This window comes from Nicotiana attenuata, unplaced genomic scaffold, assembly GCF_001879085.1.
Source record: "Nicotiana attenuata strain UT unplaced genomic scaffold, NIATTr2, whole genome shotgun sequence".
NCBI classification, from domain to species: Eukaryota; Viridiplantae; Streptophyta; class Magnoliopsida; order Solanales; family Solanaceae; genus Nicotiana; species Nicotiana attenuata.
This window is the reverse complement of record NW_017671762.1, coordinates 110,830-182,918: the sequence shown is the minus strand read 5'-3', so window position 1 is coordinate 182,918 and position 72,089 is coordinate 110,830. Positions and strand designations below refer to the sequence as shown.

Below are 72,089 nucleotides of genomic sequence, written 5' to 3'. Positions count from 1 at the left end.
TGGAGTGCGGCCGCATCACTTGGCTGCCTGAAATTGAGCATTTTCTAAATCTCTCCTTTGCGGACAGCACAGAATGGAGTGCGGCCGCATTGGTCTTGTTTTGCTGAGCTTGGACTTGTTCTTGGTACTTGTGCATGTTTCACTCCTTTTTGAGCTGGTTTTGACGAATTGTCACCTTGTGGATCAAACCTTGCAATCAAGTACAACACGTAAGCCTTTGGGACTATTTTGTACACATTTCTAATCAAAACTCAAGTAAGAAGGAGTGTAAAATGCATCATAATCCTTAGTTATCAATAGATACTTTGAGGTAAATACGACTAATTTGGTCTGGGCTGGAGGAATGAGATCATCGATTATCTCGAGCACAGGAAGTTGCCCGAAGACTCCAAGGCGTCCCTGGCGTTGCAAGCCAAAACAACACGATATAACTTCAAAGGAGGCCAACTGTACAGAAGATCTTTCCAAGGCCCGTGTGCCCGATGTTTGGGAGCGTCCGAGGAAAATTATGTTATGCGAGAACTCCACAAAGGGATATGTGGAAATCATTTGGGTGCAGATTCCTTAGTACTGAAACTGGTAAAGGCAGGATATTATTGGCCCCGAATAGAGCAAGACGCCAAAGCTTTCGTGCAAAAATGCGATAAGTGCCAACGCTACGCACCATTGGTACATCAACTAGAAGAACCATTACGTTCAGTTCTGTCTCCGTGGCCGTTCATGAAGTGGGGAACAAATATCGTTGGACCACTGCCGTTGGCACCTAGTAAGGTAAGGTTTCTTTTAATTTTAACTGAATATTTTTCTAAGTGGGTTGAAGCAGGTCCTTATCAGAAGATCGGCGAGCGTGAAGTGCTGGATTTCTTATGCGAGAATATAATTTGCAGATTTGGAATACCAAAAGAGAGAGCCTACGGTAACCAGTTTATAGGCGCAAACACTACTATAAAAAGGGCATTTGGCGGTAATTATTTAGCGTCAATAAGTCAATTGCCGCTAATCGATTCTATAAGCTGAAATATTAGCGGAAAATGACCATTAGCCAGTAAAAAATATTCTTTTACCGAAAAGAAAAATAAATTGCCATTAAAAATTACTGATTGACTTTTAGCGGAATAGGTTTTTCTTTTATTTTAACATTCCCTCCCTGCCCAAAAAATAAATCTTTCCCTCCAAATTTTTGGACAAGAATGAACGATTCCCTCCAATCAAAAAATAATAGGAAAACCTATTCTTTCAATGAACGGGATATGGAAGAGACGAGCTATTAACAAAATCGCACATATAGGTCTCCAGCCAGCTTTTTCCCCAGATAACTGCTCTTCTTCACCAGGTATCTTCATTTTTTACCCAGCAGATGCGATTAGCAGTTGAGTTTGCATTGTCCTGCTCGATTATGCTATATCGTCATTGTTAGTATTCTCTGTTTTATCTGTTTCCCACTCATCTTTTCGTGTAGGTTTCAAGATTGTTGCAGAACTCATTCTTCTCCTTCAATTTCTTGTCTTTATCGGCAAAACAATCTGCTTACCAGGTACAAATTCGTGCCTTCAACTGTTGCGATTTGAGATTTGCGAAAGTACAGTTTTTTCCGAATATGCGAGTCGTTTGTGATATCCGACTGATGTTAAATTGACGTGCGATGATTGGGTTTATTCCTCCTCTGTTCCTTGACTATTTTATGATTTTGTTCCTCTGTTTTCTGCTATTCTTGTGATTATTCAAAAATTTTATAAGTGTCGCCGATGCATATTGATATTTTTATTGAATCTACTACTAGTCGAGATATGAATTCCTCTGTATGTTTTATGTTATTCTTGTCATTGTTTAGAAATTTTAAGCGTCGTCGATGCATATTTATATTTTCATTGAATCCACCACTAGTCTAGATGAATTCCTCTGTATATTTTCAGTTATACTTGTGATTGATGTTTTCATTGAATCTACCACTAGTCGAGATGAATTTCTCTTTATATTTTCTGTTATACTTGTGATTGTTCAGAAATTTTCTAAGTGTCGTCGATGCATATTAATGTTTTCATTGAATTTACCACTAGTCGACATATGAATTCCACCATGTTCAAAATATCTGCCCGAGTATAACATATGTACTGTCTTTTATTGTTTTGTTTGTTGATGGTTTAGTGCGTCGTTAGGCTTATTGCTGGTTTTTTACTTATTACAAACTGAGTTTTTGTGGCTAAAAGGTTTAGAAAACTATTTTACATCTTTTAGTCCTCCTTCTTGCCCTTTCTCGAGTTGGGGGTTCTATTCTTCAGAAATTGATGGTCTACATAGTGTTTTCAAAATGTTGAATTTGGTACTATGCTTTAAGCCAAGTTGAGATAGATTCAACTAGATTTCACGTCAATCACGTTATGGGCTGAAACGACCAACATATCATATTATGCACAATCTTGGTTGTTGCCGAATTAGGGTATATTGTGTCTGCTTTGATTTTTAACTTGCATACAAGATCTACATCAGGTCTAGTTCTAGTTAATAAATAATCACTAGTCAGATTATGAGGCTATATTTGTCCTAAAACATCATATGGCCAACAGGTAAACTCCAGCTTCATGGGTGCTCCAAAGTGTAACTACAATCACTAATAGCTAAATTGTCGAAGCTATATCTGATGGACAGATAAATCTAGATTATTACTTTTTGATGTTAGCAAACAATCAGAGAGCGTAGCAACCAATAACTTAAATTGCATGTCTCATTTTACTATCGTAGTGTGTGAGATGCACGTAAAAACTTTATGGCATTGGTTACATAATTGAACTCTCATGACTGAAGGTATTTAAAGGGGATAGGATAGACCTAAAATCTCGTGAAAGGAAGTCTCCTCAAATACTTGCAATCTCTGGGAGTTCATACTAAGCAAACAAAAAGAATGCAATGGAAACAAGAAATTCACATACATGATTAAAGCTTAGTCGTGTCCGTCACTTACATGTTATGTAGGTTTCAATTTCATATACATGAGAAAGATAAAAAAAAAATTATAGAGGAATGATTCCCTTGTTTGAGAACAACATTTGTGTACTATTCCCAATTTTGGGAGAGCACAATAATCAAATTCTAATTTTTTCACACAAATTGAAGTATATCATTGAGGTCTACGAGATCAGGAAAGACTGGATTCTCTTTACCATAAGAGAATGACTTTATGTATTAAAAAATTATAATTTTAAACAAGATTAGTTGGGTCATAAACTGGAAAACTGAATCGAAAAAATAAAACCGAGAAAAGAAAAGCTGAACAAAACAGCTATTGTCGAATAACTGAGAAGAGATAGAAGAGAAGAATGAGATAAACGAGTATATCTAGAACTTTGTTCTTTGTTGTACAACAATCTTTGAGCTATGGAATTACATACTAATACGATGGTTATTTTACTACATTTTAATCAATTCCCTCTTTTTACTAACGAATTTTTAGCTCTTGCAGTAAGTGTAGAAAAGAAAAGAATATCTTGAACGTCATGGACAATCCTAGAAATAAAAGATGGATGCATTGTGATAGAGTTAGTAAAGAATATTTGGATGGAGTATACGATTTTATAAACCATGCCTTTTCTATAAAACAAGATGGAGAACAAATTGCATGTCCTTTTATGGAGTGAGTGCTTATCCATCAAGTTAATCGGGCTACAACATATTATCATCTTGTGATTAAGGGTATAGCATATGATCATCTTGTGATTAATGGTATTATGCCATCATATGATTCTTAGGTTTTGTCATGGTGAGTCTTTAAAGGGATCAAGCAATGCTCAAATAAATAATCGAAGCCAGTCAACTCTAAGGAGCGATGATATGACAGGAATGATACATGATGCCTTTGGAGGCTTTACACAGTTCATAAATACCGACGTTAGTGAAAGGGGTGACGTAGATCATAACGTACAAGAGAATACAGCTCATCCATCTGGAAATCAACCTCATGTAGAGGTGGATAAGTTTGAACGGCTCATGAAGGAGGCAAATGAAGAACTATATCCAGGATGTAAGAAGTTTAGCAAACTGTCCTTTTTGCTGCATATGTATCGTATAAAATGCATGTTGAAATGGTCAAATGAATCTTTTAATGCTTTGATTGGACTATTGAAGGATGCGCTGCCCGAAGGGGAAAAATTGCCTCCTTCTTTTTATGAGACCAAAAAGATAGTTGAAGGCTTGGGCTTAAAGTATGAAAAAATCCATGCTTGTCCCAACGATTGCATGCTTTTTAGGAAAAAGTTTGCTAACAAGAATCTCAATGGATATAAAGTCCGTGGGGCTTCTAGATGAAAAAATGATGCTTGAAAAATTCCAGCCAAGGTCCTAAGGTATTTTCCTTTAAAACCGAGGCTACAGAGATTGTTTATGTCATCAGAAACTTCTAAAACAATGCGATGGCATCATGAATAGCGCAACAAAGATGGAGTTCTACGACATCCTGCAGATTCTGAAGCTTGGAAAATTTTTGATAGTAAATATCCTGAATTTGCTGGAGACCCTCGCAATGTGCGCCTAGGATTAGCTTCTGATGAGTTTAATCCATTTGGCACAATGCAAACTATTCACAATACATGGCCAGTGATTTTAATGCCATATAATCTTCCACCATGGATGTGCATGAAAAAAGAGTTCTTCATTCTGTCCTTACTTATTCCTAGACCAAAAGCGCCTGGAAATAATATTTATATCCTTTTGCAACCTCTAATAGAAGAGTTAAATGAATTATGGGATGTTGGGGTAGAAACATACGATGCCTCTACTAAGGAGATATTTCAAATGCGAGCAGCTCTCATGTGGACGATAAATGATTTTCCAGCATATGGCACTCTCTCTGGATGGTGCACTTATGGTAGATTTGCATGCCCTTCTTGTAATATAAACACTCAATCTAGAAGGCTCAAACATGGCAGAAAGTTTTGTTACATGGGGCATCGCCGCTTCTTGAAGTCAGGACACAAATATCGAAATGATGCAAAATTATTTGATTGGACTAAAGAAACAAGATCTGCACCTTGTCCAGTTAAAAATATAAAATTTACTCTTGGCCTGTCAAGTGAAGTGGTAAGTGGGGTGATGAAAAACACATGGAAAAAGAGAAGTATGTTTTTTATCTTCCTTATTGGAAATTTAACTTGGTGCGCCATAATCTCGATGTGATGCATATAGAATAGAACGTGTGTGATCACATAATTTATACATTATTGGATCTTGGTAAAAAGTCTAAAGACAACATAGAGGCTCGATTGGACTTGTAGGAGATGAAAATAAGACCAAGATTGTGGTCTCAGTACCGATCTAGTGGTAGAGCATATCTTCCTCCTACTTTTTTTCACAATGTCACCGATGGAAAAAGGAGTTATTTTATGAAGTACTACAAAATGCCAAGTTTCCAGATGGATATGCGTCTAATATCTCACGTTGCTTTCGCAAATGAAAGATATCTGAGCTAAAAACTCATGATTGTCATGTTATAATGCAAGAACTACTTCGCCTTGCCTTGCAGAGATCAGTAGATAAAAGAGTTAGATCAATTTTAGTTGAACTATGCACATTTTTTCGTGTTCTATGTAGCAAAGAGATAAACTAGAAGAGTTAAAGCTACTTGAAGAAAAAATTCCAGAAACATTGTCTACTATGGAGAAACTCTTCCTCCCAGGATTTTTTACAGTTATGATACACTTGGTAATTCACTTGGCAACTGAGGCTAAACATGCGGGGCCAGTACATTATCGCTGGATGTACCCAATTGAGAGGTATGAAGAATATCACTAAATCTTTATCTTATGTCTTTAGCTGTTAAATATTCTAATATCAAACTAATACTATTACTTTGTTCCATAGGTTTTTGGGTACTTCAAAATTATATGTTCGTAATCAAGCATGTCCAGAAGGTTCAATAGCAGAAGCATACATAGCAAATGAGTGTATGGCATTTTGCTCATGATATTTGGAGGGTGGAGATTCAAGGTCTTATTGTTCAAGAAAATGCAGTGATAAGATTGAGCATGACACTAGTAAAGAAGAATGTCTTTTTTCTACTGTTGGGGAGTCGTATGGTGGAGTAGATGTATTTGAGTTGGATGAGAAAATATGATTTCAAGCACATCGGCATGTGCTTTTCAATTGCAATATCTATTATTTAATATATGTATATTACTTATTTGATAACAAAATTGATATATGCAAGTCACATGAATAGGGAACATATTGCTGAAATCAAAAGAGCACATCGTAAGCGTCGTTTGACACAACATCAACTTGACCGTGTGCATTTCGATACATTCAATGAGTGGTTCAAAGAGCAAGAAAGTAGTAGGACTAAGTCATTGGTTACATTAAATTATTGTCCTTGTACAGATATCCACATTTACGATTATATCTTTTATTCGGTTAGCTAAAGGAGTTGGAAGCTACATCTAACATCTTAAAGAATGTTAAAGTCCTTGCACGAGGGCCGAGTTACATTGCAAAAAGATTTAGTGTGTTCAATGTAATAACGGCTATCGATTCCGAACGAAACAAAGTGAAGAGTTCAAGGTGACACAAAATAGTGGTGTTATGGTCCTTTCAAAGACTGAAAGTTATGCAAGCACAAGTGACAATGCTCCAAAATCTGCAAATATCACATATTATGGCACATTGAATGATATTGTGGAGTTAAACTACTATGAAAAATTTAAGGTTATCTTATTTAAGTGTGATTGGGTTGATGTAACCAAAGGTAGAGGAATTAAGGAAGACGACTTGGGTTTCACACTTGTGAATTTCTCACACCTGACAGACTTTGGCGATTGAGAACGTCATGAGCCCTTTATTTTTGCAGAACAATCTCAACAAGTAATATTTGTGCAAGATCCTCAATATCATGAATGGTTTGTCCCTAGGTTAATTAAACCTCGAGATATTTTTAATATGGGGGAGGAAATTAATAGTATGCAGCTTGAGTCATCAACGCAGAGTGATGCACTGACTTAGCTCTTTTAGAAAATGCTCGTGTTCTAGAAGATGAGAATAATGATTGGGTAAGAAGTGGTATCAATGGAATAGTAATTGATACAAACGTACATTCTCATGCTTCTCTAAATGATGGTGAAGCTAATGTTGAGGTAGGAAATGACATAGAAAATGAATGTGATTCTGAATAAGATAGGTTGAACTTAAAGAATATTTTTTTGCAAGTGTTATTTAAGAACTTCTAAGGGTGTTATTTTTTTACTTCATAAGTTTGATATTGGATGTTTGAGTGAATTCGTTGTGCTTTCTTTTACTTATATTTTGCTTATTATATCCATTTAAAGGTAATATTCTAAGGTGGTATCATCACTTGATAATTGTTTTGTTAGTGCATCGATAACTCTTATCTCTAAAACAACCTTTGTCGCAAGTCTTTGTTTGTGTGCACGGGTTGTTAATATTTTTCACACCTCGAGAATAGGATGATTCTTCCTCCTATTTTGCACGTGACCTGCTGATCTTTGGAGTTAATTTGGTACTAATATATCATTATACAATCTAGATAAATTTTTCATTTTTGGAGAAGGAACTATGCGAACTAGAGGTCACAACCGACTGGTAGTTGAACAAGGTGACGATGAAGATGTGCAACCTTATATTGAGCATTCGATGGATGCTCAAAACCTTTATGCAGCCCAGCCTTATATTGAGCAGTTGATGGATAATAGGAACAACTCTAAAGACCAGGCACATGATGATCAATCTAATGAGTTGAACAGTTCTGCTGGTGGCACTGAAGTTCAACATAATGATGTTGAATCAGGTAACACTTTTCTTTGGAATTATTTTCAAATCTTAATTGTGTGAAAACTTTGGTTAATCTAACTAGTTTATATAGTGTAATTAGCAACCGTAATTTTCTGTAATTTCTATTGTGATATTGGACTGGTTATATAGTGTAACTAGCAACAAAAACCAAATTGTTGCTTGCTTGTATTTATCTGGGAGGGGAAAGAAAGCTATTGTGGTTGTGGAGAGGCAGGGGGTATGTAACGATCCGGCCGGTCATTTCAAGAGTTATAGCCCCGTTTTTTCATTTCTGCTTTTTTTGTGTACTTCAGCTATATTATGATACGTCGGGTCTGGAGTGGTTTCGGAGAGGATTTGAGACACTTAGTCTCTTTATGAGAAGCTTAAGTTGGAAAAGTCAACCGGATGTTGACTTATGTGTAAACGATCTCGGATTTAAAATTTGATGGTTCCGTTAGCTCCTTTAGGTGATTTTGGACTTAGGAGCGCGTCCGGAATGTGTTTGGAGGTCCGTAGTAGAATTAGGCTTGAATTGGCAAAAGTTGAAAATTAGGAGATTTCGGTCGGTAGTGGAAAATTTAATATCGGGGTCGGAATGGATTTCCGTAAATTGAAATAGGTTTGAGTTTCATTTGTGACGTGTGTGTAAAATTTGAGATCATTCGGACGTGGTTTGGTAGGTTTCGGCGTCGTTTGTGGAATTTGGAAGTTTAGAAGTTCTTAGGCTTAAATCCGAGGGTAATTTGGTGTTTTGATGTTGTTTTGTGTAATTCAAAGGCTCGACAAAGTTCGTAGGGGTTATATGACTTGTTGGTATGTTCGGTTGAGATCTCGAGGGCCTCGGGTTGATTTTGGGTGATTAACGGAGCAAGTTTGGAAATTGGAGGAGTTGCTGAAGTTGGAACTCAACTGTCAAAATCGCACCTGCGGATATCTCATTGCAGGTGCGAGCCCGCATAAGCGAGTGGGGGATCGCAGATGCGAGGTTAGAGGAGCTGGGCAGAAGGCGCAGGTGCGATGAAGCTCCCGCACCTGCGATGGTCGCAGAAGCGGAAGAGAGGGCGCAGGTGCGTGTGTTGGTCCGCAGGTGCGATGTCAATTCCACACCTACGATGATCGTAGCTGCGGTCTAGAGGCACAGAAGCGGTCCAGGGATTTTAAGTGATTTTCCGCAGATGCGGAGATTTTTTCGCAAAAGTGGCACCGCAGGTGCGCATATTGAGCCGCAGGTGCGAAAAGCCTGTGCAGAACCTATAAATAGAAGACTTCGCGAATTTTTGCTCATTTCCACCATTTTGAACATAGACTTTGGAGCTTTTGGGAGGATTTTTTAAGGGTATTCAAGGATATTCACCGAGGTAAGTTGCTTGAGCTCTATATCATTAGCTATGGTGTTCTTCCGTTGATTTCTTACCTAATTAGTGGAGTTTTGAAGTGAAAGTTGGGGGTTAGGGCTTGGAATTTTGGAGAGTGGATTTTGGGGATTTGAGGGAGCAAATGATGTCGGATTTTGATGAAATTGGTATGGCTAGACTCGTGAGTGAATGAGCTTTCAGGTTTCGTGACTTTTGTCGGATTTCGAGGCGTGGGCCTGGGGGCCGGGTTTAAGCCAATTTCGGGATTTGGGTCCAATTTAGTAGTTTTTCTTGAGGTATTGGTTCCTTGGCATATATTGATTGTGTTGTATTATTTTTGGCTAGATTTGGGACGTTTGGAGGCCGATTCGAGAGGCAAAGGCATCGCGGAGTAGGATTTTGCTCGGATTGAGGTAAGTAACGGTTATAAATTTGGTCCTAAGGGTATGAAACCCCGGATATCGTATTGTATGACTATTTTGGAGGTGACGCACATGCTAAGTGACGGGCGTGTGAGCGTGCACCGTAGGAATTGTGACTTGGTCCGTCCAGTGAGACTGTAGAGTCGTTTAGCCTACTGTTTACTATGTGTTCCCTCTGTTTTTATGGAAATTGATTGCACTTCATGTTAGAAATCTTGTTTAGGCCTTGTGATATCACTGTTGAGACCGTGAGGTCGTGTACTTGCTGAATTAACTGATATTTGTTGTTTTGTTCTCAGTCATGATATTACTTGCGTATTTTACCTCTGTCCCCTCCTATTTATCATGATACATGTTATTATCTTTGTTTGGGCTGAATTCTATATTTTCTGAGAGCCCAAGAGACTTGAGAGGTTGGTGACTGAGATAGGGCCTGAGTGCCGAGTTGTGAGCTATGTGAGAGTATATAATGAATCGGGTTGCACGTCGCAACGAGCCCCAGCGCTATATATGTATATATTGGATCGGGTTGCACGTCGCAACGAGCCTTCGGGATGATTATTTATATTGGATCGGGTGGCACGCCGCAATGAGACTTATGGTTGTTTATATATTGGATCGGGCTGCAAGCCGCAACGATATAGCGCTTGGGCTGAAGGGGCCCCTGCGGAGCCTGCACGCCCTAAGTGAGCGCAGGTACCTATTGAGTATGATTATTGAGGGCTGAGAGCCGAGTGTTTGAGTTGTTGAGATGAGTTGAGTGACTGTTGCCTTGAGAGCTATACTTGCTTTCAGTTAATTGTTGCATTTAGTTGTTACTTGTCCTTGTTGTACAAATTTCTAATAGACTTCATATCTGGTTTACTTGAGCACGAACTGATGTGGCTTAAATTAGTGAATTTGAAAGCATGACTGTTCTTATTTGAAAAATATTGAGATAATTGTATTTTTCATAGCTCGTCACTACTTCTCAGTTCCCTATTTATTTTTGTTACTTACGGAGTTAGAAGTACTCACGTCACTCCCTGCACCTTGTGTGCAGATCCAGGTGAGACCGGTCACAGGGATCGTTGAGCTCGCGTGGTTGACTGCTCGGAGATCAACGAGGCAGCTGCCAGCGTCCGCAGTCCTTGGCTCTCCTTCCATTGTTGCCTTTCCTTATGTTTTTATGGCATTTGACGGATTATTGTAAACTGTGATTCTAGACCGGTTGTAGATGCTCATGACTTAGTGACACCCCAATATCGGGCTATCTTTTCCGCATTTTGTTTTTGAGTTTAACTCTTCTTATGAAATCTCTGTTATGAAAAGGTTTCGAACTATCTTCTTGTAAATTATCAATGTTTTTTAGGAAATGTCGGCTTGCCTAGTCCCACGATAGGCTCCATCACGACGAGGTTTAAGTTTTGGGTCATGGCAGGGTAGTCTGTAGATTCCTCCTTTTGAATTCCACATCATGTTTTCACTTGTAAGTATAAGAATTTGTTGTTTTCATATATTTCATTGTCTTTGTCCTTTTCATATATAATCTATTGGTATATACATTTATCTCCATTTATTTTGAAACCGTTCTGAAGCAGATATCACTAAGTGTAATCTACACCCTTTAACACCATCCAGTAATAAGAATATTAAAGTTGGAAACATATATTTAACTTATACCGTCAAACTTGGATGTCCACAAGGTTGCTGTTTCAAAAGCAGATATCACCAAGTGTAATCTACACCCTTTAACACATTCAGAATATTGAAGTTGGAAACATATATTTTTTCATCTAATATAAATGACAGAAGTTTGCTTGGATCTCGTGACTCTGAGGTAAATCTTTTTTCTGTAAGACAACTGTTCTAGGATTATAGGATTTGAAGAACATGAAATCTTAGTCTCTATAAGATAGTCTTTTCCTCTTCAAAGAAGAAGATAAACAAGCATTACTCCCTGGAATAGCTTGTCTAAGTTCACAAAAAGATGGTAAGACAAATAAATATGGGGATAATTGTTAGTCAAGCAGTTATAACCCTTGTGGACTTTTATTTTGCTAGCAGTCTAATGTAGTGTACTAGAACTTGTCACTTGGAGTTTGTAGACTTTTTTCTGCGTTGAAGGAAACTTTTAAATAGAACAATAGGAATGAATACAGCTTTTAGGGCTAATCAATGCTTTTATCTTGCAAATAGAAGTAAAACTCTAGAAACTGCACAAAAATAAGAAAGCACATATGGAGTTTACCTGCATAAATTCTGCTTTCATTTGTGAATTTGTTCATATATCATGGGAAACTGTAAATTTATCCACCTTGAATTGCTGTCTATCGATTTACATAGTTGGTTTATTCATTTATGCTGCTTATACCATGCATGCTTGCTTGTGAATGAAATTAAGTTGTCCATAGTCAAAAGATAAGTCACTTGTATAATACAACTAAAGAATAATTTGGGGGCGCAAAGTACTACTTACATTAATGGAGCAGTACTTATCGTTAATAATTTCAGAAAGTGGAAGCTTGCAGTGAACAATTTGTGTATGCTTATGTACTTAGCAAGTGATCAGATACTTTTGTCATCTGAATTAAGTTTTGCAGCGTCTCATTATACCGATAAGACCATTTGTTATATCGGACATAAATATATATATATATGTATGAACTAGCTACAAGTTACTTGTTCTTCTGTTTTCTTGTTGGATATTTTGTAATATTCTCTGTTTAAAGGACCTATTTCATGTGAAATATAGTGAGTGTGACTGTAAAGAACAGATCTTAGAAATTGGTCCATCTTCTGCATTTTTTTCAACTTGTATGGTTCCTTCCCTTATTTCTAAAAGTTTGAAAAAGAAATGATCTTGATGGTTACACCTCTAAAATTGAACTGCAAATTTTCTGTATGTTTCATGTCCTGTTGGTTCATATATGTATACATATATACATGAGAAATTCACTTCGTTTGCTAGTTGTAATGGGTATGGTCATAATTTGCTACACTGAGTCATATCTTCACTTTTGATTTTGGCTAACTCTACTGAGGCGTAAGTTAGAAAATCTAGTCCGGAATATATCTCATATCTACAAGACTTCAAAAGTTACACCTTTTCTTGCAACTCATCATATTGGCTAATACTTCTGGTTTCTTGCCTACAGGGCCTTGCTTTCTCATTTCGCGCTTACACTATGCGTTTGTACAAATAATCATACTCTTGTCTCATTCAGGAAATAAAATCAGGTAAACTTAAATATTCAAGTTAGTGTCCACAAATTGGAAACATACATGCATTCTCCCTAGCTAAAGTTGTAGGAAATCCATCCATCTAGTCTACTTGTCTGAGTTTCATGGTTAACTATTGCATGCATACATTTAGTGTACATTTACTAATTAATTGAAGATAAACACTTACTTATTGGTATACATTTAGTGTTGAAACATATACGATTTCTACTTTCCGTTGTTTTGTCATGATACTGTTATTTAATAGATTTCGATGCATCTCTCAAGAGCTTGACCATATAAATTTTTGCCATTTGATGACCTTTAAATATTTCATTCTAGGTAATTCGGAGCCAAGAAAGGTTCGTGAGCCTACTTTACTGAAATATATTTGGAAATTTCCTCCGGGGAAGGTAGTTGATGTGTCGTTTAATAATCGTAACCAAGCTGTTGGGGAAAAGGTCGAAAGCTTGCTAGCTTTCTAGGAATTATTGTGAGAACTCCATAACTAACACCTCTACATGTAGATGATTGGAGAAATTTTGACAAGGAGGAAAAGAAGAAATTGGTAGATTTTGTGAGGGTATGTAGCAGTAGTAGTAGTAGAGGGTATGTAGTAGTAGTAGTAGTAGTTGTTGTTGTTGTTGTTGTTGTTGTTGTTGTTGTTGCTATTATTGTTGTTATTATTATTATTATTATTATTATTATTATTATTATTATTATTATTATTATTATTATATGAACGAGTTCAATCTTTTATACATGATATTTTCTTCTAAATGTTGGCTTTATATTTTTAGAAGAAGTTCTCTATTCCAAGACGAGGAGAAGCTTATGTCCTAAAGTCACTAGGAAAGAAATGAAAAGATTACAAGTGCGATTTAAAAGGTGAGTATCTGCCAAAATATAAGACTAAAGACGCTTTGCTGAAAAATAGACCAAGTCGCATACCGAGGGATCAATGGAGCGGCCTTCTCTCCTATTGGCTTTCAGATAAAGCTAAGGTATTAAAAAATCTTTAAAACACCTCTACTTGATTATTTTCAGTGTTTGATTTTAGTTATGCTCAATTTTTATTTATAATTTATAAGATATCATTTTACTATTTCAATGACAGAGGCGTACCCAAGCAAATAGAAACAATAGGGTCAATCAAAAGATGCATCACACAAGAGGATCCAAAAGTATTGCTACCTTGATGGATGAGCAGGTAAACTGTAAAAATTACTAATTATAATATTGTAAAATTCTTTTTTTTTCACGCATATCTGACATCAATTTTATTGTATTAGGCTGTAAATGGGGTAGAACCTACACGAGCACAATTTTTCTTATTAACTCATAAAAAACGTAAGGATGGTAGACAACTGGATGCTCATTCTGCCAATGCAGTCGTAAGATTTCTTTTTTTATTTAAATTTCTGAATTGGGAAATAGTTTAGAAAAAACATAAAAGCGAATAAATGAATTCCAGCTTGGATTTATGTATTCTATGGTGAGGAAATGATAAATGAAAGGATGAATAATAGTGAGAACTCTACTGATCAACCTCCTCGCAGTATTGCTTGGGAAGGCGATGTGTATTCCCAGGTGTTCGAAAATGACAAAAGCGGGTATGTTCGTGGTTTAGGACTTGGTCCAACTCCTTCTGTGCTATGGGGAGATCTTTCTTAGAAAATATTGTTGCAGAGGATTCGTCTAATGAGGCCATACAAAGGTTAAGACAGGAGATAACCAAGTTAAAGGATAAACACAATGAAGAAATGAATCTGATGAAACATAATTAGGAGAAGATGCAATCAGAATTACTCCAAATGAGACAATTGATGCGCAAATATGTTTTTAATGAATCTATGCCTCAAAATATCAATGGCACCTCAAGTGAACAGGTAACTTGATTTTCAGAAGTTATAGGCATTCTTAATGAAGTTTCAATCCTATAAAAGTATTGTTATCTAATGTGTTAATATTTATTAGGTCCCTAACGCTAACAGTGGCCATGAACGAGTACCACAAACATCAAGGATACCTAGTGTTGCTGAAAATACTTCAATGTCTCACGGTACTACTCATCTTTATCCTTCGGTGCTACTATTTGAGTTTTCTATTGTTCGAATTTTCGTCCAATTTGTTTATCATTAGAATCTGATTTCATGTAAACTTGCAAGAAATGGAAACAAGATATAGTTTCGACTTACATGATTTCATAATTCGATTGTAACTTTATCAGTATTAGTACCATTTACATAAGAGAGCAATAGATAATGAAACAGCAGTCATAAAACTGAGGTCTTGATAGGCCATTTGAAGCACCAAGAATTTATGTAAAGTAACACACACGACAGATGACTTGCTAGCGAGTATAATGCTACGATATATTACAAACAGGGCAGCTGCTTCTTTAATGCCTTCTCCTTTATCAGCTTTCTCGTCTTGGCCGTTTCATCACACATCTGTAACTCCGCATTAGTATCATCTGGATCGATACATAGAATCTTCTCAGCTGCAGACAAAGTCTCTGTCAGCTTTGCAACCAGACAAATAAAATCATAAGCTTCTTTCTTTCTCCTTTACGTGCAAATAGACTCATTATACAAGCCAAGTGATCTGTCCTTGGAATGATTCCATACATCTTGATCATCTGGTTGGCCAGGAGAGATAAGGAGGCACTGCAGAGTGCTTAATAGCCACCGGTTAGAGTCTTAAAAAGAAGAGGAGAGAACTTTCATCACCCGAGCCACTAATTCAACTGGAGAAAGTTTGATTTCTGAAATTTCCAAAATTCTCCATTTTTATCTCAAAGCCTGATCACCGAGTTTTTACTTTGGTATTATCATTTTCCTAAAGCATAAAATAATAAAGAGAAAGAGAACGAACATACAAAATAAACATTACCAAGAGTGTGAACTCCGTAATGAATTTGTACTTAATTGAATACTGTAGTTATGCAACTTTAGACGTACGAAATGTCCATGTATCGCATGCTACTGAAGTGGTGAAGTCCATCATCTAAAAGTTCAACATGTCCACAGGCAGATAATACTCCACCATAGCAGTTAGATAACTCATCAGATAATACATAGTTAGATAACTCATCAGTCACTTAGCATGAAGCAATGATTTGTATTAATCATTAATCAAAAGGAAAAAGCTGTGATGCATCAGTCACTTAGAGACATGGAATCCCAGGAAAAGATAGAAAATTACTCTTTGTGCTCTTTCCCTTCTTCATAGTGAGATAACTCATCTGATTCCTAGAAAATCCTAAGGTTATGAATAATCTGTCTTCATTTTGAACCTATTAATGCTTGTTATTTTCCTCAGTTAAATCTGTAAGCTATGTATTACTGAATTTTTTATATGCAAATGAGTTTGATATGAAAATACCTTTCGTTTAATGAACATATCCTATTCTGGGGAGTTTTCAGACCCTTTTAGAGTAGAGCGTTAACTGAGATTTTGGATTTATTTGCATTTATTTGTAGTGTTTCAGTTCTGTTAGTTATGTACTGTCTCATTTCTGCAGCTACTGGACAATATAGACACAATTGTATCCTGTAAAACAACTTAAGCTTGGGGCAGTGTTTTGACAGTAAAACAACCTTAACTTGCATAAAGTATATATGTTTAATGTTTCCATCAACTTGTGGAGCATGCGCTGCGACGTGTGACTGTATAATGTTTGTTACCAGTATCCTTTTCTACATTTACACAATAGATAACATCATGATTTCTCCCTTCCACCCCACACAGCCCCTTGCCGCATAATAGAAGGGAAATATTAGTAACTGCTATTGTTGTCCATCTATTTATTTATGTTGGTTATAAATTTATTTTGTTCTATCATGGCATCTGCTTCTAATTTATCATGTGGTGTTGCAATCATTAACGATTGTATCAGCTTAAATGGTTTTACGTATTAGCTAATAGCCCTAATAATTTTCAGTCCTTGGAGGATCCCTGTATGTCTGTTATTAAATCTCGGTAACAGAGGGACAAACTAAAAGTCTAAAACAGTTAAAAACTTTAGAGGTGATTTTGTACCAAGACTGGGCAACTAAAGAGATCTAATAGATGATGGCTAGTAGAAGAAGAAAATTTTCTTGTTTATGCGTACATCTACATTGTAACTTGGTTTAGATTTGGAGTGTGATGAGTCCATAATATATGAATTTAATATTTTTGCTCGATAAACATCCTAGTTTAAGACTATTATATTTCATTTATTGACATAGTTATTTTGTAATTTCAGGTCATACAATCTGATCATCGATAATTTAGCGGGTGGAAGATTTCCATATGATGAAGCATTGCAGAAATTATTTGAAGACTATTATTTGCTAGGATCAGTTATATAATGACATTAGCTATTTGCTTCAAACAATATAAGTTTATTTTTTAAGTTACTGTGATATTAATATTTTGGATTAGTATTTCCTTTTGTTTGTTAAGATTTAATGAGACACATAATGTTTTTATAATCAATATTGTTATGTTTTATTATTTGGATCATTTTTTGAATGAATGTAGTAGCTATTATTAATGGTGGCAAAACTATTGTCGTTATAGCTTGTGACTTTTAGTGACAATTTAACAGGATATACTGGTTATAAAAATAAACGATAAAAGGAAAAATTATGATGTTTCCACACAGGATATTGTAGCCATTATAATTACTGTTAAAGATGACTTTCAGTGGCAATTTAATTGAATTTATCAACCATTAAAATGGATTCTAAAAGGGCATACTAATACGTTTTTAGAAGAACTATTATATCCATTCTAATTGCCACAAAACAATTACCGCTAAACGTATGGACCTTTAGCGACAATTATTTTGAATTTAGCGGCTATAAAAATGGACGTAAAAAGAACATTAGTATTCGTTTTAGATTGGATTTAGCAGCCATCATAATTGCCACAAAACAATTACCGCTAAACGTATGGACCTTTAGCGACAATTATTTTGAATTTAGCGGCTATAAAAATGGACGTAAAAAGAACATTAGTATTCGTTTTAGATTGGATTTAGCAGCCATCATAATTGCCACAAACAATTGCCGTTAAAGCAAATGATATTTAGCGGCAATAAGTCAGACCTTTTACCAGTTTTTGTGTGAATCGCCGCTAAAGGCTTCGCCGACCCTGATTTCAGCGGCTAAACATCAATGGTCGGTAAATGATATAGCGGCTATTGTTATTGCCGCGAATGCCTTTTTTTATTGACGCTAAAGCCCCTTTTTGTTGTAGTGAAAGATTACAAAGTTCCTTGAAGATTTGAAAATCAAGAGAATCACATCTTCACCCTATCATCCGAGCACGAATGGTCAGGCGGTATCAACGAATCAAGTGATTATTCAAAATCTCAAGAAGAGGTTAGAAGCGGCTAAAGGTAAATGGTATGAGGAACTGCCTGGAGTGTTATGGGCGTACCGAACAACGTCCAAATCAAGCACAAGAAAAACTCCTTTTTTCCCCCGTGTGCGGAGCAGAAGCCTTAATCCTGGTGGAAGTAGGAAAGCCTATCTTGAGATATTTTCAGGCGAGTAAAGAGACGAACAACGAAGCGATGTTAGTCAGCTTGGAGCTACTCGATGAGCGCATGGACTTGGCACATATAAGAATGGCAGCCCAGAAGCAGAGAATGGAAAGATATTATAATCGAAGAGCCAACCTCCGTTATTTTAAAGTGGGAGACTTGGTTCTAAGGAAAGTAACTCAAAACACCCGGGAGCTCAATACAGGAAAACTAGGTCCAACCTTGGAAGGCCCCTACCGGGTTTCAGCTGTCACTGGGAAAGGTTCATACGAGTTGGAGAATCAGTATGGATAAAAGTTTCCAAGCAACTCAAATGTGGCACACCTCAAGAGATATTATTGCTGACAGACATCACCTGTACTAAAAGTATGTGCTGCACTCTTTTTCCCTTCGTCCAGTTTTTATCCTAATTGAGTTTTTTCTGGCAAGATTTGTAACAAGGGAGCAACGGAAAGCATACTAAGAAGAAGTTTCAACAGCAGCAATAAGACCTTTAATAGCAAGGCATACAAGCGAAGAACCACTCAATTCTTAAGCGTTCACGAGTGCAAACCGCTAGAGGATTGTTAGATAATCCTTTGCTCGATAGCATAAATTCCTAAGGGGAAGCGAAGTGTGTTACCGAGCTGAGGATTGTCTCGAAGGTGCAAAACTTCTAGTGTTCCAATTCGCATTCTCCGCATTTGAACTCTAGGGGGGGATGATATGAGGATACGTCAATAAAGACTGCACGACGACCGGAGCACGAAAACTGGGAACATAGTTGTATCATCGGGGTTGAGGACCGCGGGGCCAGCCCCGTAGAAACAAGTTGTGCAAGTTAGCCACAAGAAATGGCAATTTCATTTTAGCATAACGAATGCTTATATACTTTTTGAAAAAGTAAGGAATAAAGTAAAGTCCTTTTATTTTCCATCTTATTTCTTGTCCGACCGATGAATTCATTTTATCATTTGAAAGTTAAACAAGTACTTCAAATGCTAGTGCCGTAATGAACAGGAGACTTCCTTTTCAAGAGCACCGTAAACATAAGAGGGTCCTCTCTTATAAAAACCCTCACGATAAAGGGTTGATTTCGGAAGAACTTGTGCCCGAAATCCAAATGCTTTCATGGGAAAATACATCCAAGGCCTTACATAATAAGACGCAAACAGTAAAACTTGCGCAGAACACTTAAGCAAAAAAGAATGCAAAGATTAAAACTTGCATAAATGTTCAAACGAAAGAAAGACTCATGCAATACTTGAGCAAAAGATGTCTTTATTCATAATAAACGTGCCGAAGCGACACTGATACAAAAGTTGAAAAAAGAAAGAAAAAGCTACACTGCTGCATCTCCGGAACCCGGAGGTAGAGAAGTGTCCACGCCCCCCGGGGAAGTGGGTAGATTTGCCGATGGCTCAACATCTTGGACCTCATTAGTTTGGCCTTCAACATCTTCGCCTTCCGTTTCCTCATCAGTTCCCGAAGTTTCGGAACTGAAACCAGAAGAACCTGAAGCGTCAGGTCCTGCTGGGAGACCCTTTTTAGCAGCTGACTCAAGCTCACGGGCCTTAGCAATTTCGGCATCAAAGTCAATGATATCTGCTTTAGCCTCTTCCAAGGTTTTTTTCCTCATGCTGTACATAACATAAGTCTTTTCCGCTTGGCACTTAAGTTCTTCTTTGAGTTGGGCAACCTCGACAGAAAGGTTTTCCCGGGCGGATCTAACGGATTTGAGGCTAACATCGAGGTCACGGACAGTTGAGCTAAAAAATCCTATTATGCCCAATAGTCTTCCTATACTTCTCTTCCAATTGGGCTTGTTTCACCCCCGCAGCAGCAAGCTCTTCAGTTTTGGAGTTCAAGACCGCCTCTAAGTTAGTCAATTTTTCAGCGGAAGCAGCCTCACGATTGGTTGCGTCAAGAACGACACTGTGGACTTCAGCCCATTTGGCCTTGGCCTCATCAAATTTAACCCTCAGCGGACCAATCTCTTGGTAAGGGTTTCCACTTCTTGCTCGCTTTGCTGCAAATGAGTCTCCAACACAACGGTCTCAGTAGCTTTGGCTTCCAATTCTGAGAGGCGAACAGCAGTTTGCTCCCGATCGGTCAAAACTTGATCCCGTGCGGAGGTAAGTTCTTTTTTTTCCCTAATCAACCTCTGGAGGCCCTCGAAAGCAAGGAAATTGGCCTACAAAACAAGAAAGACAAACTCAGGATATTTTCTGTCAAAGACAGACGAAATGACAAAAGAAGTGAAGAATGTACCGCTGCGGCGTTGTGCACGGCATTGTTCAACAAGCATTCTCCCAAAAGAGCTTGTATCTTTTCCCGGTCTTTTTCTGAAGCCAAAGGCTTCAGATAGTTGGCAAGTGCCACCGGCCAGGATAGAAAATTGCATCCAGTAAATCGAGAGAATAACGTTCCTCCTCATTTGTAGATCTTCTAAAGGGAGAGCATAGTTTTGCCCCAAATTCCCATGAACTGGGACTGGGGAAGAAGAATACCCTCTTCTCCGGCAGATGCGGCCGATAGAGATGATGTGGCAGTTACTGATGAAAGAGTTAGTAAAGGTGGAGATGATGTAGCAGTTGCTGGTGTTGGTGAAGATGGAGATGAAGATGATGGTATGGAAGGGTTAAAAGCAGTTGCGACAAAAACACGGTATGGTTTGTTGGCTGCTCGCCTGAAGACGGAAAAGACCCGGTACTCAGCCCCAAAATAGCGGGCGCATCGATTGGGATTCGGAAGCGGGAGTTGACATTTTCTACCAATTCATACCCCGTAGAGCACCGATACATCGTCCTCGATTGGTCTAACTAACTCAACGGATTGAGCTGTTTGTTGAGTTGAGGAAGATCGTCATCTTCTATGTATAGAAGCTCCCTCCTCTATAGCTTCTCCATCATCATCAATCATCACGGTATCTATCGGCAGCCGGGGCGAAGGGCTCGTCACCACGACTTTCGGAGATGACTCAGGGGCAGTGTACTTCGCCTCTTATTCTTTCTCCCGGCCGCGGAGGAACGCCTTCTTTTTAGTTGCTTGTTCTCCGATCGGGGACTCCGAGAAGAAGCACTTGCACCAGAAGCAGCCTCGGAGACGCCTGTATGTGAAAAAGCTTTCTGTAGCAACCTCACCGCATCAGCTGGATCAGCAAAAATGTCCTCTTCGGGGACGACAACCGAGCCCTGGGGTACACCTACATTCAACAGTAGAGAAGAATTAGATAATTTTCTCATAAGAAAAGGTAAGGACATGATGAGTTAAACTTACAGTGATTTTTGGCCTTCCACCCATATTTTAGGGACAGCTCTTACCATGAGCGGGTTTCGGGCGTAGTAATATCCAAATTTTTTTGAACCCATCGGTCCAAGCCCTCAACCCTGGGGAACCCACTGAGTCGCTGAGGCAGAAAGAAAAGTTAACAATGACGAGGAAAGGATCTTTAACAAGGAAAGAAATAGATCGTATACTTACGAGTACGGTTCCACAGTTCCAAGAAGGAAGGAGCCGAGGCCGGGATGATGTCACTGGTGGAAATTGAAACAAACTGCTCCATCCACCCACAATTGTTATCATCATTCATGCTAGATAGCAATGCATGGTGGTCCCGCTTGTTGAAGTTGATCATCCCCCCATGGAAGATCTTAGGGGAATAAAGGTTCATCACATAAGCTAAAGTTAGCTCCTCCTCTGTTTCCTGGCACAAGCACCGAAGGCAAGCAATTGTCCTCCACACGGAGGGACTCACCTGTGCTAAACACACTTGGTAGCAGAGGCAAAACTCCTCAATAACGGAGTCAAGCTCTCCACTCAGAGAAAAAGTTCCCAAAGTGAAGGGATACATATAGAAGTACGTAAAACCCTTCTTTTGTAGGGTTACTCGTTCTGCCAGATCAGGAGCGATAATGTCTAAATCCTGCAACGACAATCTTCCTTCACAGCAGGAATGTTGAAAGGACGGATGAAAGAAGGATATCTGCTAACGGCCCATATACGAGAGCTAATAGAAGGAAATTTCTCTTCCAAGTCTTTTGTTGTGACAAGACTTCTAGGGATGATGGTGCTCACAGTTGGAGGTGCGGCGTCCTCGGCTTTGTTTTTGTTCTTTGAAGAACTGATGTTTTTTTAAGAAGAAGCCATTGTATGTTATGGAAAAAGGAAAAGCTTTTCTCATTTGAAGAAAGTTAAAGAAAAGTTGAAGAACAGAATACCAGTTGAATAAAGGGAGCTTGAGAGAGTTTGGAGAATTATGGAATACGAATGAAGGAGGTTGATACGTATAAGTAAAAGTTTAGGCGGCTAAGTTCGTGGCCATGATTACCTCGATAACCAGTAAAAGTTATGCTGAATTTGGGGGTGACGTGTGTTCGGGGCATTAAATGCGGAGAGACGTGCGTCTAATCAACCATTAGAAGCTTTTCAAAGGGCATTAGAGTAATTCCCGCCAAAAAGAATGTTTCTACCAACTTCTCAATGACGCAAAGTTATGTCACCGGAAAATAGGGGGACTATCTGTATAGGGTAAAATATGATATGCCAAGTGGTCGCATAAGAGAGTGATGCGTGGAGGTCTTGGTCTTTCTTGGTCTTCAATTTAAGAAAGGCAAGTCTAGACCAATCTACTTACCAGTAGGCTGCACCAGACCATTCAATAGGAAATTACATTCAATGATTTTAAAAATGGATGGTCTTGATTTTTTGACCCCCACCTATTTAATGGACAAACCTTTAGGATCAAAAGTCAAAAGTGTTTCCCATAGCACAAGCAATGATCAACAATTGTTAAACTTGAAGTTCTGTCCATAGGGTAAGCAAGGTCTAAAAATCAAGACTGACAGCTCAAGTGTCTTATTTGTACAAATAACCCTCCATTCAAAGGACCCAAAGGTGACCCCGAGTTATTGATTGGTAGAAATGACACTAGGTAGTCACTCTAAAGGGTTGCTATTTAGAAATTAGTCAATGTGTTCTGAAATTTAATTTTTCGGGATACAATGACCTAGATTGTCCTAAAATTAAAAGATTTGTTCTTCAAAATTTTAGGAGAAAAATAAGTCGACCAATCTCTAAATAACACCCTTAAGAATAGCTTGTGTACTTCCTCTGTTGAACTGGATCATCATGCTTGACTGAAGGCCCATGAGGCCCAGATAAGTTTCAGCCCAATATTGACTGGGTAAACAACGACTACATAGCCGTTGCACCCGAAAATTTGGTCCCCAAATTAAGTCTTTTTGTTGTGGTGGGCTTTGGATTCTTTTCCGTAACGGTAAGGAAATCCTCTTTTAACCAACTCCCACTTTCCAAACCAACTGAATATGACTCTTTGCCTGAATAAGACAAGAGACTTCAACTGCCTGCTGCTAGTTTCTTCTTTCCAAACTCCGTTAATTTTAAATTCCCTTTTTACCCTCCTCTCAAATTATCCTTTTGTTGTTTTATTTGTCAAGAATATAACTGATTTTATTTTGAATCCATTTCATCAAATGAAGATACACTAATTTCAACATTAAACACTAATAAAAAAAATAGAGTGCAATACAAGTTTACAACTATATCCATCATGATTAAAAGGATGGCCTAGAAAACAAATTTTAGCTTGATTTTACATACTGCAATATTACTAATTCGAATCTAATAATCCCATAATGGTTTTTACTCAATTAAATTCATTTCTTTCTCGAAGGGGAGCTTTGGAACAACGATAAAATTATTTTCGTGGGACCTATAAGTCACGGGTCCAAGCTGTGAAGTCAGTCATTAATGCTTGCATTTGGTAATTTGCCTATATTATATTCCTTGGGATGCGGCACTTCCTCGAACCCTATGTGAACGCAGAATAATTCGTGCAACATGTCGCACTTAAATTCATTTCTTCCTCAAATATAAAGAAAAAAGAAAAGACACACAAGCAAAACTTACCACTAAAGTTTACAATCTAATACTCCTTCCATTTCATATTAAATGAGGTACTGTCCTTTTAGTCTGTTCCAAAACAAATGACACATTTCTAAATTTGGAAATAATTCAACTTTAAACTCTTCATTTTACCCTTTTTGCTCTTAATGAGAAGTTTTTATAGCCACACAAATGGCATGGCCCCATAAACCTTTTACCCGTTAAGCTTTTTAAGATCACAAGTTTCAAAAATCTTATTCTTTTTTCTTAAACTTCGTGCCGAGTCAAACTACCTCAAATAATATGAAACGAAGGGAGTAGTATAAATAAGGAATTTTTTATGTAATAAATGTGCGTTCAAGTTTCAACATTTTTCGTTTCCTTTCCTAATCCTTGAAATAAATTGAAAAAAAAAAAAGATGCATTTGAAATTTTGAAATACTATAGAGGTACTAATAATGGCAAAATCGAGACATCACCAAAATTTAACGTTTCCGTCCAAAGCCCAAAAACAGTAAAGAGCAACCGACACGTCAACAGTATCACCGAACGTAAAGTCCAAACAGTTTCCGTTTTAAAACGTCCAAAAAAAAAAAACCCGTCCGTTTATCAGTCGTTTTCTTCGTTTCTCTCTAATTGTCTCTCTTTACACTCCACTCTCCCACCATTTCCATATTCTCCATTTTTCACACTCCATCTCTAAGCCTTGAATCTCACTATTCCACAATGTCGTCTTCACCGGAGCTCCGGTCACCGGCGAAAGCTAACGGTGATACGAGGAAAATACTTGGGCCGGGTGGAAACCGGGTCAGAGATTTAGAAGAACAGAAGAGGAAAAAGGAAGGAGTAAAAAAACCCGAAAGGCCTAAGAAGTCAACAGCTTCACAGACAGTTATGCGGGTACGGAGCAATGGGTCAGTTGATAGTTCTTCCTCGGAGTCGTCAACTATAAAAGCTATGAATTCAAAGAGAGGAGTTGAAAGGAATGGTGTGAAAAAACCTGCTAAAGTTGTTCCTCAAGGAATTGAAGCAGCTGATACTTTGTCTCCTTTGGTTCCAGTTCCGGTCAAGCGTTGCGATTGGATAACACCGAACTCGGGTAAATTTTAGTTTTTTAACCTCATTTCTGCTATTACATTTCTCTTTGTGTATGTCATTATGTGTGTGTGAGAAGTGAAAAGTTGTCTGCTTTACGTGTTTATGAGTTGAAATTTAATGAATTTTGTTATGTTGCAACATGCGAAACTAAATTACAAGTTTATAGTGATAATTACATAGCAGGATAGCTCGAAGTTTGATGAGCACGGTTTGCCGGTTGGTCTTTATTCATAGTGCTTCAATGTAAGAAATTGGATCGCGTAGCGTATCCCATAGGGATATGTGGGAGATTTAGAACAAGGCGAATTATTGAGCAACGGTTTCGACTATTAGGAATACACCAAGTCAGCAGCGCAAACCCTGAGATATACGTTAAGGTTGGGGAGAAATGTCAATTAAGTTGGCGATATCAAAAAGAGAATAATTTACCCAACATTCTCTGTTTCTCTACACCCAAATCGAAAATTAGAGAACTTTCTCAGGACTAAGAATTTATAAGATAAGGAAGTTGGACCAAAGTTGCAGAATTTGGTGCAACATGGCCGCAATAGATGTAGATGATAGTTTGGCTATTGTTGATTTTATTAGCTCATTGCATAGTTTGTAATGGCCTTTTTCTTTTGGTTGTAACTTCTTCCAGCATTCTCTTTATGCTTATTTAACAATGAAAGTTACTCTTTACCTATCAAAAAAAGATAAGGAAGTTACGGAATATCAACTCTAATTGGGAGGATTTTATCTATTTAGGTAATAGTGACTGATCTATATGAGGACGTAAAGGCTTGATCCTTGTAACGAAGTGAAGATGCAATATCCTTTGCCCAAGCTTAAGTGGTGTGAGTATCAAAAGGTAAGTGTTGTGAGTATCAAAAGGTAAGCAAGTCTAAGGACAGTTGACCTTGAACTTCTGCTAGGACTTTTCTTCCATGAGGAACAGCACGTGAGTTGATGCATGGTGACCACAGATGTAGGAGGAGGAAGGCAAAGGTCCTGCAGTTTTCCCTCCTCCACACTAGGGTATTAATGGCTCGAATGGTCAACCTGTAGCTCTTTGGCAGAGGGATGCCTTTATAACGCTATAAAGATGGATTAAGTTCTTTAAAAAATGATCGAAGCAAGAGCAGAGTGCCAGGAAAAGGTCTTTGCTTTGAAGTTCTTAGAATCCCACTCCCATATTAGTTAAGTGCATGGGCTGCAATATCCTTATATGGTCTTGGGATATATTCATCATTTGAGTTATTTTTGGTTTTGAGTTAGGCCCAAGGTCAATTTTCTTTATATGGTGTTAGTGGCAGACCCATCCTAATCTTGGGATTTCTAATGTTTGACTACCTATGTTATGTCACTTCACGCTCTAGATGTCCAGACTTGGGCAGGGCGTGCCAGGAGGTGCTAGAATCCCTAATAGGCTAAGTACATGGCTTTGAGCAATCTTTACCACTTGACCTATCTTTTAGAGTTGAGTTAGGCTCAAGGTTCCTTTTCTTTACAGAAACATTGTGACCTTAGCTAAATAAAAAGTTTAGCCTCTCATATTGTAACGTAGGGAGCACAATCTTTTGGAAAACATATTTCGCTTTTCCTTTTAGAAGAAAAATAGTTGCAGCCGACTCTTGGTAGACACACATATAGTTGATAAATCCGTGTTCTGCTTTTAATCTTTTGTGTTTGGTAGATAGGTTATAGTAGTGTTGCTTGTTAGTTGATTTCATCTTCCAGCCTAGGCTAATAGTTTTTGGACTCAAGCATCAGTAATTCCAACGTTATCTACTTTGACGACCCTCTACTTTATTATATTTGCAACTATCTCCCTCTAACTTTTCTACTATAAAAGGCATTAACTATAGCACGATTGGCATGTTGCTCACTGATAGTGATGAAGAACAATATAAAAGCTGAAAATGGAAGTGAACATAGGTAGGTGCTACATGCAATATAATTATATTGGAGCGGGATGGATGAAATGGAGGCTCCCTTCTGGTATTTTGTGTGACAAGAATGTGTCACCTAGACATAAGGGAAAGTTCTATTTAGCGGTAGTTAGACCGGCCATGTTGTATGGAGCTGAGTGTTGGCCAGTCAAGAAATCTCATGTTCAGAACTTGAAAGTAGCGGAAATGAGTATGTTGAGATGGATCTGTGGGTATACCAGGAGAGATAAAATTATGAACGAGTATATTAGGGACAAGGTGCGCGTGTCTATAGAAGATAAGTTGCGGGAATCGAGGCTGAGATGGTTCGGGCATGTGAAGAGGAGAGACCCTGATGCCCTGGTTAGGAGGTGTGAGAGGTTGACCCTGGGGGGCCATAGGAGGGGTAGAGGGAGGCCTAAGAAGTATTGGGGTGAGGTGATTAGGCAGGACATGACGCTTTTTCAGCTTACCAAGAACATGACCCTCGATAGGAGGGTGTGGAGGTCGAGGATTAGGGTTGTGGGTTAACAGGCAGTCTAGAGTTTCGTCTCGGCATCCTAGTAGTATTAGTACTAGTCTTGTATTTTGCTAAGCATAGCCCCTTTCTATTTCACATTGTGTCATTATTTCCAGCAAGATTGCAACTCTTTTATAGTGTTGTAGTCTTAAATATCTGTTGTTGCACGTATCTCCATTTGCGCCCATGTCTAATTACCTGGTTTTTGCTACTGTCTGTTTATTGCTTCATTTTCACTTCCTTTGAGCCGAGGGTCACAGAAACAACCTCTCTACCTTCATTAGGTAGGGGTAAGGTCTGCGTACACTTTACCCTCTCCAAACCCCACTTGTGGGATTTTGCTGGGCTTGTTGTTGTTGTAGGCTATACTGATATTGCTAAGATGAGACTTGGCAGGACACCAAATGATGCTTCTCTACCTCCAACATTGAGGTTGGGGGCTCGAATCACCTGGAAAGAAAAGTAAGAAAAGGGTGCTATCGACTCATAGGTAAAAGGGGGTTTTGGGGGTCGGTTTGCCATATCAAAAGATATACAATCAGATGGTTGAGGAAGTTTGTGTATGACATGGTCATGACTCAGAAGGTTTAATATTATTTCCAGATTAGAGGTCAATGTGCTTCACCTTTAATAGGCATTTTGGAGTGACGTATGTATTATCTGTCTAGGCTAATTTTGCAATTTGGCAATAGAATCATGTTGCTAGAAGATTTTGAAAAGGAATTTTTCACAACAAACATTTCATATCTTTCCAGAAGTTCTGAATCAAGTTTTGACTTTGGAAGTTTTGGTTATGCATGGTTGTTTTGTACTATTATGCAGTGCCGGCTGGAGCCTAAGGCCACCATGGCAATTGCCATAGGCCCCCAAAATACTTAGGTCCCCAAAATCTATAAGTAATATAGATAATATTTACTCCCTCCGTTTCAATCTAGATGAGGTAGTTTGACTCGGCACGGAATTTAAGGGAAAAAAGAAGACTTTTGAAACTTGCGGTTTTAAAAGCTTAAGGGGTAAAAGCTTTGTGGGGTCATGACATTTGTGGTTATAAAAGCTTCTCATTAGAGGTAAAATGAACAGTTTAAAGTTAAATTATTTCCAAATTTAGAAATGTGTCAGTTTATTTTGGAACAGACTAAAAAAGAAAGTACCTCATGTAGTTTGAAACAGCGGGAGTAATAATTATGCACTACTGATTGAATTTATAAATCATTTGGTTAAAATAGTTATAGCTAAAAGTTTTACGCATCTTAAATTGTAGTTACTAGTTGTTTCCTGTCTTTAATTTATCCCAACTTAAATCGTTCTCTTTACAATGTTAATTTAGAATAATTTTTCTTAATTCTTTGAGTGCCTTTGTAGACATTTTTCAAGCTACTTTGATAAGTAAATATTAAAATCCGTCCTTAACATTGAATGACGCTTGAAACATAGTAGTTACTACAATATTATTTGTTTCACCTTATATTTAGAATTAAAAGTGCTAAAAGAAACTGTATAAGTAGAAGAATACTCTAATTGGGAAATTCAATCAGGTAAAACATATTAATTCAATTACCATTAACAATTTCTATATTAGTTGCCTCGGTTGAAATAGTTTTTCCAAACTAAATCAATAAAGTTCAACATGATAAGACAAGAGAGATTAAACAAATTGATTAGACACTGGCAATAATTAAATCTGATTATAACTTCTTTAGATTAATAGGTTGTTGTGGTGTAGTTCTGTGGTGATACTAATATTGTCTCCTTTTGTCTTCTAGTTTTCTTGAGCCGAGGGTCTTTCGAAAACATCCTCTCTACTCCTTCGGGGTAGGGGTAAGGTCTGCGTACACACTACCCTCCCCAGACCCCACTAGTGGGATTTTACTGGGTTGTTGTTGTTGTTGTTGTATAACTTCTTTAGATTTCGATAAATTATAAGAGCAAAAAAAATAATTAAAAAAATTTAAGGCCTCACTTTTTATTTTCGCCTTAGAGCCCATATTACATCGAGCTGCCCCTACTATTATGTCACATTTCCCTAAATTAATTTTCTTTTTTTATAATAGAAATTGAAGGAATATTTTTTTTTGCTGGCGGTACCAATTAGTTAGGATTAGTTTTAGTACCATTACTGGGTAATTAGTTAGGTAATTTTCTATTACCACTTGTGGGGTTATACTGGGTATGCTATTGTTGTTGAGTTTTAGTACCATTACTTTAGGCCCACGTCTTTGTAGGATTCTTTCTTTTGATCCTGTAAGAGATTTTTCCGCCTGTAGAAAATATAGGAAACTTTTGGCACATTTTATTTTTATAGTATATAATATAACACTAAGATGAGCTTAAATGGAGCATGGACTATGATGATTCATATAGCCAATTCCAACTTGCTTAAATTGAGGCACAGTTGTTGTTGGTGTTGTTTAGTCTAAAAAGGACATCAAGGGATTAGGGATGTGGTTCGTTCTATGGCAAGGCATGGGGCCAAGCAAACCATCAGAGAACGGGTAGGACCTTATTATCCTTTTCGGTTAATGAGAACCTTACATGGATTGAAATTGTAAATTACTAGAAGTTGTCCTATCTATATCTTGGGACTCTATTGCAGATTGACAGCCCAACCTAATGTGTTAGTTAATCTAGTGTTTAAGGGTTTTTTTAGTATTTTTAAGACGCTTAATGTGAGTTGTCTTGGCCATAATTACTGCATGTAGTTAATTGGAAACAATTTCTTCTCTCATTTCTTTTTCTTACTATGTGATAGATCTTATCTGCAAATATTTTTTTGGCAAGACCTTCAAATTCAATGATGATTTTAGCTATTAATTGGTCTATTTAGATTCACATTTTTCCTCTGCAAGCAAGCAGTAGAAGCTTAATGGAGCTAATTACTGAATACTTGAAGTTGTCTAACTTTCTGATATGGAGAACGACTAAAACAGTTAGACTGCAAAGCTACTGTATCATGACCTCTAGTTTTGGCGAGACGCTATTGCAGTAGTTCTAAAGGAGATTATTTTATTGGACTAAATTCCGCCTTCCATCAGGAGGAAGGAATAATTAACCAACCTGCATTTACCTAATTCTGTTTTTTTTTTTTTTTTTTTTTTTGCAGAACCCCTATATATTTCTTTCCATGATGAAGAATATGGAAACCCAGTTTATGATGATACAAAGCTGTATGAACTACTTGCCCTGTCACAAGCATTGGCAGAAATGACCTGGCCTGCAATCCTTAATAAAAGACACATATTCAGGTTCACCATCAAAGATCATCTCTCCAAGCTGTATATGTCTTTATGTCCATATGTGTGAAATAACTTATGATTGCATCTTTCAGGAAGATGTTTGACAACTTTGATCCATCATCTCTTGCAAATGTTAATGAAAAAAAGTTGCGGTCGCTAACAGAAAGTGGAAAATCATTGCTATCTGAACCAAAGATACGTGCAATCATAGAGAACGCAAAGCAGTTCCAGAAGGTAAAGAGAACTTTTATCGTATACCTTTAGATCTGGAATTGCAAAACTGATCTTAAACCGCTTTGCTCTTTCAAATATAGAGGTTAACATGCTTCTCACCTCCCAGAGCAGAGTGAAATCTATGTTAACAGATTCATGATTTAACGTATACGTAACTCCATTCAAGTGATTATTTTTTTATGTATTTAGAAGGAATAACAAGTCAAGTTTTACTATATAGTCCAAAAACACACCAAGAGTAAATTGAACTTCAGAGTTGTTAATTTTTCCACTAAAACAAACAATAAAATATCTTTGTATGTACATGTCAACTTTTCCTCGATCCATTGCCTATCTGGTGTATACTCACTGATGCTGCTGTCAAATATCTTCCTGTGTTGCAGATTCAGCAGGAATTTGGTTCCTTTAGCAACTATTGCTGGCGCTTTGTAAATCACAAGCCAATAAAAAGTGGATTTCGCTACGCGCGTCAAGTACCGGCTAAAACACCAAAATCAGAACTTATGAGTAAGGACTTGATGAAAAGAGGCTTTCTTTGCGTGGGACCAACAGTTGTGTATTCATTCATGCAAGTTGCGGGTATAGTTAATGATCATCTCATTACATGCTTCAGATACAATGAATGTAACAACAACAACAATGGCAAACAGCAGACACAAACGAAGTTAGTAAAAATAGACATACAAGGGGACCCTGCTGAGACCACTCAATTTGTTATATGAGTCATGACCATTTGAGTTTGACATAGCTGATATCCTCTGTGGCTTTGTATTACTAATAGTCTTGACATACATTTAACCAACAGGAGTCTAGTTACATGAGTATTAGTGTGATTTATAGTGTTTTCAGCTTTGCCAAGTGTGTATTTAGAAACTTTCTAACTTTTGTATTTGTGATTTGTGAAGGGATTGAAGGTTGTATTTGTATCTATACTACTATGGTGTCTGCTAATTTCCAAGATTTGATGATGCTAGTAAGTATTTCTTTATAAAGCCTCCCGTTTTGGCTCAGCCATTTATCTTCGGAGATAGCAATAATCAGTGAAGCTTGAGGCAGATTGGGCCTCAATTCAGAGGCGGAGCCACAGTGTCGGCTATGGGTTCGGCCGAGCCCAGTAGCTTGGTTCGAATTATGTATTTGTCCTAAAATTTTCATAAGTTAAAAAGTTTAGCATCCAGAACCCATAAATTTGAAATTCTGGCTCCGCCTCTGAGCCTCATGTCTATCTCGCCATGTTTTCCCTTTGGCTCAATTCTTGTGTGGGAGAGCCAACTTATTTACTAACTCTTAGTTTTTACTAGCTCAATAAAAAGATACTTATAAAGTGGATGAAAAAGTTAATTTTAACCAACGAGGAACTCTTCCCTTCAGAAATATTATTCACTTTCTTTATGCTAGACCCTGTTGGCAGTGTCCACAAGTTTGGATGCAATAAAATCCATGAGCTTTGCATATATATATATATATGTATGTATGTATATTCCATAATTGATGTTGTTTGAAAACTGTTTGACATAACCACATGATTGAGAATATTGTCTGTCTTCTATCTTGATTTTGCTAAATAGGGGCAAAAGAGCAAAAAGATAGGTGCAAGCAAGACATGTGAAAAAAAACCGCGTATGAGAAAAATAATGATAAGGCAACTGTAGGAGAACATGTGTTATACAGTAGTACAGAACCCCACATTCAGACATCAAGTCGTGGTCTTGTACATTAAATCGGTTAAGCAACCATTTGTTTAATCTTTTTCTTCTTTGTCTGTCCTTATGTTGCTAACAAACGTGTGCATAAACATGCCATGATTTTTAAGTAGTAGTTTACTAATGGGGCCATAGAGAAATAAAGAAAAATCAAGAATTTTGATTTGATGGTCATAGACTTTAAACTTCTTCACATCCATCTTGTTATACACAATCCTTATGAAGAGACTCAGCTTTGATGGGTAGAGTTACCAATCAAACCCTTCAAACTTCTTAACATCCATTCTGTTGTAGACCATCCTTATGGAGAGACGAGGGACGAAGGTGCAGTCTAATGGCCAATAAAAGTAGGGATAAAAACTCGGGAAAACTGGAGTTCAAATCTCAATAGAAACAAATTTTGTTGTGACTTCTCATCTGACTCAGCCTTGATGAGCAGAGTTACCATAAATTACAGCTGTCTCTTATCCGATAAAACTAAAATGGTATAGACACAATTTGAATAGCCCTTGCAAATCATGCTATAGGCCAACTAAAATAAGCAAAGAACATCTCCAATGAGACAAGGCCATAATGTGGTGGAGAAAACAGGTTGTGTGTGGACTTTAATGAGCTTAGTAGTTTAATTTGGACATAAAAACATCAAAGAGATAAAGAATAGTACATCAATTTGATCATAAAAGAAGAATCCAGTAGCACAGCAACAAAGAGATCTACTATAATCAAGAAAAAATTGTGGATAGTTCAGGTTTGTGGAGAGCTCCTGCTAGTCTACAACGACGAAAACGATTCTCAACCTCAAGGAGATAGAAAGCACCAACTATCTACACCTAAAATGCTTGTGAAAAGACCCAATAAACTTAAGTGGCCTTCTCAGATTAAGAAAACAAACATAAAAATGCTGTATAATAAGGTAAACAGCAACAGCAACAGAGAATCAAATCCATCCTAAGATGCATTACAATGCAAGATCTACTTTTGGCCAACTTCATCTCTGTAACATAAATTGCAGACAATATATGAACATTCGTTGGACTACTGAGTGCTTCATCAGCTAGCAATTCAGATAATCTCAATCTGTATCCACGCGAAGCAGTTCCTTTTAATCAAGAAAATCACATGCGACCGCTCCCACCTCCGAGAGTGAGCTCCAGATCATCTAAACCAACCTCATGAATCTTTTCTCCTTCCCATGCCGCCTTCACTGATACATTCTCAAAGTCAAACTCTACGCTCTTACCCTTATCGATGATCATATCATTAGAAGGGATTCTCTGAGCTGCAGGTTTAATAAGATTAAAAGTCGGAGAAGTAGGGACACCATTGGTTGCATACTTTTGAAAGCTCATCCACTGGCCAGAATCAATAGTGGACGAATCAGATTCGTCGCATTCTGGTATAGTGGCAGGAGTGAATCGCTGACCCCGAGTTGGGCTTGTTGGGGCAGAAGCAGCAAAGAAAGGGATATTTAAAGCAGACATTGATTCTCTGGCCAATGTTTCCAAATTGAACGTCTGCTTAGGGAGTCTAGTAGGTGATGAAAGAGGTGGTGTTACAGGGGCACTGTTTGATATTCGTAGTGGAGGTAGTGATGACGGAATGGAACTATGGAGAAATGCAAATGGATGGGACGACATGTTAGCATCACCACGAGATGGACTTGGGAAAGACGAGGACGTTGGACTGGGTTGATAAGATGGAATTGGGCTAGCGAAGTATGAAGACGGAGGACTTGGATGTCGTGAAGAACTTGGCGTAATGTTGGCTGAAGTGCCTCCAATTTCCATTGGAGTTGGCCTGCTGCATCCCTGAAACATATTAAAAGAAGAAAATGTTCAATCAAATTAGTGAACATAAATGATTAAAGGCTAGCTAGAAATTACTACTAACACTTGCCATGTAGGAGGAGATACTAATCCCCAGACACAATTGTACTCAGCTAAATTGTTGTCTTATTTCTTTGAGTTCAGACCAAGAATCAAACAGTTAAGATAGATAACAACAACAACAACAACAAAAAACAAAAACAGCGTAATCCCACTAGTGGAGTCTGGGCAGGGGAGTGTGTACGCAGACCTTACCCCTACCTTTAAGAAGGCAAAGAGGCTGTTTCTGATAGACCCTCGGCTCAGAAGGCATAAAGATAGAAGTAGTTCCATGAATGTGAGTTTCAAAGACCAATTAGCTAACACAGAAGGCTCTTCAATTGGCAACAAGAAGAAAAATTCATCACATTAAAGCTTGGAATCTGGCAAATTTCAGAAACAATCTCCATTCTATAACAAATTATTTTACAGGATCATACTAATTTCTTTAAACAGACAGTATTTGAGAACATGAACAGGTTACAATGATAAGAAAAACAAAGGAAGTGAGCAAATCCAGCTGAGTAGCAACTTAAAAAATTAGCTAAGAATTAAGATGCATAAAAAAGGCAAGACTGAAACAGAAAATCAGAAGCTGCTCAAACTCAATTTCCCAGATCAGAAACCCTTAAAACAGTCAAAATCCACTAAAAATAGATTTAAAAATCCAATCTTGATCCCAAATACAGCAACCCCATTTTCCAAATCTATAGATCTAATCAAAATCCAACCCAAAACCCCATTAAGTTAAAGTAAGCAAAAACTAAGACAAACACAAAGAGAAAGCAAACAAAAGAGGAAAGTAAATTTTTTTTAAAATAAATAAATTATAACCTTGCGATAAGTAGTGCCATCAGGTTCAACGATCCAACCAGCTTCAGCACAAAGAGCTTTAAGAACTTCATTATTATCACAGTGTTTAGGCAAATTATAATTCCCTTGTGCTCTTAATCCTGCATATATTTTAGCTGCTATTGCTCTTCTCCTCCTCTCTCTTCTCCTATTATTCTCTCTTTCTCTCCAAGATGGCTTCCTCCTCCCACTACTACTACTTCCCATGGCTCCTCCTCCTCCAGCTCCACCGCCGCCACCGCCGGCAGAAGATGTCGCCGGCGACCCTCCACCTTCCCACATCATTTTCCCTTAAAATTCTTGATTTTTTTTCCTCTCAAAATCAAGAAAATGAACTCGTTTTCTGTTTCTTTTGTGTGATATATATAAATAATTATGTATCAGAAGGAGAAATGGGGGGCTGGTCCCAGGTGTTTATGTTCAGACAGCAGGTGGGTTTTGCATACTCTGTGTGTGTGTGTGTGTGTGTTGTATAGGTACTTAGGCTGCCACCCTATAAAGCATTTTTTGGGGGACTGCTAATCACGAGAAATACGCTCTCAAAGTTTTATAGAAGAATCTGAGTTGGTTTTCTACTCTTTTTTCTCTCACTCTGTGTGTGTGTGTTTTTGTGTATATGTATTGCTTTATATATATAGCTTTTCTATATATATAATGATAATGATAGCAGTTGTGCTTTTTTTTTTTTTTTTTTTTTTTTTTGGAGAGATATAATAATAATTGAGGAGATAAAGTTTGTTACCGGCTTGAGAAGACTCATGTGCAAGTGTTTACACTCTATACTCCAAAAGCTTTTGACTGCTCTTTTAGATTTTCTTTATTAATTGATTAGAGTCTTAGTTTTAACCGTTATTAGATAGAGTTAAAATTTTATTTTTACATTAGAGATGGTGATAAAATGAATTCTAGCTATCTAATGAGGTAGAATAGTATAATTACTCTTTTATTATTAGTTTCATCATAATGATTGTAATATTTAAAGCCGTTTGGATTAGTTGATTGTAAATAGTTGATACACTTGAAGTGTTGAAAAATACTTTTAAGTGTTAAAATTAATTTTTTAAATAAGTATTTACGTGTTTGGATATAAGTGTTCAAATTGATAATAAAGCAGTTGATGTATCTGGTAAAAAAGTGTTGATAAGTTGTTCTTTTGGTAAAATAGCTAAAATAACCTTATTATTTTTACAAAAATTATAAATATTAAAAAATATATAATGAAAAGGATGAACAACGAATATGGAATGAAGAGAAAGTTAGGAAATTTATTTTTGGAAAGAATTAAAAAATATTACTATTAGGAATAAATTAGTAAAAGTCTTGGTCAAGCTAAAAGTGCTTATAAGCTGAAAAGTCATAAATATTATTAGCTTATTAGCACTTGGCTTATAAGTACTTTGAGTCAAGGGTGGGCGTTCGGTCGGTTCGGTTCGGTTATTCGGTTTTCGGTTTTGTAAAAGTAGTAACCGAAACCGAACTGAAATAAGTTCAGTTCAGTTCGGTTTTTGTAATTTCGGTTCGGTTATTTCAGTTCGGTTTTCGGTTTGAACATTCTCATATTGGGCTCCTTCTGTGTAATAATAGTACCGGCGAATTTGTTGTTTTTTCCAAAAACTTCGAAATTGCTGGATATATTGTGTTTATAAAAAATAAAAAAAAATAAAAAAAATAAAAAACTAAACTTTGCACACTATTATGGATCATAAAATTCAAACATAGTGTAAATTACAACTCTGTGTGAAATCCTCCCGGTATCTATTATATATGCTATGGAAGTTTTAATAGAGTAAAAGTCTTTAAGATTTGGAAGTTGAGGGACTTACTTAATTAGGTTGAGTCATGATAGATTGGACCTAATAGTATTAATTTATTACCTATGGGCTTAGCATATATATAACTTAAAAGAAACTATATGCTAATAATTCGATTTTTCGGTTAACCGAACTAAATAACTTAATAATCGAAAACCGAACCAAAAACTGAAATTTTAAAATTTTAAACCGAAACCAATCGAACAAACCGAATAACCGAAATCGAAATTAAAAAAGAATCGGTTCGGTCGGTTTATTCGGTTCCGACCGAAATATGCCCACCCCTACTTTGAGTGTTTATCAAAAGGGGTAAATAAGTTGAAAGATTCTTATAAGCCCGTTTGACCAGCTTATATGCTTAGCCAAACAGCCTTGTAAAGAATCATTTTTACCAGGGGCGGCCCTTCCATAAAGCAAGTAAAGCAACCGCTTTAGGCCCCATATTTATAGGGTCCTCATTTTATTGTTACACCTAATAGACTATGTATAAGTTTAAAAAAAATCTGTAAAGTGAAGAAGTTTGATTGTCTTCTTTATAACAAATATAGAGAAGAACGATTTGCAACTGCTATGATTTCTACAAAGGAAATTGAACTTGAAATATCAAACCCGAATTTAAGAAACATGTGATATATATAAGAAGCAACAATTTGATGCGAATGTTGATAATGAAATCACAAAATCTTTCGAAGAGTCCTTTAGAGTTGATTACTTTTATACATAATAGACAAGGCTATCTTTTCACTTCACAATAGATTTGAACAATTCGAAACATATGAAAATATTTTTGATTTTCTATTTGGCGGTAAAAACTAAGATCATTAGATGTTGGAAATTTGAAATAAATATTGTCTTAATCTTGAATATTCGTTAAAAGCATAATAACCAATTCGATATTGATGGTTTAGATTTTTTTTTTTTCTGAATTAAAAGTATTAAGAAAAATAGCACGATTAGAAGATAGTAGTTTAATTGATACACAGTCAAATAAAAAGATTTAATTCTTTTTCAAATGCCTAAATTGCTTATGGAATAATGTTAATTACTCATGTTACCGTTGCTTCAACGAAAAGAAGTTTTCAAAATTAAAATTAATAAAGTCTTACCTAAGATCAACAATGTCACAAGAAAAGTCAAATAGATTAGCATATTGTCAATTGAGAAATATATATTAAGAGGTATTAGTTATAAAAAAATTATTAATAATTTTTATCCAAGAAACGCTAAAAAAATAGACTTCAAATAAATAATAAATTTTTAAAAAAAAAGTTAAGGCCCCTTATAAAGTTTGGCTTTAGGCCACAAAATTAATCGGGCCGCCCCTGATTTTTACTTGTATAAACTGGCATATTAAATAAATTTTATTACATTGTAAGTGTACAAATAAAAATAAGTCGTTTAGGTTGAAGGTTAAAGTAGTGATAATGATATTTTGAAATTTTGGGTATTGAAATCTCAACTTAAAACAAATAGTAAAAATTGCACAGGGCACCCTATTTGGGCGCCCCTTTTTAACCTGTAGCCGCTTTGTCTTTCTGTTTGCACCCGTACCCACTTTTTAAAAAACTTCAGCTTCCCTTTCTTCTTCCCTTCTCCTCTTCTTCTTCTTCTTCTTCTGTTGTTGGTGCTGCTAAAGCAACTGTACAATTGAATTTCAAATCTTCCATTGTTTCATTAATGATTTAATCTGGAGGTCACTGCTTAGTCCCCTACGACACATTGTTTTTGATACTAAAAGGCAACGACACTAATATTAACTAGTAGCAATTATAAAAAGTCAGGATGTTGAACATCTTGTCATAGTTCACAGAAGATTTAATATAAGTCAGGATTCTTGACTGAGGGCGACTCAATTAATGAGACTGTTAGCATTTGTGGGAAAAAATTGTACAGTTCTAGGGCTGAAGTTTTCTAGTTACAACATAGAAACTTCAGCTCCAGAGCTGAAGTTTCCTAGTTACAACATAAAAACTTTAGCTCTAGAGCTGAAGTTTTTATTTATAACTGGCAAACTTCAGCTCTAGAGTTGAAATTTTCCGGTTACAAAGACAAAAACTTCAGCTCTAGAGCTGAAGTTTTTATTTTATAACTGACAAACTTCAGCTGGAGTTTCCCGGTTACTAAACAAAAACTTATAAAATAATACTTCAGTCCTAGAGCTGAAGTTCGCGAGTTACAAAACAAAAACATCAGCTCTAGAGCTGAACTTCAGGCCCGACTACTAAAATGCTGAAGTTTTGTGTGATTGTCTTTGCTACTTCAGCCCCGTGTGCTGAAGTTATGCGAAAAAGCGGGTACGCTTGCAATTTTTTTTGCAAAGCGGACACAGGTTAAAATGTGGCACAAAAAACGGGTATAGATGCAAATGCCCCAAACAAATAAGAGTAAATGGGTTTCATTAGTATTACTTACACGTAAATGGACAATCAGATATAATTGGGAATAAAGATAAGACTGTGTCTTCCTTTATTTATTTGAAATAAAATTTCTCAAAGATGTAGAGGTGGGATGAATTATCAACGGAAGATGAGAAATAGACCTTAGCATTAGAGACTTAAGGGTCGTTTGATTTGAAGGCAAGTTATGTTAGAAATAATTATGTTTGGATTAATTATAACTTATACGGAGATTAGTTATGCTTGATCTAATTATCTTGGTATTATTACTGTTTGGTACTCTCTTCGTTTCAATTTGGATAGTGTAGTTTGATTTGGCACAAAGCTTAAGAAAAAAGAATAAGACTTTCGAAATATGTGATCCAAAAAGTTTAAGGGGCAAAAGTTTTGTGGGGTCATGATATTTGTATGATTATAAAAGCTTATCATTAAGGGTAAAGGGGTAAATTAAAAATTTTAAAAAAATATGTCATTCTTTTTAGAACGAACTAATAAGGAAAGTGTGTCATTTAAATTGAAATGACGAGAGTATGTTGTGTTATTTTGGGATTATCAATTTTACTGCTTTATCCTGAGATAATTTATCATGTGATAACTATTCCATCCTTTGGCATCCATTTTAATTGATTTTTTTATCTTTTTTGTGGTCCACGCTATTTCATTTTTTTATATCAAGAAGGAATTAACTTTTTTTTTCTTTCAAAGTTGCCCTTTGAGTAAAAAGCCTATGAATATGTGTTATAGTTTCAATGAACAAATTAACATTAATGGTCAATTTCATTATTAATTAGTTCTAAAAGGTGGATTTTTTAATATGTGTGAAAGCAACCCAAAAATCAATTAAAGTTGAATGGGGGAGTATCAGTTATCCCGGTATTATTTTTAATCGCAGGAAAATTTATCTGGGATTAGTAAGGAATAATGCGATACTAAACTTTTATCCCAAGATTATTTTAGCTTGTCCATCGTACCAAACCACTCCTTAAAAGTTAGAATATTCCACATAACATCGAACAAGATTAACCAAAGTTTAATATAGGAATTTTTACCTCCTATTGAAAAGGTTAACACCTTATTTATTTTAAATAAATACCATTTAAAAAAATTATATTCTATAGATACCTTTAAGGTTTAAAGTAAAATATTTAATTTTGGTTATCTCCTAGCTCTAAGCCACTAAATAGGCTATTCAGTTACACTATTTTCTTCTCTCTCTACTTTGATACATCCCGTTCTCTTCCCCATCCCATTAAAATTTTCGCTCTCCTGCTCCTTCTAACGGCATCGTCTCAACTGAAAAATCCAGCGACCAGCAGCACAGCAACAACAAACCCTAACCCGAAGACCCAATCATGCCGAAGCAAATCCACGAAATCGTTGGTGATTATCTCGCTGTATTCCGTCGCTGAAGACCCAATCTCACCAAGTTTACAATGCTTGACTTCATCACATATTTATCTTTCATTGATGCCTGGATTTCATTCCATGCGGATAACTAGACAAGAAACCAATTACGTTTCGATTTAATATTCTGTAAGTTCCGGTTCAATTAGTGTTCTGCAAGATCTTTGAAGATAGAAGGACTATTTGCCTACAAGGCGGAAATTAAGGTTTGTTCTTGAGCAAAGACGACGGAGTTTGGGGCTGAGCAACTTGATCTTCTGTTAATATATTTCAATGTATTTTCAATGTATCACGTTGTATTTTCATGTATTTAATTGTATTCATTGTCTTTTTTTTTCCATTATAATTCAATGTATCTCGCTGTATCCCGTGAATTTCATTATATTCACTGTCTTTTTTTCATTGTTTTTCAATGTATCCCGTTGTATTCTATGTATTTCATTATATTCACTATCTCGCTATATGCTATGAATGTATTCATATATTTTTTTAATTAATATAATTTATGTATTCAGGTGTATTATATACTTTCTCTAAAGATTGCTATGTTTTTGGGGTATTTTTCAGTTGAGAATCTTTTTTATAACCGGAAATACAAATTTTGTGTGTTATAATTGAGTTTGTTGAGTTATATTAGGAGTCTATTATGTTATTGATACACTTTCCATTTAAAAACAGTGTAATCCCCTGTTTCACGTCGTGAATACAGTCGAATACAGTCATCTATCCAGCTGTAATCCCATGTTTCACGCGATGAATATAGTCGAATACACTCGAATATAACTGATTTGCTGGACTTCCCTGATTCACGCCTATTTTTGCTACCGTATTCATGAATACAATAGCTTAAATACATCAAATACACCTTATAACCATAGAAAAGGTATCTATAATCCGTAATATAGCAAATGGTATCTATAGATGACTAATTACTACTAAAAGATGGTACTTTATAAAAATTTCCCTTTAATTTAAGGAGCAATACTACCGCATTTGCTTTAAAAGGTTGATTTGGGAATATTCACTGTGTTCTTTAATAGTATTAATTTTTTTTAAAAAAAAGTGACGAGGATTCAGATTAGGTGATTAGAAAGAGAAATAAAGGTGAAAAAAATACTGTGATTTTACTGCAAATCTCTGTCTCAAGAATTAAAATCTTACTTAAGCATCATGTATTTATGTTGTAGTATTATGTACTAAAGTAATAGTAAAAAATTTGGACGAATATATAGTACTCCTTTGTGATTGTGGGGGACAATAATATTTTTTTTTTTTTTTTAACTTTTATAAAAACTTTATTGCTGGTAAAAAGCAATTTTGTAACAGAGATGTCTCCTCGGTTATTGAAGCAGTCAACAAGCCAATAAATATCTGCCACATAAGTAATTGTGGTCCCTACTCTCCGTTGCTCAGCTCAATTATTAGCTGATCAGTTCAGTCAATTGTTACATCGGACTCAAAATTTCATTTTCGAATTGAGAAGACTAAGCTAACATTTAGACATAGATTTAGTTGAAACTTAAAACCCAGCTACAGGAAGCTAACTCCCTAAGACGAATGAGTCAAGCCAACAAGCCTAGAAGTCATAAGGAATAGGCACTGTACCGGCATTTTTGAAATAGGTTTAAAAAATAATTTTTGGAAGTTGAAATTATATTTGGACATGTATTTTATTTGAAAAAAATTTGAAGTTTTGTGAGTGGGAGAACAAGTTTCACCCAAAATCTACACTAAACTAGATTTTGGGAACTTAAAAAATAATTTCAGAAATTTTTCAAAAATAGATCATTAATCTATGAACAAACAATATTTTCAAAAAAAAATTGAAAAAACGTTGCCAAAATGTATGGCCAAACGGGGCCTAAAAAGATTCCTATTAAACGGTAAGACAGTACATTTGATCCATATTATGTGTCTCTTAACTCAAATATTATAAACCAATTTAATTTATTAAACGATGAATATTTGAAGACAAAAAAAAAAAAAAAAAGAAACAGAAAGAAATATTTCCTAGGTAGCAAAGGTAGTTTAGTGGATCGTCTCTATAAAAAAAAATGGGGGAAGTGCACGGTTAGTCACTAATAACAGATGTATTTACTTTTAAACCACTGTTTAAAATACCTTTAGTCTTTAGCCACAGCTTTAATAAACTTTAACTGCCCAAATGAAAATACCCTTCTGCTCATGTCCTTAACTTTTGAACTTAACTTCAGGACTTGGCCTGTTTGGCCAAGCTTTTTTTTGGGCCAAAAGTGCTTTTTTTGGCCAAAAGAATTTTGGCCAAAAATTAAGGTGTTTGGCCAAACTTTTGGAAGGAAAAAAAGTATTTTTGAAGAGAAGCAGAAACAGTTTTGGAGAAGCAGAAAAAAGTAGCTTCTCTCCAAAAGCACTTTTCTGAGAAGCACTTTTGAGAAAAATACACTTAGAAGCAGTTTTCAAAAGCTTGGCCAAACACTAATTACTGCTCAAAAGTGCTTTTCTGATTAATTAGCCAAACACAAACTACTTCTCACCAAAAGCACTTTTTTAAAAAGTACTTTTGAGAAAAGCACTTCCCAAAATAAGCTGATTTTAGAAGCTTGGCCAAACGGGCTAACATGTCCTTAACTTTTGAACTTGGAACTCTAAGTTCAGGACTTCAGGACTACTAGCCCGTTTGGCCAAGCTGCAAAAATCAGCTTATTTTGAGAAGTGCTTTTTTTCAAAAGTGCTTTTCTCAAAAGTACTTTTGGTGAGAAGCAGTTTGTGTTTGGCTAATTAGTTTGAAAAGCACTTCTGAGCAGCAATTAGTGTTTGGCCAAGCTTTAAAAAACTGCTTCTAAGTGTATTTTTCTCAAAAGTGCTTCTCAAAAAAGTGCTTTTGGAGAGAAGCTACATTTTTCTGCTTCTCCAAAACTGCTTCTGCTTCTCCTCAAAAGCACTTTTCTTTCTTCCAAAAGCTTGGCCAAATACCTCATTTTTTGGCCAAAAGTGCTTTTGGCAAAAAAAAAAAAAACACTTTTGGCCAAAAAGAAGCTTGGCCAAACAGGCTAGTACATGTCCTTAACTTTTGAACTTGGACTCTAAGTTCAAGACTTCAGGACTACATGTCCTTAACTTTTGAACTTGTAACTCTAAGTTTAGGACTTTAGGACTACATGTCCTTAACTTTTGAACTTGGAACTCAAACTTCAGGACCAAGTGTCCTTAACTTTTGAACTTGTAAGTCAAAGTTAAGGACCTATTGTCCTTAACTTTTGATCTTGTAACTGCAAGTTAAGGACCAAGTGTCCTTAACTTTTGAACTTGGAATTCAAAGTTATGGACTAAGTGTCCTTAACTTTTGGAACTTGTAAGTCAAAGTTAAGGACCAAGTTTCCTTAACTTTTGAACTTGGAACTCAAAGTTAAGGACCAAGTGTCCTTAACTTTTGAACTTGGAACTCAAAGTTAAGGACCAAGTGTCCTTAACTTTTGAACTTGGGATTCAAAGTTAAGGACCTATTATCCTTATCTTTTGAACTTGGAACTCAAACTTCAGGACCTATTGTCCTTAACTTTTGAACTTGTAACTGTAAGTTCAGGACCTATAGTCCTTAACTTTTGAGCTTGTTAGTCTAAGTTCAAAACCAAGTGTCCTTAACTTTTGAACTTGTAACTATAAGTTAAGGACTGTCTGTCATTAATTTCTATGCTTGTAACTCTAAGTTAAGGATCAAATATCCTTAATTTTAGAACTTCCAACTCTAAATTTAGGACCCACGTAAAAAAAGAGAGAGAATTTGATTCATTGAAATATGAAAACTTAATTGGTAATCGGGCAACTGATCTTCCACGTCCAAAAAACAGCATAAGACCATTAATTCACTCCACAAAGTGTCTTCAAAACCACTTTCAACAAATACCTCATTTGCACTAATTTTTGTTTGTGAATATCTCAAACAGAGAAAAGAGAAACACTTGTTTGTGTTTTCTTTTTCCTTTTCTTGTATTTTTCAGCTAAAAATTATAGATTAAATGAACTAACTTCTTCTGCAAGAGTCACGCCCAGCTTGTTTAGTTCTTAATCAAGAAACCAGAGCCAATGTATTCGGTGCAGAGTGAGAAGCGAGGGTTTGAGAAGAAAAGCAATGGAAGAAAGGGTAAAAATATCTTTTCATATTAATTATAATAAAGTAGTGGCTATTTTTTCTCAACATTAGAATTGCTGGATAAAAAATAAATACCACCTTAAATAGTGGCTACCCTATGCCATTTCTACTTTTACTTAATATTAAACTTTGGACCCCGAGGAACACCTTTTTCGGCCTTTCGACTAGGATCTGTATAGTGTAGGTTAAGATGTTAATGTCATTTTTTACGTAGAAATGGCATAGGGTAGCCACTATTTAAGGTGATATTTATTTTTTATCTAGCAATTCAAATGTTGAGCAAAAATAGTCACTACTCTATTAAAATTAATATGAAAAGATATTTTTACCCTTTCTTCCATTGCTTTTCTTCTCAAACCCCCGCTTCTCACTCTGCACCGAATACATTGGCTTCTTGATTAAGAACTAAACAAGCTGGGCGTGGCTCTTGCAGAAGAAATTAGTTTATTTAATCTATAATTTTTAGCTGAAAAATACAAGAAAAGGAAAAGGAAAACACAAACAAGTGTTTCTCTTTTCTCAGTTTGAGATATTCACAAACAAAAATTAGTGCAAATGGGGTATTTGTTGAAAGAGGTTTTGAAGACACTTTGTGGAGTAAATTAATGGTCTTACGCTTTTTTTTGGAAGTGGAAGATCAGTTGCCAGATTACCAATTGAGTTTTCATATTTCAAAGAATCAAAACTCTTTTTTTTTTACGTGGGTCCTGAATTTAGAGTTGGAAGTTCTAAAATTAAGGATATTTGGTCCTTAACTTAGAGTTACAAGCATAGAAATTAAGGACGGACAGTCCTTAACTTATAGTTACAAGTTCAAAAGTTAAGGACACTTGGTCCTGAACTTAGACTAACAAGCTCAAAAGTTAAGGACTATAGGTCCTGAACTTACAGTTACAAGTTCAAAAGTTAAGGACAATAGGTCCTGAAGTTTGAGTTCCAAGTTCAAAAGATAAGGATAATAAGTCCTTAACTTTGAATTCCAAGTTCAAAAGTTAAGGACACTTGGTCCTTAACTTTGAGTTACAAGTTAAAAAGTTAAGGACACTTGGTCATGAACTTCAAGTTTCAAGTTCAAAAGTGAAGGACACTTGGTCCTTAACTTTGAGTTACAAGTTAAAAAGTTAAGGACACTTGGTCCTGAACTTTAAGTTTCAAGTTCAAAAGTTAAGGAAACTTGGTCCTTAACTTTGAGTTCCAAGTTCAAAAGTTAAGGACACTTGGCCCTGAACTTTGACTTACAAGTTCCAAAAGTTAAAGACACTTATAGTCCTTAACTTTGAATTCCAAGTTCAAAAGTTAAGGACACTTGGTCCTGAACTTAGACTTACAAGTTCAAAAGTTAAGGACACTTGGTCCTGAACTTAGACTAACAAGTTCAAAAGTTAAGGACAGACAGTCCTTAACTTACAGTTACAAGATCAAAAGTTAAGGACAATAGGTCCTTAACTTTGACTTACAAGTTCAAAAGTTAAGGACGCTTGGTCCTGAAGTTTGAGTTCCAAGTTCAAAAGTTAAGGACATGTAGTCCTGAAGTCCTAATCTTATAGTTACAAGTTCAAATTAAGGACATGTAGTCCTGAAGCCCTGAACTTAGAGTTCCAAGTTCAAAAGTTAAGAACATGTAGTCCTGAAGTCCTGAACTTAGAGTACCAAGTTCAAAAGTTAAGGACATGTAATCCTGAAGTTAAGTTCAAAAGTTAAGGAAATGAGCAGAAGGGTATTATCGTCCAGGCAGTTAAAGTTTATTAAAGCAGTGGCTAAAGACTAAAGACATTTTAAACAGTGGCTTAAAAGTAAATACATCTGTTATTAGTGGCTAACTGTGCACTTCCCCTAAGTAAAATTAGCCTGCCATGGCCATGTTATGTCACTATTCTCGGATAATTTTGGACAATTACACATTTGGCCAGTAGGCCAAAAATAATTACATTCGTTAGCCAACATTCAAAAAATATGTGCTTGCTATATAAAATATGTATATTTTATATATTAATATACAAAAATACACAATTTGCCGACTATTATTTTTTCGGAGCGGCTATATAATGCAATTTCCCAATAATGTTTCCCGTTTTGACATCAAACCCATGATAAAACAAGACTAATAGACTACCTACAACACAAAACACACAGCCCTAGTAATAACTCAAGAAATCTAATAAAAAAAACAGTTTTCCTTTTTTTGGGATCATGTCTACCTTGGAAAAAAGCAGCTGAACTAATAAGACAATTATCATGCTCGAATCTCCCATAGAATAAAAATTTCAGATTGTACACAAGTTAATCCAAAACATAGGTCTACACCATTGGTCTAACGCAATAAACTTGTCCAAAAACAAATTGCAAAGTTTACACTTAGCATACAGAATTTTTTCTGGTCCGAGTTACATATATTTTAAGACATTTGAACCCATATTCTGTTGCAGAAAGACCACCTGAAATGATTTTGCACCCAAACTTTACAGAGTTCTCAAACTTCCACCATCAGCTTCTTCAATCAGTAAAGATGTTACATGCAGCGAGGAAAGAACGTTTGCCCAACATAGCCTCCATGCATTGCCCTTCTAACGTTGGACTCGAACAACTTTGGGTTGTCTCTTAGTACAGCAGCTGCGTCATGATTGAGGGGATCCTCGTGATTCGGCTCCTGCAGAATATCACAAGTTCTAACTGCTAAATACTTTATACGAGTGACAGTGAAGTATCTTTATATCGAGATTAAGAAAAATACCGTGAACAGATGATATAAGCCATAGATAATGGTGTTAATGTTAAGCACAGGTTTCCAGTCTTCTCGAAGAATGTTGAGACACACATTTCCTTCTAAGTCAATATTAGGGTGGTAAACCTGCAAAAAAAAAAAGAGGGTATTACGGTGACAACGATAAACTGTCCAAGATTCGACAGTCTAGTAAGAAAATAAACAAGATAAGTATAACCAGTTACCCACCTTTGTCTTGCACTTAACCTTTGGGGCTTCATGAGGATACATTGGAGAAATGCTGAAAGAGAACGTAAATGTGCCACCCCTGTATACAGGCAACAAAGAACAAATAATCAATAAAATCACCGCAGAAATCTAATTTAAATTCACCAACGTGCCTGTTAATAAGAAAGCTAATTTAAATCCACCAATGTGCCCTGTTAATAAGAAAGCATAAAGGCGGGAATGAAGTTGAACTAGCAAGACAGGAATTACTTCTTAAAAGTAAGAAACTTGAAGAACGGATGGTCTACAAATAGCTGCACATTTATTTGATAGGTAAGTTTGTAACAAAATTACTTACATGTAATATCCTTCATCAGGCCGAATGGTGACTTCAAAGTTCATGAGGTCATCTTTTCCATTGGGAAATGATATGCTACATGTTTTGGGTAGATTTAGCTCACTTATATCTACAAGATACAAAAGTTTACTCATCATAATCTAAGATTAACGACAGAAGATAGCAGAAAGTACGAGCTAGAGAAAATAAATGCATAGAAGTTAGTACAAAGAGATACATAATACATGTAGTTAAAGAATTCCTTTCAGAAAGCTGCTAGCAAGAGAGAATTTTTCAAGAAATTCTGCAATTCCTAAGAGGGCTTGCTCAGAGAGAAAGGAAATAGAAGCAAATAAATTATCATGCTATTGTCTCACATCAAGCAAAATCTCCACCCCTCTATGCTTGAGTGCACAAATGTAATAATCATATACAGCAGTATGTGATTGAGAACTTGGATATAAAAAGGTTCTGAAAAAATCAACACTTGTCTCCAAGGATGCACCAGGAGAAGCATAAAAGTTGAACAATGACAAAAAATGGATTTAACCTCTGTAAGTAATATATGGGAGATTTCTGGATAACCATGATTGATGTTCGTGATATTAAGATGGCATCTTAAAACTTTGCAGTGTGTTTAGCAGCTAAAGAGTGAGGAGGAAGAAGAAACTATATCTATTCACTTGACAATTTCTAAAAGAAAAACTTTGAGGTGGGCAACAAGATATCTTTGTAGACTTAATTCAACTTCTCAAAAGATTTATACCTAATTCAGATTTTCAAAATTCCATATTTATTTCAAATCAAAATATGGAAAAACAGGGAAGGCAAATTTGTTGCAAAAAAAGAGGGATCAACTTATGTGAAGGTGTTACTTTGGCATTTAATAGGATGGGCAATGTTGTTGCAATTTTACACACACTTCAATTAAGATGGAGAAGAACAGCATGAGGCATAGTGGGGAGAGGATCAATGGAGAAAACAGGAGGACGACAAACCCAATCCCACTTGAACAAAAAATAAGCAAAATCAACTGAAGACGTAAGAACTCGGTGTTGTTTCCATGAACTGATAGCCACCTACACTTCCTCCCTGCCTGAGATATTTTTCAAGTACTTCCAACACACAGTTCTTCATTGTGCATATACTTCCCACAGTTCTTGAGACAAGTTATATGGGAGAAGAACGATATCATTTCCAAGAAAATATACATCACAAACATAAACCTTTTCAATAAGTCTTAAGAGCCTAAATCTTACTTTCTCCTTATTGGGTGCCACAACCTTAGCAATAATTCTATCCTACCAGGATGTTTACTCTAAAACCATCAGTTGGAACAAAGCAGACCCGTAAAGTTTCTATTAAATGGCCTGGAAGGAATACTGCCACAAGAATGCGGAGATACAAGACCGCTCATAGGTACACAGGGTTTTGGAGCTCCTCCAACAAAAAAACAATACTACATTTGGCAACAAGAGGAATTAGAAAGAAGAAAGGAAACTGATTGATTATTATTTTCTTGCCATCAGTCTAGTTACGACTTGATGTGCAAGTGAAAGTCATACTCAAAAGCTAGGAGATAGATTACTTCCTCCATTCAGTCCAATTTCAGGTTGGTAAAAAGAGTTGATGTGGTCTCAACCAACCGAAAAGGAAAATGTAATATAAGCCTTTTTTTTAAAAGTAAATGTACACTAACCCATGTCATGTAATTTCCCCTCTTTCTTGCCTTCCACTTTTCAATACAACCAAGACAATCTAAGACTACTTCATGATATCTAGTTATCGAGTTGCCATGCAAGAAGCACGTAGTAAAATTATCTCACAAGATGCAAAATGGTTAAATCACTAGTTAACCTGTTCAAAACTCAGGATATCTCACCAATAGAGGGCAATTGGTGACCAATCTGTCATGCATAAAGCACTCACTAGAAACAACTTGCAAGATGATAAATGGTTAAAGCACCAGTTAACTTTAAAGTTCAAGAGAAATAGAAAAAAAACCACCTTTGTGAAGACGCAACTCTCCTGCACTTTGTTTCTTGACTGGTGGCTTTCCATTTGCATTCTCAGCTTGTTCTCTCTGCTTTTCTTTTACTTTAAACAACTTAATCATGGTCCCTACAAGAGAAAACATATTAACATAATCGGAGCACGAAAGATCATTCGAAGTACATTAGACTATTTTCCCATCAGTTCTTTTTCTTTCTTAACAACAATAACAACCTGCAGATACATAAGATTTTCTGCAGTTATATCAATGAACACCCGAATATCATTTCCTTGCATAATCTAAAAAAGATTTCAGGAGCACCTACTGAATTGGAAAAATGGGTCTTCTGAGCAAACATTTACCTTGAAGTAGAATAACAAAAAAAATGGTTCACATTTTGTATTCTCAACTCTCAAGATCACCTATTCACCTATATATCCCCTGGTAATTCGTAAAATCATTTAACCATACTATTCGGTAAGAATTATCCTATTGATTTTAGCACAGGTAGGCTTGACAGAAGGACCTGTAACCAACTCTGGTCTATGAAAAAATGTCACAAATACAAACAACAACCAGGAAACCCCAAGCAAGTTGGGTTCGGCTATATGAATACTCACTGACCATGTTGTCCCATTAAAGCTCATCTTATACCAATATCATACAAAATAAATAAATAAAAAGTCAAAAATCATAAGAAAAATTAAATTCTATCGAACATCTTCATATTTGGGTGCACATAAAGCATAATTTTTTAACAAATAGCAAAACAACAGTTTGGCCCATAAGAAAACTAACCAATATCTAAAGATTTTAAAACCTAGCAGAACAAACTATGACCCAAGTAAAAGACTCAAACTTTAAGCTAATCAATAAGCAAATAGTCTTTGGAAAGTTAAATTGAAACAAACCCAGAAAATACTAACTATAATACAAGAAGAACAAACAGGAAAAACAATTAGCTCAGATCAAAAACACAATCAAGAACCAGAATTCTTTGATAAAAAAAACTTGAAAACTCGTTGAAATAATCAGCAAAATAAAGGGTTTTCAAAAGATAAAAGCAACTGACAGTAAAACTGATCGATTATGCGATCTGGAAAAAAACAATCAAAGCATCAGAAATCACTGAATCTACAAAAGGGTGTATAACTATAAGTACATAAAAATAAAAATTATGCAAAAAAACAAAAAAAGAATGAAACCTGCTTAAGTGAGAGGGCACAAAAGAGCTGAAGAAAAAAAGAGGATTTGTGTGATCTCAGGTTAGCGTGAGAGCCAGCAAATGGGTACTTTTCTTCTCTCTTATCGAATTGATGAGAGAGAATCTGAAGAAAGAAATACCCTGGACGCTAGTCCACCTTTTTATATTTCATTCTTGAACCACAATATAATTACCTCTTCTACAATAGTCAATGCATTCAACTTTTTCCATAAAAGTTATACATGTAAATTTTTATTTACTTTGAAAAAAAGGATATATTATTTTTTTCATAAATAATATGTTTATATTAAAACAATTTATGTCCTCTTTCTCAAGACAATGTTAGGATTTCGAGAGTCAAATAAATTATTCTTTTATTATAATTTTTTTATTTGCTTTTTAAATATTTTTAATTATTAATTATTAATTTTTGAACACAGGAATTTTATGAGAATCGGGTGAATTTCACTCTTATTTTCCCTCTCTTGATTTTTCTTGATTCCTATTCTAAAAGCCATTAAACATGCAAGCCCAACCAATAATGTACAAGTAGCATGTAAGATGCATCAGGATGGTCTTTTTAATTTCGGGTAGACCTGTCCTAGACAGACCCAACCCATGTGTTGAGTCTCCTAAATCAAATGCACATGATGCAAACGAACGTACCTACTAGGGATCCGGCATGAGGCTATGTTATTCTAGGTTTAAATCCTGGGGGAGTGTTTTAGACCTGGCTTACCCAAGCGGACAGCTCGAGCCGAGGTGGGGACAACGTACTGGGAGCATGAAAGTCTACCCGGCCTAGTTACTGACCCAGCCTCTAGGGTGTCAGCGCGGGGGAAGGGGTGCGGGGGGTAAGAGGGCTAAGGGAGCTACTAGGCTGAGAGTGGGTTCTTGGAACATAGGAACTTTGACTGGAAAATCTGTAGAGTTAGCGAAGATTCTCGAGAAAAGGAATATTAATATAGCTTGTGTACAGTAGATAGGTGGGTGGGAGATAAGGCGCGGGCTGTGGACAGGTTCAAACTATGGTATTCTGGGAGGTTGGTGGAAGGAAAAGGGTAGGTATCCTGGTTGATAATGAACTCCGTGAACTAGTGGTGGAGGTTAGGAGGGTGAATGACAGATTGATGACTATTAAGCTAGTTGTTGGAAGTTTTATTTTGAACATAATCAGTGCATACGCACCCCAAGCAGGCTTGGATGAGGAAGTCAAGAGGCGTTTCTGGGAGGATTTGGATGAGATGGTGGGTGGTATCCGCGTACCGAAAAGCTTTTCATAGGAGGAGATTTCAACGACCACATTGGAGCGACGTCTGGGGTATGATGATGCGCATGGTGGCTTTGGTCTTGGAGATAGAAACGGAGGAGGAACGTCTCTGCTGGACTTTGCTAGAGCATTTGATTTGGTGACAGAAAACTTCCGAAGAAGAGGGATCACTTGGTCACCTTTCGGAGTTCGGTGGCCGAGACTCAGATGGATTATTTACTCTGTAGGAAGTCCGATAGAGGTCTTTGCACGGATTGCAAGGTCATCCCGAGTGAGAACCTCTCGACCCTTCATAGGCTCCTGGTCATGGACCTACAGATCACGAAGAAGAGGAGGAGAAGGGCGATGTATAACCAACATAGGATTAAGTGGGGAGCCTTGACGGAAGCTAAAGCGCAAGAATTGGGGGTCAAGTTGTTGACTATGGTGGCTTGGAGGAGTAGTGGGGACACAAGCGCTATGTGGACCACGACTACGCAATGCATTAAGGAAGCCGTGGGAGAGGTATTAGGGGTCTCAAAGGGTTACACTTGCGGTCACAAGGGATACTGGTGGTGGAATAGAGAGGTGCAAGGAAAAGTGGAAACCAAGAAAGCAGCATATCTGAAGCTAGTGGAAAGTGTAGACGAGAAGAAGAAGATGACAAATAGGGAGCATTATAGGTTAGGTAAGAAAGAGGCAAATCTAGAAGTTACGGCAACCATGACTGCAGCTTTTAGTCGTTTGTATGAGGAACTCAGGGGCCGAGGTGGGGATAAGAGGTTGTTCAGGTTAGCCAAGGCGTGAGAACGGAAGGCGCGTGACTTGGACCAAATGAAGTGCATCAAGAACGAAGAATGTAGAGTTTTATTAGATGAGGGGCTTATCCATCGGATATGGTAGACCTACTTCCATAGTCTTTTGAACGAGGAGGGGGACATGAGCATTGTACTGGGTGATTTGGAACTCTTCGGGAGTCGTTGTGACTTTGGGTATTCTAGGCGGATTAGAGTTGATAAAGTTGAGGGAGCTATGTGTAAGATAAGCAGGGGAAAGACGACCGGGCCGGATGAAATCCAGATGGAGTTTTGGAAGAGTGCGGGCAAGGCAGGCTAGGAGTGGTTCACTAGGTTATTTACTGTCATCTTTATAACGAAGAAGATGCCCGAAGAGTGGAGGTGGAGCACGATGGTTCCTGTATACAAGAACAAGGGTGATATCTAAAATTGCAATAAATATCGGGGTATCAAGCTGCTTAGCCATACTATGCAAGTCTGGGAGAGAGTGGTAGAGCTAAGGGTGAGGAGGAGTGTGTCTACTTCCGAGAACCAGTTCGGGTTTATGCCAGGGAGTTCGACTACAGAAGTCATCCACCTTGTTAGGAGATTGATATAGCAGTATAGGAGGGAAAGAAAGACTTGCATATGGTGTTCATCAACTTAGAAAAGTTTCGAAGGAGGTTTTGTGGAGATGTTTGGAGGCTAGAGGTGTACCTGTTGCCTACGTTAGGTTGATTAAGGACATGTCTGATGGAGCAAATACCCGAGTGAGGACGGTGGGTGGGGACTCGAACCATTTTCTGATTATGATGGGGTTGCACCAGGGGTCGGCCCTCAGCCCTTTTTTGTTTGCTCTGGCGATGGACGTACTGACACGCCACATTCAAGGGAGGTGTCGTGGTGCATGCTATTTGCAGATGATATTGTATTGATTGACGAGACGCGAGACGGTGTGAACGCGCAATTAGAGGTATGGAAGCAGACCCTGGAGTCTAAAGGTTTCAAGTTGAGCAGGACCAAGACAGAATACTTGGAGTGTAGGTTTAGTGGCGAGGCTCAAGGAGGGGAAGGGGAGGTGAGGCTGGACTTACAAGTCATCCCTAGGAGAGGAAGTTTTAAGTACCTTGGGTCTATTATTCAGGGGGGATGAGGAGATTGATGAAGATGTCATGCATCGTATTGGGGCGGGATGGATGAAATGGAGACTCGCTTATGGTGTTTTGTATGACTAAAAGGTACCACCGAAACTTAAAGGTAAGTTCTACAAAATGGTGGTCAGGCCAACGATGTTGTGTGGGGCTGAGTGTTGGCCAGTCAAGATCGCTCAAGTCCATAAGATGAAGGTAGCAGAGATGAGAATGTTGAGATGGATGTGCGGGCACACCAGGTTAGATTGGATCAGAAATAAGGTTATTCGCGACAAGGTGGGTGTGGCCCCTATTGAGGACAAGATGCCGGAAGCGCGGATTAGGTGGTTTGGTCATGTGAGGAGGAGGAGCACAGACGCTCTGGTGAGGAGGTGTGAGAGGTTGACATTGGAGGGCCTACAGAGCGGTAATGGTAGGCCAAAGAAGAGGTGGGGAGAGGTGATTAGGCAAGACATGGCGCAACTTTAGCTGACCGAGGACATGACCTTTGATAGGAATGTATGGAGGTCGAAGGTTAGGGTAGTAGAGCAGGTAGTCTAGAGTGTTCATAACAGTAGTATTGGCACGCGTCTCGCTTTCTATTGGTAATAGGTTTTTATGACTAATCATTTTTTTCTTTCATTGTTGATCACCTTACTATCTTGTTGTTTTTATTCTGCTTTTATATGGCTTTTTGGTACTGTCTGTTCTTGTTTATATTTTTCATTAATGTGGTGCTCATGCTTTCCTAAGCCGGGGGTCTATTAGAAATAACCTCTCTATTTTTCATTAATAGGGTGCTTGGGCTTTCCTGGTGCTCATGCTTTATTGTTGTTGTTGTAACTTATAGTACTTTTTATGTAATTTTAAATATGTAAATTTTTATTTCAAAAACCAAAAGATTTTATCTCTAAATACTCGATCAAAATTAATGGCACGACCCAAAATCTCCCTCCGTAGGAGGTCGTGATGGCAGCCTAGTCTTAGGGACTAGGTAAGCCTAACATTTACTGAATTAATAATAATAATAAATAACGATTGACAAGTGCAAAGAGGAAATCACGCTACAAAGTTTACAATCCAAAACCGGTAGTACAAGTCATAAGCTCAACTGAGTTTGCTAGAAAACCCCTACAATTGTTTAGAAATAAGGATAAACAGTGTAAATACAACGTTAGAAGGTGCTTCCGAAGACTGCGAACGCAGCATCAGGTTTATCTTGAGTCTCCACAGCAAGATCCGTATAGCTAGGTAGCGATCGACTGACTCCGAAATACCTGGATCTGCACAAAAATTGTGACGAAGCGTAGTATGAGTACATCAATGTGATACCCAGTAAGCATTAAGACTAACCTCTGTGGAGTAGTGACGAGGACAATCAAGACACCTATTGGACTAGATAACCTGGACAAGTATGAGTGGAGAACTAACAGAGTACGATATCTCTACAAAACTATGCTTGATGACAATAATAATACACTTCTTGCAATAAGAAATAGAAGAAACAATTAGCAGCGGAACACAACAAGGAGTAACACAGTAGAATAAGCTGAACACGGTCTAAATTCTAGGAAAAACAAACAAAGGAAGAACAAGTAGCATCTCGACAAGAATAACCGCTTTCACACCAGATTTATCCAATAATCTCCACGAGCTACCAAACCTCAAAATATTCACAGGTCACGGGTTCCAATTCGTGACCCCTTAATACTTGGCATCTTGTGCCCACATTCCAATTGGTACCTACACGGACGACTCACGTGTCAATAGGACCGTTCTCACATAGAAGGCAAATATACAAGGGTGTGTATCAACACTCAGTAATATGAGGATCCATCTTCTTAAACCAATAGGAGCGATAACTATGTGTATGCTTATGCAAGTGTTCTAACACAGTTCAGGCCAAGTAGTAAGTATAGAGAAAATGAACAACACGTAAGAATGTTCCCCACAATTTTTCACAAGATAAAACTCATCAAGGTAGGTTCACCACTACACAAATATCAACAACAAGAATGCCCCCAGGTTATCACAAGTCATCACAATTCAATCCCCGACATAGCCCACCTTGTCTCGCCACGTGCGCAATAATAAAGTAAATGCCCGCCTTGTCTCGCCGCACGCGCATAATAACGTTCCCACCTTGTCTCGCCACATGCGCAACACACAGATATAGCCTACCTTGTCACGCCGTAGGTGCATAATCAACAATAACAATAGCATGGAAAAAAACCTCGTGCAAACCCCGAACAAAGTATCCTAACAACATCACGTGCCAAAAACACAACATCACAATAGAATGGCCTTCACTACATGTGCCCATACTCAACAACATTTCAACTATACAGTCTCAATACCACAATCGCGCATAGACCTCGGCTCAAGAAACTGAGTACTACAGCAACAATCACAATAATACACGAGAATACGACAAGTAAATCAACCCAAGAGCTTTAAAACATAAAGAAACGGTAGAACGAACAATAGAGATTACTAGTCACAATAAGAAGAAACAATACGTAACAGATGATTCTACACAAATACAATTCGACGACAAGGAAGATAACAAAAGTCAATAATTTCAATTAAGGATGAGGCAATGGAAAAAGATAATCATAACCTCAATTAAGGATATACAATTACAGAAGAGATGATAATAGTTTCAATTAATGGTAAACATATTTGGGAAGACTAGCATGGCAATAGAAGAGGTAACAACTTCAGTTAAGGCACATAAGAGTCAAATAGGCAATAAGAGTGGAACATGAAGTAATTAATTCTAACTAAGTCATGTAGGGGTGAAACTAGTAAATGGGGGGATTTAACATAACAAACAACTTCATATCTAATGAACATAAGAACCTAAGAACCCTAAAAGGTCAACTTTCCATAAATAAGCCCGAGCACGTACTCGTCACCTCGCGTACACGGACTTTACATGATACAATTAGCATAGAAGACTCAAAACCTAAGGGGTAGTTCTCCCACACGAAGTTAAGCAAGATACTTACCTCAAAGAAGATAGATAGTTACTCTAAAACGGACACTCGAGTGAAATAACCTCCGGACGGCTCAAATCTAGCCAAAAAGGCACAAATAAAACTCATAAGAGACTATTCCGGATAATAAAGCTTCAACCTTTAACAAAAACTAAAAATCAACCCAAAAGTCGAGCCTTGGGCCTGCACCTATAAACCTGACAAATTTTACACAACCCGAACACCCATTCCGATACGAGTTCAACTCGAACATCTCTTAAATCATCATTTTACATTTTGAAAGCTTTCTTCAAAAATCCCCATTTTTCCTCAACTAAAAACACTAATGAAATGATAAAAATAAAGATAGAATCAGGGAATATAATAAATTCTAGGTGAAGAACACTTACCCAATAGATTTTCATGAAAAACCCACAAAGAATCGCTCAAAACCGAGCTCTAGAACTCCAAAAATGATAAAAATTGCAAACCCTCGGAATAAAGTACTTTATATTCTGCCCAGTGATTAATGCATCGTGATCGCGGAACATCACTCACGATCGCAAAGAAGAAAAATGAAGGTTGCCCAAATCGTGCTACGCGAACACGACAGCGTGCTCGCGAACGTGGTGACCAAATTCCAGACCTTACGCGAACGCGTCTGTGAACTCGCAAACGCGAAGAGAAGTTGCCTGATGCCCTTCCGCCTTACCTCTACGCAACCGCGGACCCGTGGATGCGAACGCGAAGGCAACGTTCTTCCTACCTCCGCGAACGCGAGCCTCCCTTTGCGAACGTGAAAGGGAACATGCTACATGCCTCCAAGTACTCTATGCGAACGCGAGCCTCCTTTTGCGAACGTAAAAGGGAACATGCTGCATGCCTCCAAGTACTCTAAGCGAACGCGATTGCTTCATCATGAACGCGATGAAGAACACCATATACCAGCTTATTAGCAGTCCAAAAATAGAAGGAATTGGTCCGTAGCCCATCCGAAACACACCCGAGGTCCCCGGGACCCCGTCTAAACACACCAACAAGTTTCATAACCTAACACGGACTCGCTCGAGGACTCAAATCACATCAAACAATGTCGAAACTACGAATCACACCATGAATCGAACTCATGAACTTTCAAATCTTCCAACTTCTAAAACTCGCGCTGAAACCTATCAAATCAACCCGGAATGACGTCAAATTTTGCAGGCAAGTCCCAAATGACATAATGGAGTTGTTTCAACTCTTGGGATCATATTCCGACCCCGGTATCACCAAAGTCAACTCTTGGTCAAACCTCTCAACCTTCCAAAACTTCAATTTTTCCAACTTTGACCGAAATGCTTCAAATTACCCTACGGACCTCCAAATCCCGACGCACGCTTAAGTCCAAAATCACCAGACGAAGTTGTTGGAATCATCAAAACGCCATTTCGAAGTCATATACACCAAAGTCAAAATTCCGATCAACTCTTATCGCTTAAGCTTCCAAAACTAGAATCCCTCTTCCCAATTGACTCCAATTCATCCGATAACTGAACTCGGACACACACGCGCGTCATAATACATAATATGAAGCTGCTCAAGACCTTATGCCGATGAATGGGACTTTAATTTTCAAAACGACCGGCCGGGTTGTTACACCCTCCTCCTCTTAAATAAATGTTCGTCCTCGAACGTGCCAAGAATCGTCCCGAAGTCATCAAATCACTAAATGCATTCATCCAACATACACCCGGGGGTGACCCCGCGTCGCCCTAATCCACATAAGCCTGATGACACCATCTCAATTGAAATTTATCCCTTCCACCAATACCATTAAGCCTTAGAGCCGAAATGTTTCATCCATCTACTCATCTCTAAAAGACCTGATTCCTACATTCATACCAGGTATCTGTCACACCCCAACCTCGGGGAGCGCGACCGGCGCGCGACCGAGTGAACCCGGTCGAGCAAGCCTATCCATTCTTTCCTACCCGACTCATTCATGAACCAAAAAGGGAACGTGTTACCATTTGTTAAATAGGGAAGAGATCAGTTATATAAATGTGAAGACGTTACTAGTCCATTTTTACTTAAACGCCATAGGCCATAATTAAGTTTCCAAAGGTGCATACAGTTGACAATCTAGTGGAAGAGTTTCAAAAATACAATGTGATCCAATAACCATTCTGACACCCATACATGACCCACATAAATGTCTATGGAGCCTCTAAGGATGCAAAAGATCAACATGATAATGTCGGCAACAAAGCCCCGGCTATACCTCAAATATGGTAATTTACACAAAAAAAGGACTACACAACCCCTGGGAGTAACGGGGCTCACCAAGACTGCTGTAAGGAGAGAGAAAGAGAGCACCCCTATCTTTGATCGGCGCTATCTGCGATGGAAGCACCCACATCCATTCAAAGGTGTAGCGCCCCCGGCAAAAGGGACGTTAGTACTGTCGAATAGCACTAGTATGTAAGGCAAACACAAATCTTATTAGAATGAACAGTGAGACAAGTAGAAGGCAGTTACAAAAATTAATAAGTACTTCACAGAATTACAGGGAACCACCAAATAAGGATCACATCGTTCCGGTTCATTCTTTCCATCTCTTTTAGGTTGATGATCATTAGTGCCAAGTGCCACAACCCATAATTCCACTGTGATTTTTACACGGAGTCCGATCTCGGCCCGACCGGCTAAGCCATCCCAAGTGAGACATATCCAAATTCATAATGATAACAGAAGTCCAACATAAATGCCACCATGTGTACAACATAGCGTCCGATCTCGGCCCGATCGACTAAGCCATCTCACTTGGGACATAACCTCTTTCAATTATCCATTTCATTTACATTTCTTTTCATCTTTCATTACTTGACACAAGCAGCCCCATTTATCAAGTAGTTCTTGACACTTGGACACGTTTTATAATTCAAGTCTTTCTCCTTATTATTTGCCCAAATATCGTCAATAGCCATGTCAACAAGTGCTATCATATAAGGCATGCACACACAAGAAAAGAAAAGAAAATAAAAGGAAATCTTGGAGAACATGATCACATTTTCAAATAGCATGGTTTCAGGGCAACACTTAGAACAAATATGGAACATAAATCTTTCACCTCAATACATAAAGGCAAACCATTTAGTATGATTAATTCAGAACTCACGCCAATTATTCGGACACCAAGAGTTCAATTTAAGAAGAAGAGGGCTAGCCATACATACCTCATTTGAGTCTTTCCCTAATTCCTACGACAAGTTCCGGAACCTTTAGCACCTTCAATCTATTTAACAATGTAGCACAATTGAACTCATTATTAGGAAATTTATCATAGCCCTAGCTCACTTGAGCATTATATCAAACATTAGGTGTTTGTTGGGGTCCATGGCCCCCTTTTTAGTGAAAGATTTCCCCAACCCATTCTCTAGTTTTTCCTATCTTTGTCTTAGCTTCCCCCCACATACCTTAGGATCACATGCATGCAAGGTAACCACTATAATCCCCATGAATTACCTCACTAGAGGTCCATTTTAGCTACAATAGGGAATTGAGAGCTTGGGTTATAGAAGCTTACCTCTTGGAAGGGAGGCCTAGGTGCCTTGTTTGTTGATCTTCAAGATGTTTAGGCTAGGATTTGATAAACAATGAATGGAGACCCCTTCCCCTCTCTTTGATCCTCCTCTCTTACTCTAATTATCTGAGAAGGTATGCTGAAAATAGCCTAAGGGGAGTGTTTTAACGGAATGGGGGTCGGGTTTTAAATTAAAAAAATGGGCGCCCGATATAGGTTTATGATCGCATATGCCACCGCATAATGGTTATGCGGTCCGCAAAGTGACCGCAGAATGACCCTCAGGAAGTTAAGTTTTCTGTTCGAGTATGCGACCGATATGCGGTTTGCATATCTGTTCTGCGGTCGCATAATGCACCGCAGAAATTCCCTTCGCAAAAATTCAAGGCAGATATGCGATCATATGCGGCCAGCATAGCGATTATGCGACCGCATAGTTGGGGCCGCATATTTGGCCTCAAAATTGGCCAACTTTCTATTTCACTCTGCGGCCATTATGCGGTCCGCAGAGCTACTATGCGGCCGCATAATAGGCCGCAGAAATGCGTACTTTTGGAAAACTTTTTCCTCTAAGTTGTAGGGTATTGTTCAATCCAAAAAGTACGAACCGTAATAAATCAAGAATCCAACTCGGCACCACGAAATCCCGAGTTTTTGGTTAAGAATTTTAAGGGTCCTTACAGTATCAGCCTCAACCAGCTGCAACAACTTATGCCTACACCCACAAAGTACAACCACACAATGTGACACATCACACATAGGCCCATAACAACATTTCTAATCACAATTGCTGCCCGTAGTCAAATCCAGCACCGACAATTAGCCTCATATCTGTTAGAACCCTGTTTCAAACCTCCCCAACACTGACAATGATGAAAGGACTCTGTTAGAACCCTGTTTCAAACCTCCCCAACACTGACAATGATGAAAGGACCATGAAGACATCATAACTATTCACCCGAATCAACAAGTCACATCTAACGCCACCGGGCATACACCACGCAAGCTAAACTCAATAAGCACAACACTAAAATGACCGAATATGTAAGGAGAAACACATAGGAGAAATGTCAAACAAGCCCGACAGGCACAACTCCCTATCAGTACCATTCTATGAATCAATTTACAAGAAAAAATCAAGGTATATGAACAAATCACAAGGATCTCATCCTGATATTACTACCACCGGGGCACACAGCCCGGTTCAAACACATCAAATCACATGAAATCGCGAGGGTCTCCCCTCAACTCTGAAATCACAAGTAGAATACACATCATACCAACCGAAACCTTCCACTAACTCAATTTTGCCAATAAATCACATCACTTACTGAACTCTCACCCCGGTAGAGCATCTAAATCACAAATCGTAACCAAATCACTTAGAAATCACATCAAAACCTACCGAAATGAGGAACAAAAAGTCACCCCCAGTATCGTAACTCTCAATAATGAATAAAAACAAACGATAGACATGGGCTAATACTATAGAATCTCCCAACAGGGCAAGCACATAAGCAGAGTACTAAGCCACGAAACTCACCCACCTGTGAAGCAAAATAGGAGGACTCAGCCCGATAAGCAGAACCGAAACAAAATACAAATGGTGTTCCTCTATAACAAATCGAAAGCATACCTGTATGACATCATCTGGCGCAGCGGCCTCAGACCTACTGTATGAAACACATCAACGGGCCGGGCCTCCCCCTCTTGGGCACCCTCTACTTGCATGAATACAAGGTTGTGACACATCTGTCCGGAATATGAGATAATATCTCACCATGTGGTCGGTATCTCCACACTCGAAGAAACATCTCTGCTGATGTCGATGTGGAAATTGTGCTGTACGGTTACTTTGAGACCCATGAGTACCTGAAACACCATGCGAAGCCTGAAGTGCAAACTGAACTGGATGGCCCACAAAACCTCTACCATGCCGTACCCTGCCTCCAAAGTAAGGACCAGTGGATCTCTCCGGTCTACAAGGCCTCCTTGCCTCCCCGCCCTCTCTCTCTTGGCCTCACCCGTCCTCTATCTCCTAATCCCACATGCCCTCTAATCGAAGAGCGATCTCTACCACCTACTGAAATGAAATATCTGTCTCCAACTCTCGAGCCATGCTGAACCGAATATCATGCCTGAGTCCCTCAATGAATCTACGGACACGCTCTCTAATTGTAGCGACCAAAGCAGGTGCATGTCTGGCCAAATCACTGAATCAAACGGCATACTCTAACACTGGTATAGTGCCCTAGCACAGCTGCTCAAACTCTGCGCGCCATGCATCCCGAAGGGACTGAGGTACAAACTCTCTCAGGAATATCTCTGAAAACTGAGCCCATGAAAATGGAGCTGCATCGGCCGGGCTACCCAACTCATACGCCAGCCACCACTGATAAGCCGCTCCCCTGAGCTGGAACGTAGTAAAAGCAACCTCACTCGTCTCCACGATACCCATAGTGCAGAGAATGTGATGGCACTCCATCCTAGAAAGCCTTGTGCACCATCTGAAGCCAAACTGTTGAAAGTAGGAGGGTCATACTTCTTGAACCTTGCAAGTCTAAGTTGTTCTTCCTCAGATGTTGCTGCCCTAACCACGGGCTGAACTGGAACCACTGGCTGTGTCGCCATGACACCCGGAACCTGACCAACGGGAATGCGCTGCTCGAGAGTACGGGCGGCGGGAGTCTGATTCCCTCCCCCGATCCGTGAAGTAGCTGGTGCAACCAGAATCAACCCCGCCTAAGGTAATGTACCAAACATGCTCAAGAACTGTGCTAAGGTCTCCTAAAGTCCAGGGGTAACAATAGGCGCCTCCGGTACCTGTCCCCCAACCAGAGCTGCTGGCAGCTCCTCAACTGCTGCTATGGTAGGTGCCCTAGCCGCGACACGTGCTCCTCTTCGGCCTCTGCCTCTGCACCTAGTGGCACCTGCTCCAGGGGAAGCATCGTCAGCAACTACAGCTCGTGCCCTCACCATCTGTGAGAGAATAGAATGATAAAAGCTCAAACCCCGAGATCACTAAACTCACACAATAGGAATGAAAGAAGTGAAATTGTCCTAATAGTTCTGTAGCCTCTTGAAGACAAGTACAGGCGTTTTCGTATCGATCCACAAGACTCTACTAAGCTCGCTTATGACTCGTAGCACCTATGAACCTAGAGCTCTGATACCAACTTGTCACGACCCAAAATCTCCCTCCGTTAGAGGTCGTGATGGCACATAGTCTTAGGGACTAGGTAAGCCTAACATTTACTGAATTAATAACAATTGACAAGTGTGAAGAGGAAATATCGACACAAAGTTTACAATCCCAAAACCTGTAGTACAAGCCATAAGTTGTACTGAGTTTGCTAGAAAACCTCTAAACACAACTGTTTCGAAATAAAGATAAACAGTGTAAATACAAAGTCAGAAGGTAACTCCGAAGCCTGCAAATGCAGCAGAAGGTTTACCTTGAGTCTCCACAGCAAGATCCGTATAGCTAGCTAGCGATCGACTGACTCTAAAATACCTAGATCTACACAAATATTATGCAAAAACGTAGTACGAGTACACCACATCGGTACCAGTAAGTATCAAGACTAACCTCAGTTGAGTAATGATGAGGACAGTCAAGACACACACTAGACAAGTATGAGTGGAGAACTAACAGAGTACGATATCTCTACAAAACTACGCATGATGACAATAATAATACAGTGCTTGCAATAAGAAATAAAAGCAACAATTAGCAGCGAAACACAACAAGTAGTAACACAGTAGAGTAAGCTGAACACGTCTAAATCTAATAAAAAACAAAAAAAGGAAGGACAAATAGCATCTCGGCGAGAATAATTGCTTTCACATCGGATTTATCCAATAATCTCCACGAGGTACCAAACCTCAAAATATTCACAAGTCACGAGTTCCAATCCGTGAACCCTAAACACTTGGCATCTTGTGCCCACATTCCAACTAGTACCCATACAGACGACTCACGTGTCAATAGAACCGTTCTCACATAGAAGGCAAGTAGACAAGGGTGTGTATGAACACTCAGTAATATGAGGATCCATCTTCTTAAACCGATAGGAGTGATAACTATGTATATGCTTGTGCAAGTGTTCTAACACAGTTCAGGCCAACTAGTAAGCATAGAGAAAATGAACAGCACGTAAGAATGTTCCCCATAATTTTCCACAAGATAAAACTCACACAGGCAGGTACGCCACTACACAAATATCAACAACAAGAATGCCCCCGGCCATCACAAGTCATCACAATTCAATCCCTGACATAGCCCACCTTGTCTCTCCACGTGCGCAATAATAAAGTAAATGCCCGTCTTATATTGCCGCACGCGCATAATAACGTTCCCACCTTGTCTCACCACATGCGCAACTCGCAGATATAGCCCACCTTGTCACGCCGCATGTGCATAATCAACAGTAATAATAGCACGGCAGAAACCTCGTGCAAACCCCGAACAAAGTATCCCAACAACATCACGTGCCAAAAATACAACAACACAATAGAATGTCCTTCACAACATGTGCCCATATTCCACAACATTTCCACTAAACAGTTTCGATACCACAACCGCGCATAGCCCTCGGCTCAACAAATTGAGTACCACAGTAACAACCACAACAATACACGAGAATACGACAAGTAAATCAACCCAAGAGCTTTAGAACACAAAAAATGGTAGAACGAGCTCACAAGGACTAAACACAATAGAGATTACTAGTCACAATAAGAGGAAACAATATGTAACAGATGATTCTACACAAATACAATTCGATAACAAGGGAGATAACAAGTGTCAATAATTCCAATAAAGGATGAGGCAACGGAAAAAAATTATCATAACCTCAATTAAGGATATATAATTACAGAAGAGATGATAGTAATTTCAATTAATGATAAATAATTTGGGAAGATTAGCATGGCAATAGAAGAGGTAACAACTTCGGCTAAGGCACATAAGAGTCAAATAGGCTATAAAAGTGGAACATGAAGTAATTAATTCCAACTAAGACACGTAGGGGTGAAACTAGTAAATGGGGGAATTTAACATAACAAACAACTTCATATCCAATGAACATAAGAACCTAAGAACCCTAAAAGATCAACTTTCCACAAATAAGTCCGAGCACGTACTTGTCACCTCGCGTACACGGACTTTACATGATGCAATTAGCATAGAAGAGTCAAATCCTAAGGGGTAGTTCCCCCACACGAAGTTAGGAAAGATACTTACCTCAAAGAAGATAGACCGTTACTCTAAAATGGGCACTCGAGTGAAATAACCTCCGGACGGTTTAATCTATCCAAAATAACTTCAAAGCACAAATAAAACTCATAAGAGACTATTCCGGATAATAAAGCTTCAATCTTTATCAAAAGCTAAAAATCAGCCCAAAAGTCGACCCACGTGCCCGCACTAGGGCTGCTTATCGGGCGGATTGGGCGGTTATTTACTCTAAATGGTTTGGCTTAAAGGTTATCTATTTTTAAATGTATTAATCTGCTAGCCACCCGATAAGATACCAGACGGATTGGTATCGATTTACCTCTTATCGGGCGGTAATTGGGCGGCTTATCGGCCTAATTCAACCTATATTGTACGCTACAGAAAAATAATAATAGAATGGGAGATAGTAGCAAGATAACCTTGTTGGGGCATTTTTTCTGACCTTTATCTAAACTGCCTGAACAGTGAACAGGACTAAGAGAGGGGATTAAAAATGAACTACATATGATATGTCTGGAAATGGAACCACAGTCACACACCATGATAGTACATCTGAACAATATCTCATCATGATATGCCTACATAACAATGAGTGAAAAAGCAGAACACATTTGTAAATCACTAAATTGTACGCTACAGTTTATTAAAATGAACACTGTCCCAAAGCACTAAGCAGAGTATTAAAATTGTACACATTTGTTCTCAAGAATACTTTTGTTATGCAAATGTGTACAATTGTACACTGTCCAGTACATCCCAAATCAGAGTATTAAAATGAACACTGTCCATTTTAAAATTGTACACATTTGTTTTCTGCAACTATTCCTGCGCCCCACATTGTCCAGTTCCAACTTCCATCTCTACTTCTTCTCCTATTTCAATTAAATGAAAAACACAAGAAAATCATCAGGATTAAAAACCTATATTAACACAAACATAGTTTCTGAAGATATTAAATCTCACTGATATGATTTCAACATTGCAATAGACTACAACTGCATTACTGCTGGATGATCTTGTAGGTAACCAAAAGATACTTGTAGGTAACCAAAAGATACTTAGTAATTTTGAGAGACGTAAAATGTGCAACTATTGATAAACAGAGTGCATATTCTAGCAAAAAAAAATCAAAACTTCAACTGGCACATACATGCTTCACTACAGGTACAAAGATCCATAAATATAAAAAGGAAAAGCTGAAACTTTTTTGTCAACTATTATTTGCTGTATCTGGATCAGCTCACATGTAGTATAAACTACTACCACAAAGCTCTTACCTAAGAGAATACCAGCTAAATATATCAGATAGAGAAACTACATTGCTAACATATCCAACTTGAAGGCCAATAAGCATGAAAATTGAAGGTTTGAGAGGACAAATGTCACATGTCCATAGTTTGATCAGTAGTTTTTTTCAAAGGCACTTTCCATTTACATGTATATGACCTATTGGTATTTTGCCCTTTCTGCCTTGTAAATTGCTGCTTATTATGATGCAACTTCTACTTGTCTTCCTCTGTATTTGCCATGTGACTGCCCAAAAGAGTATCATTTCAACTACTTTGATTCTCTTGTAGTATTTGACTCTAAACTCACCTCTAAAACTAAATAGTGATCTGGAATGGCTGAAAAAGAAGAACCAACCAAGACTACAAGGCAAAGTAACCAAATAATGATACAAAAGAACAAATACTTGAGCCTTGATGGGTTAAATTCGAATTCTTATCAAATATGTTAACACTATACGTCAATTACGGAAGGGTCTTTTTCATTGCTGGCTAAATCTGAAGAAAAAAGTTAAAATAATGAGTCGTGCGATAAATATATGCATATCAACAACAGTTATATACAACAAATATAGTAACAATATTATTACCTTGTTCAAGCTGCTCGATTTTATCAAGATCTTCCTCAACACTAATAGGTTGTTTTAATTTTTCATTTCGAAGTAACAAAATCTGTAAAATGATCCCACACAACAGACGTTTTTCTCCTTTTTTTGGTTATATTTGACTCCGTTGTTTGAGCTTGACTTATTGCATTTGAATTGGAAGCCCCATTTTCACCCATCATCACCTTATCACTTTGTATATTTTTAGCCATGTATGAGTCACTGCAACAAGAAAAAAAAAGGAATGAGAATAAAGACATCAAGTTCTTGCCCTTCCTTAAACAAAACTAGAGCATGTTCTAGCAATGAACTAAACGATGAAAATACAGTTATTAAGGATCAACATTTAGTCTTGATTAATTAATTTAACTGTCACTATGAGATATTCTTATTATTTTACCATTGTATCAGACGACCCGTAACTTATCTAGCTAGCAAGATCTAATATGGGAGGACTCCTCCATTCACAAAAGAACCTAGAAGGTAAATAAGGGAGGCTCTCCCCTTATAATACTGTACAATATATATCTACAAGGAGTACATCAAAAAAGAAAAGAAGAAACAACCTAGTAAGGAAATAAGTTAGACAAGAGAAATTCTTCACTAAATCGTTCACCTTGACAAAAGAGAGAGCTTTTTTGAAGATTCTCAGCCAATAATCTCTTAAAAGAAATAAATAAAATTGACTGATGTTTACCAAACAATTAGTTGGAAAAAAAATTTCACATTTCTTGAATAGGCCTTTTGTAGTATTGCGATGCCAGAATGATTATGACTTTAGTCTTTATATATCTGAATGCTGAAGTCCCCAATTGATCTAATTTGACCTCTAATATTAGCAAAAATTCCTTCAGCTACATATATAGGTTCCATGGTGGGTCTGAAGTACTATTTATCCATTGCACCAATATAGCAAATCTAATGGTACACAAGGCTCGAAATAATAAGGATCAACTTCTGAGAAGGAATAGCAATAAGCAGAGATCATTGTGCCATATTCATGGCTTAAGAAAACTAGTAGTAGTAACTAAGAGTACCTGGATAAGAAGATAATGTTGGGTTTTTATTAAAGGGTGTGAATGGGAAATGGAAGATGCACCTTTTAGATTGCACCTCTCAATATCACCCATCCTTTGTCTATAAATTTAGAGGCTTGGCCTCATTTTTTAGATATGAAATCAGAAAAATCTGAAATATTCTCCCCTCTTTTCTACATTGTTGCATTATTTTCTAAATAAACATAAGTGTCAAGTGTGATTTGCTCCGTTTGTTGAGTTCGCTGAAGTTCTGTGATTTGAAGTGCCGCTATCACAGAATAGTTATTCCGTTCTATCCTGGGAGAAATTAATCCGTATACCTTGGGCAACAGTGAGAGGATTAAATTCCTTAAGGACACACTGTGCATTCAGTGGGCTCGGAATTATTTTACGTTTGTTTATTGAACTAACGTTTGTTTACTTTTCTGATTTTGAACAAAGTAATACCAACAATCTTAAGGAATTTACTAAAATATTCGACAGATGGTTGATGGAGAAAATCAGAGTGGAACAGCAAGTTGTTGTTTTTTTATTAAGTCAAACAACAAAGGCAAAGTTATTGTGAACGATCTTGGCACAATGTGACTGGTTTTTATCACAACAAATTAGGGAGTCAGATCGGCGTGATCGGCTTACCTTATAAATTCGGTGTGAATTGCACTATTTTAGAATTGATTGTCCCAAACAGGACAACGACATCTGCTTATCAAGTTTCAACTTTTAGTTTTGCTAAGCATGACCGCATCAAGTGGTGTGATCAAGCCAATGGAATTTTGAATGGAAGTTATGGCCGTCGCATAACTTCTCCAGTGAATGTGTTTTAATCCGATGATACAAACAAATATTCAACAAATTTGGATTTTATTTTCTTGACCCGATTTAATGTATTAAAATAATTATCCAATGTCATACAGAGGGAAACTATGATCTCTGCCAAAGAAAAATGAAGCGTATGGGTGGTAGAAAGTAAAGTGGAGGAATTCCTTATTGATTTATAAATTGATAAAAATCGGGTTCTATTTTCTTTACTCTACTCTTTTTCAATTAATCTTCTATCCTATGTGATTTACGAAATTTAATTTTGTAAATATTAGGGTAGATGTTTATTATGTGATGATCTCAAAATATATCTTATTTGCATGTTGAGATTAAAGTTTTCGTGACGTTCTACTCATTTGTCGGAAATTAAAGTCTAAGTGACTTTATACTCGTTTTGGAGATTAAAATCTTAGTAATTTTCTACTCCAATTTATTATTCGGTTTGAAGATTAAAAACTTATTAAATTTGATTGTGTCACATGTTAATCGGTTTGAAGATTAAAAACTTCACCGTTTATTAGATCTAGTTGTATCAGATGTTACTCGGTTTGAAGATTAAAAACTTCACCGTTTATTAGATCTAGTTGTATCAGATGTTACTCGGTTTGAAGATTAAAACCTTCACCGTTTATTAGATCTAGTTGTATCAGATGTTACTCGGTTTGAAGATTAAAAACTTCACCATTTATTAATTCTGGCTATGTCGTGACACAAACAACAATTCTTGTAGTTGGCTCTACAAAGTAATAGAGGCGGCGTTTTATGTATGGAATATGGCATTTTTCACCAAACGACTGCCCCTTACTTAGCGCAATCTAATGGAATTGCGGAAAGAAAAAGTAGAACGTTAAAGGAGATGATAAAATGCCTTGTTGTAAGTTATGGTTTACCCCAGATCTTGTGGGGAGAAGCTATTCTTACAGCTAACTGAATACTCATTGAGTTCCCCATAGCAAAACGCAATCCATTCATACGAAAAATAAATGAAAGGACGAAAACCCCACTTGAAATATTTCCAAGTGGGGGGGGGGGGGGGGAGGGAGGGGTATTTGGGTAAAGTGTAAGTTCTTAAACCCAAAAGGATAAAAATCGGATCAAACATCGTTGATTCCGTTTTCATAAGATATGCAACAAATAGTAAGGCATATCATTTTCTGATTCATAAATCAAAAAATCCCGACATTCATATTAATACGGTTATCGAATCAGATAATTCTGAGTTCTTAGAGAATATTTATCCGTATAAAAATAAATGTGAGTCGTCTAGTGAAATATCTAAGCGACCTCGGGAAGAAGCAAAGGAAAGTACACCTAATGAGGTGAATCCAAGACGTCAAAGGACAACTGCTTCCATTGGATCATATTTTCTGACATTCTTGTTAGAAAATGAGCTTCAAACTTTGGAAGAAGTTATGTCTTCCTCGGAAAGAAGCTGTCAATAGTAAGATAGAATCCATATTAAGTAATCATACTTGGGAAAATGGTTGATCTTCCTCCAGGAAATAAACCTTTGGATTCTAATGGATTTTCAAAAAGGAAAATAAAAGCTGATGGTATTATTGACAAATATAAGGCAAGATTGAGTAAGGATTAAGACAATGAGAAGGTCTT

At 37.5% G+C, this 72,089-nt stretch overlaps 3 protein-coding genes across 3 annotated transcripts; 1 reads left to right on the top strand and 2 right to left on the bottom strand.

The window, feature by feature from the left end:
* The first annotated feature begins 24,771 nt into the window (after positions 1-24,771).
* LOC109210084 (DNA-3-methyladenine glycosylase 1) lies at positions 24,772-32,129 on the top strand. The gene is made up of 4 exons (XM_019373458.1): positions 24,772-25,275; positions 30,805-30,946; positions 31,030-31,171; positions 31,555-32,129. The coding sequence occupies exons 1-4, from the start codon at positions 24,903-24,905 to the stop codon at positions 31,891-31,893; spliced, it is 996 nt and encodes a 331-aa protein (XP_019229003.1). The 5' UTR covers positions 24,772-24,902; the 3' UTR covers positions 31,894-32,129.
* Positions 32,130-33,525: 1,396 nt separating this feature from the next.
* LOC109210083 (protein BRASSINAZOLE-RESISTANT 1-like) lies at positions 33,526-36,199 on the bottom strand. The gene is made up of 2 exons (XM_019373457.1): positions 35,574-36,199; positions 33,526-34,682 (listed from the first exon to the last, which is right to left on the bottom strand). The coding sequence occupies exons 1-2, from the start codon at positions 35,874-35,876 to the stop codon at positions 33,990-33,992; spliced, it is 996 nt and encodes a 331-aa protein (XP_019229002.1). The 5' UTR covers positions 35,877-36,199; the 3' UTR covers positions 33,526-33,989.
* Positions 36,200-47,550: 11,351 nt separating this feature from the next.
* LOC109210082 (NEDD8-conjugating enzyme Ubc12) lies at positions 47,551-51,937 on the bottom strand. The gene is made up of 6 exons (XM_019373456.1): positions 51,796-51,937; positions 50,605-50,718; positions 48,619-48,727; positions 48,282-48,360; positions 48,063-48,179; positions 47,551-47,978 (listed from the first exon to the last, which is right to left on the bottom strand). The coding sequence occupies exons 2-6, from the start codon at positions 50,711-50,713 to the stop codon at positions 47,841-47,843; spliced, it is 552 nt and encodes a 183-aa protein (XP_019229001.1). The 5' UTR covers positions 50,714-50,718; positions 51,796-51,937; the 3' UTR covers positions 47,551-47,840.
* Positions 51,938-72,089: the final 20,152 nt, after the last annotated feature.

Bases quoted from the DNA above. Each gene is read 5' to 3' on its own strand.
- LOC109210084 (XM_019373458.1), top strand. From the start codon at position 24,903: ATGTCGTCTTCACCGGAGCTCCGGTCACCGGCGAAAGCTAACGGTGAT. The intron at 30,947-31,029 runs GTTCACCATCAA...TGCATCTTTCAG, and splicing joins AATAAAAGACACATATTCAG to GAAGATGTTTGACAACTTTG. The intron at 31,172-31,554 runs GTAAAGAGAACT...CCTGTGTTGCAG, and splicing joins ACGCAAAGCAGTTCCAGAAG to ATTCAGCAGGAATTTGGTTC.
- LOC109210083 (XM_019373457.1), bottom strand. From the start codon at position 35,876: ATGATGTGGGAAGGTGGAGGGTCGCCGGCGACATCTTCTGCCGGCGGT. The intron at 34,683-35,573 runs GTTATAATTTAT...AATATGTTTCAG, and splicing joins ATGGCACTACTTATCGCAAG to GGATGCAGCAGGCCAACTCC.
- LOC109210082 (XM_019373456.1), bottom strand. From the start codon at position 50,713: ATGATTAAGTTGTTTAAAGTAAAAGAAAAGCAGAGAGAACAAGCTGAG. The intron at 48,728-50,604 runs GTGGTTTTTTTT...TGTATCTTGTAG, and splicing joins AGAGTTGCGTCTTCACAAAG to ATATAAGTGAGCTAAATCTA. The intron at 48,180-48,281 runs GTGGGTAACTGG...TTTTTTTTGCAG, and splicing joins AGGTTAAGTGCAAGACAAAG to GTTTACCACCCTAATATTGA.